The following is a 72,089-nucleotide window of genomic DNA, read 5'->3' as shown; positions in this document are numbered from 1 at the left end:
GCAAACTAGTTCAAATGAAGCACCAAGCATACAAACAGAAGTATTGCATTCAAAGCCATGCCAAAACACATCAAAAAATTCTCAAATTAAATACACCTAAACAGGGGTCAATCAAGGTCTACCATGTTAAATTTGAGCTTAATTGGGCAAATGGAACCATGTCAATGAAAATCAACAAAAACAGACACAATTTCATGCTTCAATTCACAACATCAATGTATACATCCACTTCAAAAAATCATATCTCATTGGAAACTAAAAAGAAATGGATGAGACCAAAACAGGGAGGTCCTAACATGTGTCTAGTTCATGCATATCAAATTTCATGGCCATACAATACAATATGAGGATTTCCAAATCAATCTACCAACATGTATCACATGAGCTTGCAATTTCAACAACCAGAGATGAAAAATCAAGATTAAATTGAAAATGCAGTGAAAAATCCTACAAAAATTCATCAAGCATCCTAACATGTCAACAAGTCATCACGCAAAATTTCAGCCAATTCCAACATGCATAGGTCATCCAATTAAATTCAACAAGTTGACATCAAGAGGTGTGACACAAATTGTCACACCTAAGTTCCAGAATTTGCTGCTCTCTAACCAGGTATCAAAAATTCATGAAATTTACATATAAATAATCCTCAATGAGTCAAGAACCACCACAAAAATTTTCAGCCATTTATTTTATGATATGAGTATTTCATGATCAAATTGCCAAAATGTATCAAAATGTGACATACATTAGAAAAGCCTATGCCAAATAAAATATTTGCCAAGCACAACTTTGACCAATAGGTCAAAAAAATCCTACACAAGTCAACAAAGCCATAGAAAAAATCCTCACATTTTTATGAATTTTCTACAATTTTTTATGATTTTTTTATGTGATATGGAATTTTTTAGAATTAAACAAATTAAATTAAATTGAACAATGGCAGTTTTGTAATTAAATATGGCGCGGGAGGGAAACAGAGTTTTCAAAAATTTGAACGCAATTGAAGATCAAACAGCCTAGCTTCATCACTTTCAGTCCAGAAATTTCCAGAAATCCTATGAATGCTCAAGAACACGTGTTCCTCAATTCCTAACCAAAACGGACAAATGAATAGCCGTTGGACTCGTCTAAGCACGAGGATCTCAAATCTTAACTTAATTTCATCTAAAAGTTTCTAAATCATGCGAATCGTGCGAGTTAGGGTTTGGACATGAAAATTCAATTCCAGATTTCTTCCTATATAGTTCACTATAATCAAAACTAAACGTATCACCATGCTCTACGATCAACAAGCTACAGAACGTATACATCAATTTAAAAAACCGTGACGTTCGAAAAACTCGAATACCTGGAATGGCAGTGTAATATCGAGCGTTCTTCGCGTGATTCAGCTCCAAACAGATGAACTAGGATGATTAGGAAGATGTTTGATGCGCTTGCTTCGAGTCCAGGTAGCTTCTAGCGTCCGAATTCGAGTTTCACCATTGATGATGCACTTTTGGACAGCCGCGATTACAAACCTTTTCCTTCCAAACTTCCAAAACAGATTGAGATATTGATGAGAGGAGATGAATGCCAAAAGAATCTCGAAAATTGGTTGAGATTTGAGGAAGATTGATGGATTTTTGTTTTTTGGAGTGTTCTTGAGATTTTGATGAATTTGAGAGAATGTGAGAGGTTTTCAGATCCAACCTTGGGATGAATGATTTTCTGTTATGATTAACATGTGATTAAGCTTATATATGTGTTCTTAAACCAAGATTAATCCACTTAATTAGCCAAATGCATTGTTAAGTGAAATTGGAATTTTGTAAGAAAGGGCAAAAATGGTAAATACATCATGACAGCTAGTGCCAGCTGTTTTGACAGCTCAAGCAATCCCCAAATGACATATGTGATGTGTAGAAACTTGTTTCATGTCCATTGGTTGAGTATTTCTCAAAATCACATGTGTGTGGTAATTGATCCATTTTTAGCATTTCATTTTTCAACCCAAAACTCAAACCATGTGCATTAACCACAAAATGAATATTCAAACACACTTAAAATGCCATTCCTGAGGTGTTGGAAAAAGTCCCATTCAAAAATTCCAATTATTTTGACATTTGGACAATTTTGCCCCTGGTCCAATTCAGCTGTCCAGTTGAAAAGTGACTTTTTGCCTTGGCCATTTTTGAACAAATCCAATGATGCACCCTCAAAGTACATGTCAAATGGAGTTTGTGCATAGAAAGAACTTGCAATTTGGACAAAGTATGTGGTAGTTATGGCCTCCTGATTACGGGTCATTTCTGAAATTCACTGAGCCATATCTTGCAAACCACACATTGGATTTTCAAGTTCTTGGACTTTTTGGAAAGGTGAGAACAAGATCTACATCTGTCATGTTGAACAATTTTTCATTTGAAGCTTCCTTGGACTTCTGTTTTTGAGGTTTTAAACTTTCCATTTTTGGAAACTTCAGTTACAAGTCACTTTCTATTTTTGGCAGTTTTTTGTCCTGACTTGATTTTCTTCATTTTTAAGCTTTGAGATGTCATATAACACTTGTTCCAACATGAATGAAGTGTCTTCAACTCATTTCCACCTCCAAATCCATCAGATCATGTACAGTTGACCACAGTTGACTTTTCATCTGACAGATGAATCTGGCAATGCATAGATCAATTTAAACCCCAATTTCCAACTGAAATGGCTCAAGGGTGACACCCTAGCCTCAATAATCACAATATAATCAAAGAATGAACCCCATATCCATCATAGACCCCATCTCCTGATTATGCCCTGATTGGCCCAATACAACTGATTAGGGTTGACCAGTGGTCAAAACCCTAATCTCAAGGAATCTTCTTCAATCTTCTGATGACATCCAACCATGATGATGATGATGTATCAATTCAATCAATATGAAGACCAATACCCTTGAGAATCATGAAACCCTAATCCACAGCCCCAATCCTCAGATGGCCCATGATCAATCAATAAAACCCTGGCTTGCACCTTCTGACTTCCTATCTCCTGATTAAGACTTGGGAAGATGGCTTGCACACTGTAACCACATGATATGCAATATGAAATGCCTAATGTCCTAAAATGATATGCAAATATGTTAATGCTAGTCCCAAGAGAGGAGGGCAAATTTTGAGGTGTTACAGCTGCCCCTATTCAATCCACTGTGAACCTGTCGATACGAAATAGCCTCGGATTTCGGATGATCAGGATGAAGAGTGATTGAATACCAAGAAACAGACGAACAATTTGCACCCTGATGGGATAATAATTAACAGCGCCTATCAGCATCGGCGAAGAAACAAACTCTGAAACGTCGACCTGGATACCAAAATAAATGGTAACGCAGGGATAACCATGGTCTGAACACCACATCCACTCGGGATTCTCATTCTTTTTTTGCTTTTCTTGAACCCCGAAAATTTTCTCTTCTTCTACCTGGTCCGAAAACCACTTCGGTCTGAACTCCGAAAAACTGGCCTGAATACCATAAGTGCTTCAACCTGATAGTCGGAAACTTCACGAATCACCACTCTAAGGGCAACACGTCAGAGGGTACACCTTCAACCAGACACTGACTGATGACTGGGAAGAAACTCGACGTTTACTGAACATCGGACGATGATGTTTACTGACACCAAAAAAAGCTCGACCAGACATTAACCAATGACCGGGAGGAAACTCGATGTTTACAGGCACCGAACAATGATGTTGACATGACATCAAACAATGATGCGGACAGACATCAAACAATGATGCGGACAGACATCAAACAATGATGCGGACAGGCATCAAGCAATGATGCAGACAGACATCAAACAATGATGCGGACAGACATCAAACAATGATGCGGACAGACATCAAACAATGATGCGGACAGACATCAAACAATGATGCGGACAGACATCAATCAATGATGCGGACAGACATCAAACAATGATGCGGACAGACATCAAACAATGATGCGGACAGACATCAAACAATGATGCGGACAGACATCAAACAATGATGCGGACAGACATCAAACAATGATGCGGACAGACATCAAACAATGATGCGGACAGACATCAAACAATGATGCGGACAGACATCAAACAATGATGCGGACAGACATCAAACAATGATGCGGACAGACATCAAACAATGATCGACCAAACACTTACTGATGTCTGGGAAGAAACGGTGGTTCCAAACTCACAATGCTGAACTCCTCGGAGCATCGTCTTCGCTGTCAGACAAAACCAAACCTCAAGCGGTAATCACGGCTTGAATCGCGCTGATCGCGTAACGTCTTCTGACTGTATCCCCATCTCTGTCCGACGGGAACATTTCCTCCAATATCGCACTACTGGGGAACATTGCTGATCTGACGTTGTGATGCTAATCTCCTCAGAGTAACATCTTCACCTTTGGTGAACCCCAAATCTTCAAGCGGTAACCACAGTTTGGGTTGCGTTGAATACATCCCTTTTCCATCTCCGTCCGACGGAAGGAGTCTTCTCCAGTGTCGTACCACTGGGACAATACCTGTGATCCAATCATGAGGCTATACTACTCGGAGTAACACTTTCATTTTCTGGCAAAATACCTCTCAAACAGTAGCCACGGCTTGAGACTAGCTGACGTTTGCGATGATGCATGCTTGATTTCTTCTGCGTAATGCTCCATAATTATGGAAATGCTACGCGATTATTTATTTTTCTATGCAATATGCAATGCTTATTCTACATGATGAATGCATAAAAATATCCCCCTCAAGGGAATTTTCTGGGGAAAACGAGACTCTCTGCTGAGGAACTCGCCACTGCTCCGATTTCCACCCTGCCGGGGATAGCACTGCTGCTAGGAAATAGACAACCCTTGCTGGGGATACAGATCCTTTGCACCCAACCCTCTCGAGGACATGCTGGGGATACAGATCCTTCACTGCACTCTGTGGGAATACCACAGTCTTTGACTTGCTGGGGATATAGATCCCAACTCTGCTTTGGGAACCCTCACAGATACTCCCGCTGGGGAAATGAGCAATCTTCAACCTGCTGGGGGAATACCATCCAGACCCTGCCAGGGGAACGACAACTACTCCGCTGGGGAGGACCCAATCAATCCACATGTAGGATACCCTCGGCTGGGGATGCAGATATTCGTCTGCTACGGAAACTCGTTCAATCCACTGGTAGAATGAACACTGTTGGAGAGATATGTCATTGAAAAAACCCGCTCCACTCGGGGAACTGCTGGAGATATATTTCTTTGAAAAAGACCCGCTCCACTCGGGGAATAGCAACCTTCTGGCCTGGCTGCTGAGGAAACACCATTGTAAACCCGCCTGGATAACCATCCTGACTCGGCTGGAGAAGTCCACAGACCTTGAATCTGCTGGGGAGCTAGTCCCATGATTCTGCTTGGGGACTTAGCTGGGAAATGAGAAAAGTTGGTACAGAACACCCATCGACTCGTCGAACCACGGTGTCTACCTCCCAATCTCGTATCAGCCTTCCACTTCTGAGAACTCCCAGACTCGTCTGGACCTTTTCTGCTCCATCATCTTGTATTCCAAATCGCTCCGCGCTCGACGGAAAGCGTACTCCTGGGAGTTATACAGAAATTTCAATCTTTCGACTTTGAAGAGTCTTCTTGATTAATTTCAAGGGTCGTCGGACGCCTCAACGTCTTCGCCATTTTCGTTCCTGAGCGAACTCTCTGGGGATTTGTTACAAAGCTTCCACATCACAACCTGCAAGTGAGCGAAGAATATCCAACAGTTCCTGCAAAACAGATCGTTAGATAACACCGTGCCCCAGGCGTGTCAAGATTTCAACACTTGGGTCACTCAACCTTCCAAATAAGATTTCAAGCCTTCAATCTTATAAACATGCATTGGAAGGTGCCTGTATGTCTTAAAATGCAAGATTCTTTATCAAAAATATCCGGATGTTTTTGCAATCAAAGCGGTAATGAAAAACAAAAACAAAATTATTTGACTGAATATGCATTTTATCGACTGGAAAAGTGTGTGGCTCAAATGAGTAATACAAAAGGAAGCAATTCCTGAAAAGAGGTAATTGCACACAAAAGGAAAAATCTATCTGAATGGCAATATGAAACCCGTGATCTCATCGAGTTCCAACTCGGTTACACCCCATATGTTCTCAGACTCTCCATGCTTTCTGCCTTCTGAACAAGACGTTTCCGACTGATCCCTACCGGGTATTATCCAAGATGTTTTAACCAAAGCGCAAACGATCATGCTAGACGCAGTCGTTCGTTTCAATCCCTCTTTTGCCTGGACCGCCCCTTCGGGTTTTCAGTCCACCGGGATACCCTTTTTTGCCCAAGTCGCCTTTTCAGGTTTTTGACTTGCCGGGTGTACAATTTTTCATCTATATCCCTAATTTTTGCCCGAACCTTTCATTCTGTTTTTGGTTCGCCGGGATGCCCATTTTTGCCTGGACTATTTTATTCTTTTCGTCCAGCGGGTCAATTTATACGAAGTATTTTTTAACTGCGTCCGCATTCACAGGGGATGGAAAATCCTCGCCATCCATGGTCGTTAACAACAAGGCTCCACCAGAGAAAACCTTCTTGACCACGAATGGACCTTCATAATTCGGTGTCCATTTGCCCCTTCGATCGTTTTGAGGAGGAAGGATCCTTTTCAGCACCATATCACCCACGTGATACACCCGAGGTCGCACCTTCTTGTCAAAAGCACGCTTCATCCTCTGCTGGTACAACTGCCCATGACAGATGGCTGCTAGCCTCTTTTCCTCTATCAGGCTCAACTCTTCGTACCGGGTCCTTACCCATTCAGCCTCTTGCAATTTCACGTCCATCAGGACTCTCAAAGAGGGAATCTGAACCTCGACAGGTAGTACAGCCTCCATCCCATATACCAACGAGAACGGAGTTGCCCCAGTAGATGTGCGTACCGACGTTCGATACCCATGCAATGCGAACGGCAACATCTCATGCCAATCCTTGTAGGTTACCACCATTTTCTGCACAATCTTCTTTATATTCTTGTTGGCTGCCTCAACCGCCCCATTCATCTTCGGACGATAGGGAGAAGAATTGTGATGCTCAATCTTGAATTCCCGACACAGCTCTGCCATCATCTTATTATTCAAGTTAGAACCATTATCAGTAATGATTCTCTCGGGAACCCCATATCTGCAAATGATGTCTCTCTTGAGAAATCTGGCCACAACCTGCTTCGTCACATTCGTATAAGAGGCCGCTTCAACCCACTTGGTGAAGTAATCAATAGCCACTAATATGAATCTGTGCCCATTCGAAGCTGTAGGCTCAATCTTTCCGATCATATCAATGCCCCACATAGCAAACGGCCATGGAGACGACATCAAACTCAATGGATTCGGAGGCACGTGCACCTTATCAGCATAAATCTGGCATTTACGACACTTCCGCACGAAATTAAAACATTGGGCCTCCATTGTCATCCAATAATAACCTGCTCTCAGCAGCTTCTTTACCATGGCATTCCCACTGGCATGGGTACCGAACGATCCCTCATGAACCTCTTTCATCAATTGGCTTGCTTCTGCATCATCAACACATCTGAGCAAGACCCAATCAAAATTTCTCTTATACAAAACCCCATCCTTATTCAGGTAGAATACCATGGCTAACCTCCGCAGAGTCTTTCTATCTCTCTTTGACGCTCCCTCAGGATATTCTTGCGTCTCAAGATAGCGCTTGATATCGTAATACCACGGCTTTTCATCATCAGGCGCTGTATCAACAGCAAACACATAAGCCGGTCTATCCAGACGACCTACTTCCACACTGGGGAATTGATTCCACCTCTGCACCTTAATCAAGGCAGCTAGAGTAGCCAAAGCATCTGCCAAAGGGTTCTCCTCTCTGGGCACGTGATGCATCTTCACCTTGGTGAAAAACGTCAACAATCTTCTCGTATAATCTCGGTACGGAACCAAATGAGATTGATGCGTATACCATTTTCCGTTAACCTGATTTATCACCAGAGCTGAATCACCATATATCACAAGGTTCTTGATTCTCAAATCAATCGCCTCTTCGATACCCAATATGCAAGCTTCGTATTCAGCTACGTTGTTGGTGCACTCAAATGTTAGCCGGGCAGCAAAAGGAATATGAGATCCCTTCGGCGTAACCAAAACAGCACCAACACCGCTTCCATTCACGTTAACGGCCCCATCAAACATCAGAATCCATTCGGATTCAGGGTCAGGCCCCTCCTCCGGGATCGGTTCCTCACAATCCTTCGATTTGAGAAACATGATGTCCTCATCAGGGAATTCAAACTTCATCGGTTGATAATCATCAATAGGTTGCTGGGCGAGGTAATCAGACAATACACTCCCCTTAATTGCTTTCTGAGAGGTGTACTGAATATCATATTCAGTCAAAATCATTTGCCACCTCGCAACTCGTCCGGTCAATGCTGGCTTCTCAAAAATGTACTTGATTGGATCCATCTTGGAAATCAACAAAGTGGTATGAACCAGCATGTACTGCCTTAGTCGGCGAGCAGCCCAGACCAAAGCACAACAAGTTTTCTCGAGCAGTGAATATCTTGTTTCACAGTCGGTAAACTTTTTGCTAAGGTAGTATATGGCATGCTCTTTTCGACCAGACTCGTCATGCTGCCCCAATACACACCCCATAGACCCCTCGAGGACTGTCAGGTACAGAATTAACGGTCTTCCCTCCACAGGAGGCATCAGAATCGGAGGCTCTTGCAAATACTCTTTTATTTTTTCAAACGCCGCTTGGCAATCATCATTCCACCTGACCGTTTGATCTTTTCTCAACAATTTGAATATCGGTTCACATGTGGCTGTTAAGTGAGATATGAACCGTGAAATGTAGTTCAATCTACCTAAGAAACCACGAACCTCCTTCTCTGTTCTCGGTTCAGGCATTTCTTTTATTGCTTTTACTTTTGCAGGATCAACCTCAATTCCTTTCTCACTTACAATGAACCCCAGCAATTTACCGGACCGCACTCCGAACGTGCACTTGTTCGGATTCAACCTCAGTCTGAACTGTCTCAACCGGTCAAACAGCTTGGCCAGATCTACCAAATGCCCCTCTTCTGTTTGGGACTTTGCTATCATGTCATCAACATAGCATTCAATTTCATGATGAATCATATCATGAAACAAAGTCACCATGGCTCTCTGATAAGTAGCACCGGCGTTTTTGAGACCGAATGGCATCACCTTGTAACAAAAGGTGCCCCACGGTGTAATGAACGTTGTTTTCTCCATATCATCTGGCGACATTTTGATTTGATTATAGCCAGAAAAGCCATCCATGAAGGAAAACACCGAGAATTGAGCAGTATTATCTACCAACACGTCAATGTGTGGTAGTGGAAAATCATCCTTCGGACTAGCTCTGTTCAGATCTCGGTAATCCACACACATTCTCACCTTCCCATCTTTCTTCGGGACTGGCACAATGTTCGCAACCCATGGCGGATAATTAGTGACAGCAAGGAAACCAGCATCCCACTGCTTTTGCACTTCTTCCTTAATCTTCATTGCCATATTCGGTCGAGTTCTGCGCAACTTCTGCTTCACTGGAGGACAATCTGTTCTCAACGGTAGCTTATGCACAACAATATCGGTATCCAACCCTGGCATATCTTGATAAGACCAGGCAAAGATATCGACATACTCTTTCAATAGCACCACCATTCGGCTCTTGACACTCTCCTCCAAAGCAGCCCCGATTTTCACCTCTCTCTTCTCCTCGTCGGTACCCAGGTTCACAACCTCAATCTGTTCCTCATGTGGCTGAATCATCTTCTCCTCTTGTTTTAACAACCTGGCTAATTCCCCTGGCAGTTCACAATCTTCTTCGTCTTCTTCTTCAGCAAGATAGATCGGATTGTCGAAGTCATACAAGGGTGTAACAGGATTGTTATCAATGAGATCCGGAGAGGAATCGCATCTGCATGAATGTTGATTCATGCATTGCTTTAGAACCGGTGTGAAAAATTGAAAAGGAAAAATGAAAACATTGCCATTTTTATTTGTTTTTAATTTTTAAACTGCAAAAATAAATGAAAAACAGGGAACACCGCTTTTAACTGAAAAACATCCTTTTATTAATGATGCAAAATTCTGCAAATTTAAACATGAGGTGGCCCTTACAATGGACCATTACGTGTCGGGCAACACGCATGGTTTGCATGCAAATAAGAAAGAAAACAAGAAAAATATTACTCTTCGAGGAGAGTGACCCGGATGATTTCTTCGGCCTTCCAGTTGTGGATTTCCATCCCTGGTTCGCACGGCGTTATCCACCGGTCCATGTCACAGTCGCTGTCAGTATCTTCACCCATCATGCAGATGTGGTCCGGATCCAGCATTCCGGCACTCGTGAAAGTTACAGACGTACGACCCCCTCTTCCTCGTCCCAAGCCTCGGCCCGGTTGATATCCAACCCCAAAACGGTCTTTTTTCTCAGGGACCTCCATTATTCTGCCCCAGCCTGGAGCCTCTCCGCTTTTGACTACCTCAGCAGCCTGCTTATAAGAAGCGATGGACGGTTTCTCTTCCTCTTGCTTGGCGAACAGGGCATTCTCCACCTTAACAGTTTCAAATGACTGGCTAGGCGTCTCCCATATTTCGCCGTCCATCTCAACATATTTGAAAGAAGACAGGTGGCTGACAAAGATGTCCTCCTCTCCGCAAACAGTAACGACCTGGCCTCCCCAAACATATTTCAGCTTTTGGTGCAAAGTCGACGTAACTGCTCCCGCAGCATGAATCCATGGGCGACCCAACAAGCAACTGTAAGCTGGTTGGATGTCCATAACATAGAAGGTTGACTTAAACACCTCCGGGCCAATCTTTACTGGTAACTCCACCTCCCCGAATACGGCTCGCTTTGACCCATCAAAAGCCCGCACAATTAAATCAGTCGGGGTCAAAATCAGCCCATCACAATTAAGCTTTGCCAGGGCCTTCTTAGGCAACACATTCAAAGAGGAACCGGTATCAACCAGCACATGCGAAAGCACGGCTCCTTTGCATTCCATGGCAATGTGTAGAGCCCGGTTATGATTCCTGCCGTCCACTGTCAGGTCCATATCCGTAAAGCCCAGCCCATGGCTAGCATGCACGTTGGATACGACCGTCTCCAATTGGTTGATTGTGATCTCCTGAGGAACATAAGCTTTCTTCAATATTTTCAACAAAGCCTCCCTATGACCCTCAGAACTCAACAGCAGTGACAGAATTGAGATTTTTGAAGGAGTCTGCTGCAAGTGATCAACCAACTTGTACTCTGACTTCTTGATGATCCTCAGAAATTCCTCAGCTTCATCATCAAATTTATTATCCGACCCCGCAGGCGCCGGTGTCATCACAGGAGTACTACCATTATCCACCACAGCCTTTCCCTTTGCCCTGGCTAAAGCCTCGGCCTTTTCTTTTTTCTCTTTTTCTTCCTCCCCCCTCCTCAAAGCATCGGGAGCAAATAACCTTCCACTGCGAGTGAAACCGCTGGGACCGGCATTATCCACCTTTAGCACGGTGGTTTCACTAGCAGATTGTTCTTCCAACCTCTCACCATTACAATATACCTCTCCCCCATAATGCCATGGCACGGCATCCTCTTTGTCGTATGGAATCGGACCAGGTACCGTGATGGTAACTGGAGCCTCCTCTACCAGGTTAGACAAATCAACCGGGTCATAGAAAATGGTTATGGTGGAGACCTCCTCCTTTTTCCCTTCAGACTTCTCGATCACAATCTCCCCATCGTCCATCAGCCCCTGGACATGCTTCCTCAGAAGCTCACAACCATTTGCAGAAATAGTGCACTCAGCACACTCAAACCCGCAGCCCGGGTAAACCCCATTTCTTAACAACTGCCTCTTGACCTCAGCCAAAGGCGTCTTCAGCTGATCAACATCAAATAGCCCAACTCGACTTTCCTCAGAAATTGCATTCACCCCCCTCTGACCATGCGCAGGCATGGGATTTGCATTGACATTGGGGGATGGAGCAAAATTAATAGCCTTGGAATCCACTAAATCCTGAACTGTGTGCTTAAAAGCTTTACAGTTCTCAATATTATGCCCAGGCGCACCTGAGTGGAATTCACATTTCGCAGTCTCATCATAACTGGCTGGCCTCTGATCAGGTCTCAAAGGTGCCAGAGTTCTGGTTTGCACAAGGCCCAAATCCATCAACTTTTTGAACAAAAAGGCATAGGTCACCGGAGGCCTATCGAATTGTCTGTCCTGCGCTCTGCCCCGGACTTGATAACCAGCCCTTTGTGGTCTCTGTTGAAAGGGTTGTTGTCTCTGTTGCTGTTGCTGTTGCGGTTGTGCTGAATGAGACTCAGCAGGAATTGTTACCGCAGCGGTATGCTGGAAGTAACGTTCCCTACCGGGTCCGCGATGCGTGTACACTGCGCTGGTGTCTCCTTCCTTCTTTCTCTGCCCACCATTATTGCCGAATGGTTTCTTCGTACCAGAAGAAGAAGAAGACGCACCCTGAATCTTGCCCAGCTTTAACCAACTCTCTATCCTTTCCCCCGCCACCACAATGTCGGAGAAGTTGGTGACAGAACAACCTACCATCCTCTCAGCAAATGGCCCCTGCAGGGTCCCCATAAACAAATCAGACATCTCCCGATCTACCAACGGAGGTTGAACTCTGGCAGCCAACTCTCTCCACCTTTGCGCATACTCTTTAAAGCCCTCATTATGTTTCTGAGACATACCCTGCAGCTGGGTACGACTTGGAGCCATATCTGCATTAAACTGGTACTGCTTAAAGAAAGCATCTCCCAAATCTTGCCAGCTTTTGATATCGGACGATCTCAACTTGGTGTACCATTCCAAGGAGCCTCCAGACAGGCTGTCCTGGAAAAAGTACATCCACAGTTTTTGATCCGCGGTGTATGCTGAGATTTTGCGGACAAATGCCTGGAGATGAGTTTCCGGGCAAGAACTGCCATTGTATTTGTCGAATGCGGGCGCCTTGAATTTCTGAGGGATTACAATCCCCTCCACCAGCCCCATGTTGGACATATTTACCACCCCAGGCGTGGCATAGCTCTCCAGCACTTTGATTTTCTCAGCCAGCAGCTGGATTTCCTTATTCTGAGGAGGAATGTCGTAAGGCACAAAAGGCTCATTTCGCATAGAGAACTGGTCAGCCTCTCTATCTTCCTCCTGATCTTCGTCAAACCCATAAAACGGAGGCACAAAGTTGTCTTTCATATTCTGACTAGGCCCAGGTTGACCAGCAGCACCAGCATTATTCACCAGACCAACTGTTGTCCTCTTTCCACCATCACGAGATCCCTGCCCCTGGTTGGAGACTCCATCCAGGTTGACCCCACTGTTCTGAGCAGAAACCCGCTCGAGTTTCTCAACTTTATCTGCGAGAGCCTTCTGACCAATGGCAAAACCTTGCATTATATTGATCAGTTCGGTCATTTTCTCCTTCAATTCCAGCATATCAGCACTGGGAAGCTCCATGAGTCTGGGAGTGTTTCTTCTTGTGTAATATCTGTGAGGACGGGTTGAGTGCAAAGGTACGGTTCTGCGAGCACGAGCAATGATTCCTGCAAAACAGCAAACAGGTTAATATGCATGAATGCAACGTCTATCCATATGAGGAAGATTCTGTCCTGGATTCTGGTTTCATCGAGACGGATAATATTTTGACAATAACATTCTGAGATTCAAGATGTCTCTCAACCAGAATCTCAATCCATAGTACTCCCCATATGACTAGACGTGGGTTTGGTGCAGATGAATGCAAAATGAGAATGATGCAGATGTATGCAATGCACTGTGCCATCCTCCAAGTCCCCTGATCATCAACTGAATCTGGGCTCTGAACTGATCATAACCATCTGAAGGACTACATGTAACCACAAATCCAACTCAAGGGTTCCGAAATAAACGGAAGACAGATACATCATCATCATCACCATCACCAATCTCTGAGCAGATACCCGTCATCATCTGAATCGGCCCGGGGAATCCTGAAATAAACGGATCCCCACTGATAAATAACTCGGCCCGGGGAATCCTGAAATAAACGGATCCCCACTGATAAATCACGGACAGCACTCCGGCGTCTCTGAAATAAACGGCCATAAATCCGACTTATAAATAAGACCCACGGAACAAAAAGTCACCATCTGAGTCACCATCTGAACATGCATCTGAAAGAATCACCCTCCCCTCACAGGTAAATTCTAAACAGGTCATCCTAAGGCGGACAATAGTCTCGACAATCGGGCAGAGATACTCAATGGGTTTGCCCTTTCGGGTGTGCCATTGTAGCTCTCCTGAGATCATCTAAACCAAAGATCCGGGAAATGATCGGTCATCAGAGTCAACAGCCCAAAAGAGATAACCCAACCAAAGTGGAGAACCCCACTGGAAGAGCACTTCTCAGATGAACCTCGTCCGACTTGTGGTATGTCATGTCGCAACAATATGCCCAACCGACACATGAGCGACGTGAGACCACGCTAATCCTAGGTGTATACTCGGGCCTGGGTTTTAGCCCCACTCAGAACACCCACCCCAAAGTAACAGAACCACCTGCAGAGGAAGATGGCAACATGACAGTAATGATGCATGCACGTATTAATGCAAGTATATACATGGGTTAGAATAATAAATGCAATAAATAAACAATACAAGCAACCAAAACCAATCCTAGAACGCTAGGAAGGACTCGCTTAGGGACGATGGACCAGCATAGGTCTACATCCAGATGTCCCCAGTGGAGTCGCCAGCTGTCGCATCCTGCGAAAAATCAACCGGCGAGCCTAAAAAATAAAAACACACAGAGCCGCCACTAAACGTTATTTATCCCAAGATAGGGAAAGGAAACGCTCAGAGAAACCTGGAAAGACATGGTCTCGCGACCAGAGAGAAAAGGTTCGGGAGTCGGTTACGCGAGGGGAAGGTATTAGCACCCCTCACGTCCGTCGTACTCGACGGGATCCACGTCCTAGAATAAAGAAAAGGTTGCTAAACATCACACACACACACGGGGAACGCAGGTGGGGTTAGGAGGAACGAGCTCGATAAGGTATCGCACCTTATGCCTACATATCTTGTCTGGAACAAGAATCAGAGCCTCTGTAGTTCGGCTTACGCACGCCAAACAACACAAAACATACAAACAAGCAAGAGTGGCAAACATGGAGCCCGACAACCACTGGATGGAATTACGTCGGCATCCGAACCAAAACACACTCAAAAGGCAAACTTGGAGCCCGACAGCCAACCCTGGGCTTACGTCGGCATCCGAGCCAAAACAAACAATCAGATAACAAGTTAACACACACAAAAAAGAAAAAGGTTGCCCGGAGTGGTCTCGCACGACCACCTGCCTACATACCTTGTCTGGAACAAGGATCAGGGCGATGTAGTTCCCCTGAAAGGGACTAAATTGCTAACCAGAAACCGGGGAAAGACACACAACTAGGGAGCTGAGACTCGAGCCTAATGTTGTCATGCATCGTTAACCCTAAGTTCGGTTTTCTATCCTACTTGCATAAGCAAACTAACCTAACCAGGAAAGAAGCTAGCACACAAGCATACAATCATATATCATCAAACGAGAACAGGTATCTCAAACAAGCATGTCAATCAGATATCCACATAACACGCACTATAGCCAAACAAGGGGGCTCAATCAATCAGGTTTGACTGCCTAAGCAATCGTCTGTACAGGCTGGTTTTGCTCTTAACCTTGCCATTACGAGGCTAAGGTGAAGCAGATGAAAGGATGAAGTGAGGATCAGACCTCACAGCTCCTATCCCTAACCAGGGAGAGCTTCTGACAAATGAGCATGGGTCCAGAATAGGGGAACCCTTCTATACTCGATGACTCAGACACAATGTGCACTGCACAGGATCTTGGGCTTTTGATCTCAATGCTACAACCATGTAATGGGAGCAAGGAGAAGACTCAACTGAATAGTGGGGGGTAGACTGCATACCCCTACCTTCCACCAATTGCCTTATTTAAAGGACTTTCACCTGCTTGGGCTTAAAATTAAACAAACACAATCATCGCCTCTTAAGGAGGACTTCAGACATTTATTTGCCCGGCCCGGTAACAGACGGGTCTCCAGACTACATGAAGTCAAGAGGACCTACCTCAATGCAAGTTGCTTAAGCAAAGCAAAGCAATAGTTCACAAGGAACTGAGCAACTAAAGTACCTGGAAACAGTCAAACACAGTTAGTACCCAGACAGACAAACTAAACAGCAAAAGTTCAATCAATCAAACTATACAAAGCAATGCACAATAAAGCAAGCTCAAAGCTCAAGCCTAAGCTTCACCACCTACAAAACAATGTTATGTTAGTGTACAAACATCAACAACATCAATTAAATTTAACTTGATTCATTCTCCATGTGCATTATGCTTTTGATCCTGAAAAATCAAGCAAACATTAGCAACTAGACCACTAGGCCAAGCCTAGGGTCCAAAACAAGAAAAAATCCTTAAACAGCAAGGCATTCACAAACCAATCTCAAATTAAAGTCAAACAAGAGCAAACACCATTGGTCTCATGTTTATATCATTCATCATGCTCATGTTGTGCACAAAACAAGGCAAACTAGTTCAAATGAAGCACCAAGCATACAAACAGAAGTATTGCATTCAAAGCCATGCCAAAACACATCAAAAAATTCTCAAATTAAATACACCTAAACAGGGGTCAATCAAGGTCTACCATGTTAAATTTGAGCTTAATTGGGCAAATGGAACCATGTCAATGAAAATCAACAAAAACAGACACAATTTCATGCTTCAATTCACAACATCAATGTATACATCCACTTCAAAAAATCATATCTCATTGGAAACTAAAAAGAAATGGATGAGACCAAAACAGGGAGGTCCTAACATGTGTCTAGTTCATGCATATCAAATTTCATGGCCATACAATACAATATGAGGATTTCCAAATCAATCTACCAACATGTATCACATGAGCTTGCAATTTCAACAACCAGAGATGAAAAATCAAGATTAAATTGAAAATGCAGTGAAAAATCCTACAAAAATTCATCAAGCATCCTAACATGTCAACAAGTCATCACGCAAAATTTCAGCCAATTCCAACATGCATAGGTCATCCAATTAAATTCAACAAGTTGACATCAAGAGGTGTGACACAAATTGTCACACCTAAGTTCCAGAATTTGCTGCTCTCTAACCAGGTATCAAAAATTCATGAAATTTACATATAAATAATCCTCAATGAGTCAAGAACCACCACAAAAATTTTCAGCCATTTATTTTATGATATGAGTATTTCATGATCAAATTGCCAAAATGTATCAAAATGTGACATACATTAGAAAAGCCTATGCCAAATAAAATATTTGCCAAGCACAACTTTGACCAATAGGTCAAAAAAATCCTACACAAGTCAACAAAGCCATAGAAAAAATCCTCACATTTTTATGAATTTTCTACAATTTTTTATGAATTTTTTTATGTGATATGGAATTTTTTAGAATTAAACAAATTAAATTAAATTGAACAATGGCAGTTTTGTAATTAAATATGGCGCGGGAGGGAAACAGAGTTTTCAAAAATTTGAACGCAATTGAAGATCAAACAGCCTAGCTTCATCACTTTCAGTCCAGAAATTTCCAGAAATCCTATGAATGCTCAAGAACACGTGTTCCTCAATTCCTAACCAAAACGGACAAATGAATAGCCGTTGGACTCGTCTAAGCACGAGGATCTCAAATCTTAACTTAATTTCATCTAAAAGTTTCTAAATCATGCGAATCGTGCGAGTTAGGGTTTGGACATGAAAATTCAATTCCAGATTTCTTCCTATATAGTTCACTATAATCAAAACTAAACGTATCACCATGCTCTACGATCAACAAGCTACAGAACGTATACATCAATTTAAAAAACCGTGACGTTCGAAAAACTCGAATACCTGGAATGGCAGTGTAATATCGAGCGTTCTTCGCGTGATTCAGCTCCAAACAGATGAACTAGGATGATTAGGAAGATGTTTGATGCGCTTGCTTCGAGTCCAGGTAGCTTCTAGCGTCCGAATTCGAGTTTCACCATTGATGATGCACTTTTGGACAGCCGCGATTACAAACCTTTTCCTTCCAAACTTCCAAAACAGATTGAGATATTGATGAGAGGAGATGAATGCCAAAAGAATCTCGAAAATTGGTTGAGATTTGAGGAAGATTGATGGATTTTTGTTTTTTGGAGTGTTCTTGAGATTTTGATGAATTTGAGAGAATGTGAGAGGTTTTCAGATCCAACCTTGGGATGAATGATTTTCTGTTATGATTAACATGTGATTAAGCTTATATATGTGTTCTTAAACCAAGATTAATCCACTTAATTAGCCAAATGCATTGTTAAGTGAAATTGGAATTTTGTAAGAAAGGGCAAAAATGGTAAATACATCATGACAGCTAGTGCCAGCTGTTTTGACAGCTCAAGCAATCCCCAAATGACATATGTGATGTGTAGAAACTTGTTTCATGTCCATTGGTTGAGTATTTCTCAAAATCACATGTGTGTGGTAATTGATCCATTTTTAGCATTTCATTTTTCAACCCAAAACTCAAACCATGTGCATTAACCACAAAATGAATATTCAAACACACTTAAAATGCCATTCCTGAGGTGTTGGAAAAAGTCCCATTCAAAAATTCCAATTATTTTGACATTTGGACAATTTTGCCCCTGGTCCAATTCAGCTGTCCAGTTGAAAAGTGACTTTTTGCCTTGGCCATTTTTGAACAAATCCAATGATGCACCCTCAAAGTACATGTCAAATGGAGTTTGTGCATAGAAAGAACTTGCAATTTGGACAAAGTATGTGGTAGTTATGGCCTCCTGATTACGGGTCATTTCTGAAATTCACTGAGCCATATCTTGCAAACCACACATTGGATTTTCAAGTTCTTGGACTTTTTGGAAAGGTGAGAACAAGATCTACATCTGTCATGTTGAACAATTTTTCATTTGAAGCTTCCTTGGACTTCTGTTTTTGAGGTTTTAAACTTTCCATTTTTGGAAACTTCAGTTACAAGTCACTTTCTATTTTTGGCAGTTTTTTGTCCTGACTTGATTTTCTTCATTTTTAAGCTTTGAGATGTCATATAACACTTGTTCCAACATGAATGAAGTGTCTTCAACTCATTTCCACCTCCAAATCCATCAGATCATGTACAGTTGACCACAGTTGACTTTTCATCTGACAGATGAATTTGGCAATGCATAGATCAATTTAAACCCCAATTTCCAACTGAAATGGCTCAAGGGTGACACCCTAGCCTCAATAATCACAATATAATCAAAGAATGAACCCCATATCCATCATAGACCCCATCTCCTGATTATGCCCTGATTGGCCTAATACAACTGATTAGGGTTGACCAGTGGTCAAAACCCTAATCTCAAGGAATCTTCTTCAATCTTCTGATGACATCCAACCATGATGATGATGATGATGTATCAATTCAATCAATATGAAGACCAATACCCTTGAGAATCATGAAACCCTAATCCACAGCCCCAATCCTCAGATGGCCCATGATCAATCAATAAAACCCTGGCTTGCACCTTCTGACTTCCTATCTCCTGATTAAGACTTGGGAAGATGGCTTGCACACTGTAACCACATGATATGCAATATGAAATGCCTAATGTCCTAAAATGATATGCAAATATGTTAATGCTAGTCCCAAGAGAGGAGGGCAAATTTTGAGGTGTTACAAAGCAGCATCATATATAATAGAATTAAGATATTCCAGCAAGGGAAAGATACCTTAATTGAATCTAAGACTCTCCGAGGATATTAGAGCAGTATCTCTAAAGAAATCTGAAATGAGACTCTTCATATTGATGAAGCAGCATCTCGAATAGTAAAGAAAATGAGATTCTCTGTATCGAATTGAAGCAGCATCTTATATGATAGAATTAAGATGTTCCAGCAAGGGAAAGATACCTTAATTGAATCTAAGACTCTCCGAGGATATTAGAGCAGTATCTCTAAAAAATCTGGAATGAGACTCTTCAAATTCTAGTTAACAGACTATCGATGTCACTCAGGATGTTATGACATCCGATTCTGCGCAGACAGGAATGTAACCAGCAGATAAATGGAAGTGCAGTAAATAACACAGGTAATTGTTTACCCAGTTCGGTGTCACACACACCTACGTCTGGGGGCTACCAAGCCAGGGAGGAAATCCACTATTAGCAGTATTAATTCAGGCCTTAAACCACCTGTTTAATCCTATCACTTAATACCTACCCAATGCAATTTCAATCTTAAACTAAGACCAGAGTTCCTACTCACTCCCCCTCAATCACCTCAGTGATTACAACCTTTAATTAAGTTTAAAGATAATGGTGAAGTCACACTTCAAACAACTCTTGATTGTGCTTAACAGCTTTAATCAAGATACACAACACTCACGCTTAAAAGCTTAGAGTGACACAACACTTACAACTCAATGAACACCCTAGTCAAATGCAATCATCTAGGTGATAATTGCATGGCTCACAAGATACACCTAATACAAGACACACACAAAAATTTAGCAGTGAAGTATGATGATACAATGAAAGCTTCACGCCTAAAACCCCTGAGTTCTGAAAGAAGGATTGCCATCCTTTTATATTGTAACACTTGGGCCTTGTACTTGTATTTCCTAAGATTAAGGTTAAGCAAGTTAACCTAATTTCCACATATTAGGGTGCTAACAAATAGGCTATTTGTTAGGTTCATTAATTATAGCTCAGTTGTTAGTTTCCTGGATTTTAGCTCAGCTGTTGGATTCCTGAAAAATAGCCTGAGAAAAATACTGAAACAGAAAAACTAACCATCCTACATTTTAGCATATGCTGTCAGGAATGAATGTCATAACATTCAGTTTGACGTCCAGAACATAGGCCATATGCTAAGTCTGTTATTTTCCTGAAAACAGACTGTACTAAATGATGTACTGTAAAAGACCAACCAGTCTATACTTCAGTATCAGCTGACATATATAAATGTCATACCATCCAGTTTGACATTTATACAATGAGCCTTATGCCAGGTCTGTTATCCTCCTGAAGAACAGACTGAAATAAATACTGAACTGAAGCAGAAAAACCAATCGGCCTATTATTCAGTATATGCTGTCACTTATGAATGTCATAACATCCAGTTTGACATTCAGACAGTAGGCCTTATGTCAGGTCTGTTATTCCCTTGATAAACAGACTGAATTAAATACTGAGTTATAACAGACAACCAACTATTCTATACCTCAGTATCTGCTGTCAGGGATGAATGTCATAACTTCTAGTTTGACATTCAGTAAATCCTGTATTAGCTAAACCTGCAGCATACTACTCAAGTATGTCATGACATCAGTCAAGACATCAGAGTACAGTTAGATGTTTTAACACAAAATGCAGCCAATCAAACATCTACAAACTCCCCCTTTGGCAAATTTTTGGCTAAATCAACTTGGCATCACAACAGAGTTCACAGCAGCGGAAAACACACATCCTAGCAGAGAATTACCATAGCTAATACACTTAGAACTGCAACACACTCAGGACACACAGAAGTTAAATAAAAACTTCTAACAGCAACACACACACAGAAGTTAAATAAAAACTTCTAACAGCAGCACACACCAACACACTCACACTCATCACACATAGAAGTGGAACATCAAGCTGCAACATAACCTCTGAATTAGAGGATCTTCAATATCTGTTTAAGCACATAGCAAATAATCTATTGTCCTGGGGTACAGGTGTTACTCCCCCTTTTTGTCAAAAATGTTGCCAAAGCAACACTTAAAAATTACAGACCAAAACAAAATAAAATTAAACAGAATTGGCAGAAACATAGGAAATGATTTAATCATCTAACTCAAACTCAGCCTCATCATCAGTGCCATCTTCAGGACTGGCATCCTCTTCACCCTCTGGACTTTGCCTTGCAGCTCCTTCTGCAACATCAGCAACTTCACCAAGCACACCACCTTCAGACATCTCCAATTTGATAATCAAATTTTCCAAAGAGAGCTTCCTTGCCTCTAGCTCCTTGAACGTTTCTCTGAGTATTGCAATGACAACAGCTTTACCTGTTGATTGCAGACACTTGATGTCTCTCCTGTTGTCATGGCAATGTCAGGGACATGCTTACCTAGGAATAGTTTATGATTGAAGGCCAAAGGACTCTCTCTTCTTTTCACAAAATCATTCTATGTCAATATGTTTGGAAATTGATTCAACACAATACCACATATGAGGGAAGGAAAGGCTATAGGCCCCTCACACTGAAGCTTCCTGCATGTTTCTTGGTTTGATCAAAAATGTAGGTTCCATAGTCAAACTTTGCTTTGGTTCCAACAGCAAATATGAACTTTCCAAGCATCACAGCCAAAGTAGATTTGTGATTTGTGGGTACCCAATTGGCAGCTCCAATTTTGTGTAGCATAGCATACTTGACACTGAGTTTGCTGGCCACCAACTTACCTTTCAGAGGCCACTTCCTGACTTGATTAGCAGTGATGACTTGACAGATTCTGTTGTCAGTCACCTCAAGCTCAGGTTGAGCTACATCAGGTCTTCCCAAATACATGTTGATTACTGAGGGAGAGAAGTTCACACATTTGCCTCGCACATATACTTTTATGGATTCCCTAGACTTTCCATCAGCACATTCCTCAGACACATTGACAATAAACTCCTTTACTAAAGTCTCATAGCACTTTGAGAGCTGAGTCACAGTTTTCATTAACCCTGCCTCTTGAATAATGTCTACAATATCCTTACACTCCAGGACATTCTGAGCCAGTTCCCTCTCCAAAGAAAGCCTCTTGTGATAAACATATTTCCACCTGTTCACACTAGAAGCAAAATGGAATGATACTTTGTCAATAGGTACCTCAGGGACACTAGCTGCCAACTTGCTAGTGGTTGGCTTTTTCTTTGACAGAGATGTTGTGACATCACATGGGACATCTGAATCAGACTCCACAACAACAGACTTGGTCTTCATTTTCTTGGGCACCTCTTTGCTCCAAGATTTTGTTGGACCATGCCCTTTCCTCTTGAGGGAACTCTCTGTCACCTTTGGATTGGGAGAAGTTGATACATCAATCTTCCTCTTTGGGGACCTTTGCACCACTGTTTTCTTTTCTCTCCTAGTCCTAACCCTTTTGGCTATGCTAGGGACAACTGAGGTCAACAACTCATTATCAGAAAACTCCTCTAGGTCTACGGTTTCAGCTGCACAATTAGGGTTGTCACTGACATCATGAGTGACACAGACTTCCTCACCACCCACATTGTCTAAGGGTTTGTCAATATTTGACCCCTCATGAGCATCAGTTTGCTCAGCATCGTCAGATACATTCTTTCCTAAGACGACTGTATTTTCTTGACATGCAACATTATCAGGTATAATAGTGTTTAAGGGAACGGAGACCCCAAGAACCTTATGATTACCAGATAGTATCCCAGTCACCATAGTTGCAATGGAATTGTGCACATACCTGGAGCCTTCCCTGGTTTGTTCATCAAGTGCGATTGCTGAGGAGAAGCCGGGGACCGTTTCTTTAGGTCTTATTGCATGAGAAGTATTTGCAGTGTCAGCCACAGGTTCTTCCCTGTTAGGGTTGCAAGATTCAGAGCTGGAGGAATCAGACATGGTCGTGTAGGAAGATGAGTCGGATTGGTGCGACATGATGAATATCTCAGAGGAGAAATGAAAAGTTTCTTTGAGAGAAAGCTTGCAAGACTGAAAGTTGAAACGATGGAAGAGGAAACGCTTGTTGCACGAGCAATGTCTATTATTTGTTGACCAATCAGAGTGCACTATCAAGTGTTTAATAAGTTGACTTATTAAACAGTAAATAACTAACATCATTAGTTGCTATAATTTCTAAGAAGGACGCATTCCCACTTTGCCCCTTAATTTGTCAATCTGAGTAACATCCAATGTCATGACATTCTGAGTGACATTGTACTCAGTCTGCATCTGGTTCATCCATACCAGTGGGGAACACCCGATATTAGATGCTAGGTACTTAGCTTCTACAGTGGATAATGAAACACAATTTTGCTTCTCCCTTGCAACTACACCAGTTTGATGAGGACTAATAGTTGAAGACAACTCCTGACTCTCAATCTGCATTGGTACCATTAAGTGCATGGGCACCAATTCCAGAAGTTTGGAAGATTTTGGATGTCCCATCTTGGGATATGACATCTTGGTTAGCTTGCCCACCTGACATTTTCCACAACCTTTTCTCTCATCCATAAGCAGATTTGGGATTCCTCTAGCTGCTTCCTTGGATATGATCTTCTTCATTCCTCTTAAATGAAGTTTTCCAAGTCTTCCATGCCACAGCTTCACTTCCTGCTCTTCCTTGGATAGGGGGCACGTTGGAGAGTTGTTTGAGACTTTAGATACCCATAGATAACAGTTATCTTTGGATCTGGCTCCTCTCATAACTTCCTGATTGCATCCATTCATCACAACACATAATTCCTTAGTGAACTGAACATAAAAACCTTGATCACATAGCTGGCTTATGCTAATAAGATTAGTAGTTAGTCCTTTTACTAACAGCACATTACTCAGTTTTGGAGCTCCAGGACAATCCAGCTTACCAAAACCTTTGATTTCTCCTTTAGCTCCATCACCAAATGTCACATGCCTGGTAGTATGAGGTTGTATATCCACCAATAAGTTACTCATCCCAAGCATATGTCTTCAGCAGCCACTGTCAAAATACTAGTCTTGTCTGGTAGAAGCTCTTAGAGATGTGTGGGCTAGTCTAGCAATCCATTGTTGTTTCTTAATGGGGGCATTATGCTTAGATGCCTGCTGCTTAGGTCTGACTTGAGGTGTCTGATTAGCAACCCATTGTTGTTTCTTAATGGGGGCATTATGCTTAGATGCCTTCTGCTTAGGTCTGACTTGAGGAGTCTGGTTAGGATAACCGTGCAACTTGTAACAAAAGGGTTTTATGTGACCAAATCTACCACAATAGTGACATCTCCATCTCTGAAATTTTTTCTTCTGATGGTTACTCATCCTGGTTCCCTGATGTTGAGACATCGGTTGTGACTTCTGCTTGAGTTTCTGAACTTCAGCCTTTGAGCGTTTGAGTTCAGCTGAGGATTTCTTATCAAAGCCTAAACCAACCATGGTTCCTGACTTCTGTCCCACCTTTAGAATCTCTTCCGACGTGTCTGTTCCTTTATTCCTCATTCTGATGGACTTTGTCATTTGATCTAGCTTAGATGTCAGCAATGATATTTCACCATTTAGACCATCTATGACTGTCAGATGCTTCTGTTTCTCAGCTTCCAGCTCCTTGATGAGTTTCTTCTGCTTTTCTCCTTGGATACACACTTCTGCACTTTTGACACATAGCTCTTTATATGAAGCAGCAAGTTCATCAAGGGTAAGTTCATCTCCGCTTGAGTCATCATCAGAGGCACAAACACTAGTTAGTGCAGTGACATGTTTAGCAGATTCTCCTTCAGATTCACTCTCAGAATCTCCTTCAGACCAGGTGACAGAAAGCCCTTTCTTTTGCATCTTGAGGAAGGTAGGGCATTCAACTCTAATGTGACCAAAACCTTCATATCCATGGCACTGGATTCCCTTGCCTTGGGTGACCTTTTCTTCATATTTTGATCTTCTACTGATGTCAGATGAAGAGTTCTTGACATTAGGTCTGCCCTTTTGATCAACCTTCTTTATGAACTTGTTGAACTGTCTTCCAAGCATGGCTATAGCTTCTGAAATGCTTTCATTACCTCCAATATTTCCTTCTTCTGAATACTCTTCAGTATTTGATACAAAAGTTATGCTTTTGTTCTTCTTTTCAACATCCTCACATAAGACCATTTCAAAGGTTTGGAGAGAACCGATAAGCTCATCAACTTCATATTGCAGATATCTTGAGCCTCTTCTATAACAGTTGTAATACCCCAATTTTGTCCAGGAATTTTTTTTATCTTAGCATTAACCATATTTGCATTTCGTCTCCATTTAGAATAACTCATCACATTTCAAATTAATGTAGAATTGTTTTTTTCATATTTTTAGAATCATTCCATTTATCATTGTATTTTACACCATATTTTTATCATGTGCAAAATGAAAGAAGGCCATAAAAAGTACTTTTTTTTTTACATTCACCACATTTTTCTCATTATCATAAAGATCATTTACATTTTATTTATTTATTTATTCTTTTTTACAAGTTATGAACATATTTCTTCAAATTCAAGATTGGCCACTTATAACATGCTTGGATGTTCTCATAAGTTTGCAAACAATATCAAAGCCAGTCAGATAACTTCCCAAAGGTTTCGGGCGTCCCATTCTTCAAGCAATATGAGGTTTAGAAGTACCATGCCAAAAGCTACCATTATGCCTAGCAAAACCGTGAATCACAATCCACTTTGTTCAAAATGATTAAAAGATAATACAATCCAAATGGCAGTTCAGTTTACAAAACAGAGACAATAATTTTACATAACCCAAGACCAAAGGTTTGTTTCACATGTAAGACAAAGGGGAATTACAACCAGGTTTTATTTGCAACATAGTAAACCAACAAGGACTCCATGCCATTCAAATCCAAACTTAAAGCTGCGGCATATCAATAAGGTAAACCAAAGCCGCTACCGGCAACATTCCCGACACTTCCAGCAGCAAGTAATGATATCATAACAATGGAAAATAGTAGCTGAGTTCAACCTGCAATCAACCAAATCGATGCTAATGAATTGAGGCCAACCTTGCTGCAACTGTTTTTGATTTCAGCAAAACAAAGAAATGGATAAACTCATGGAAACTATGGCTTGATCTTTCTGAAAATACCATCGTCAAAAGCATAATTTACAGTTATAGTAACCTCATGATTTTACAAAGTTGTGTGGCCTATGATCTAAGGATTGGTTGACATTACAAAAAGTTCATGTTGGAAGGATTCCCTACTATTCAAGAATTTGCAAGAATCGTTTTTGAGACTGAAGTAGTGGCAAAAACAAGCATTGGCTCTCGATGGATCTGACAAGGGAGGATTCTTTCATAAAATCCAACTGTATAAAGCAGCTCAAACCCAAATAAGGTGTGAAGTTCCTCTGAATAAAAACCAGGTACAGGTAAAAAAAATCAGTTGCAGGTTCTAAACCAGGTTCACGGTGAACACGACCACGACCCGCTGCAAGTCACCGACATGAATTAAATACACTGGTACCATTATCATACAACACAATGAGATATATAGGTTATTGCCAAGCTATAATACTTACAATATTTCCACTCCTCTTGTAAGTCCGCAAGACATTTTCCCAAAAGTATGTGTAACCTGCACAATCCAAAAGCCTCTCACATATCATACAAATTATTGTGAGAAAAGTTAGACAAAGCAGAAAAGGCCAATATTATCGTGAGATTCAATGTTGTTGCAAGAGGGGAAGCAATACCAGGCAGTGTTCTGAACTTAAGTCCATAACCGGGTTGCACAAAAACCATGGAACATAACTTAACATGCCATCATTTCCAGTCACTCATCACAAGAAAATTACATTAACCATGAGGACAGTATATTCGGCAAGACAGTGAATTCTACATTACAGTCGGGAACTAAGTTTGAATTTGAAAACATGCTTGTTGGCCAAAGCTGTTCCACCAAATTTTATCCCTGCAATGGAGAAAAGGTTTTAAAGAAGCTGCCAACTCTGGTGCCTTAATTGGACATCCAGTTGAAAATCTCCAAGTTATCTTGACAGATGGTGCTGCTCATGTTGTTAATTCCAGCAACATTGCCAGTCATCTTGGAAGCTTGCCGCCAAACCGAGCCTTCATATACCTGCACAGTTGTTCGCAAGATTTCAAAGTGCATCAGTGGAAAGCAATTATGATCAAGTCCATTATACTAAGCAAAATCAGTAAGGATTGAATCAAACTTATCATTCACAGCAGCTCAAATGGCCATGGAGTCAAACATCATCATCACATCAGCTAAGTAAGACCAGCGGAAACACTAAATATGCAAGGTTTGAATCTGCAGCTAAAAGAGTTCAGGCTTAAAACAGGAACACACATGTTACAACATCATGATACATAAACAGACCCTGTCCACAACCATATTTCAGGTTACTCGATAACCATGAACCTGCACCAACTACAACACAACAGGCTATTGCATTCACACCTGCATAAAACCAATACCAACCACACCAAAAAGGATAACAATAGAAAGAACAAGTTGCAGTGCAAAGGTCCATTTTAGATACCACCATGGAAGTTCTCCTGTGCAACAACTGCGATGTAATTCATGATTTCACCAGCCGAGTGTCCCAAGCTAGAAGGCTTAAGCTGCTTTTGATAAACATCCACACACATTAGAACCATATCACACGCATACAAAAATAAATTTTCAGTGTGATGTCATACCAGATTAAAGGGACCACTTGAGTTTTAAATGGATGAAAATGCGTCGCTACAGACAAAAAAACACTCACTCACAACAGACAGAAAGAATTTCTTGCTTAACAAAATCTGGAGCAAATAATTGGTCCCCACCAAATCTGAAGGAAAATTCCCTCTAACGGATTGATCCTATCCAAGATTTGCCAGCTCATGAAGGATAAGGACGCATGAACCTCGTACCACCTCTCTATAAAAAGGGAATGAAATCCACTAAAAAGGGACCCTGAAAAATGAGCACTGTTACTCTGCAGAAATAAAACCAAAGAACCTTACTAAAAGCTCGATTCTTCCTTTTTGAAGTTTGTTGAGATTTCACGTTGAAATTCAACAAACTTGAGCTAAAGCCACAGTTTATTGAAAACGGTTACCACGGTGATAACAGCGACGGGAAGAAGATTCGAAGCAAGAGAAGCAAAGAGAAACCAGAGTAGAATCGCTTACCCAAGGTATATTCGCAACTACCAGACTTTCATCGAATTTGTGAAACCTCAACGAAACTTCTTCCCATTTGATTTAATTGTTTCAACAGCACAACTTTTACATAGTTTTGGCTCTGTGTTTGTGATTTATTAATCTTGATTGTTGATTGTTGGTATGAGAGGCGGATTAGAAGCTAGGGTTTTTGTTATTCAAACTTCAGATCCACTGTGAAAAGATGATGGCTTAAAGAAATTCAGCTTAAGGTCTAGAAATGGGTGGTATGGTGTTCGTTTTCATTTAGGAGGTTTGAGTGTCGTGGCTTCTATTAGCAGAATCTGGGGTTGGATGAGGATGAGCATTGAAGGGTGGTGTTCATCGCCATTTCACCTTTTGTTTTCTTTCTTTTCAGTGAAAAACTAGTGAACATATTTAAAACGAATGAAGAGGAGAAGTATACCGCTTTGTTTTCGATTTCAGTTTCCAAAGGAAACTTCCTTTTAAAAAAAAATTCCCAGTAATTAATGGTATTATTAAAATAGGATTGTATGGTTTTAATAAGGACTATTTATCATTAATGACTGTGTTTTCGAGACAACAGTCTGTACGCTTTTTGCTGGCTACATGCAGGCCACTTCATAAGCACGTTGTCCGCCATTGGGGAGGCCAAAAGGCCATTCGCCGCCACGTGTCTCTGGCAGCTGTACAGCTGTCGGCTGCCTTTCCTTGATGGGAGAGAAGACTCAGGCTTAAGGCCCACTCCCTTTCTCCTTGCTGTTGTGCGCCCTAATGGGCTTCAGAGGCCTTCAAGGCCCATCTGTCTTTTTTAGATAGTTTCTTTATTTCTTTTTGTTAGCTTAGGATTGGTTTGAACTTATTTGATTTAAACATGAATTTTATTAATTAAAACTTTAATATCATAATTATCTAATATTAATTATATAATTTACTATTTAATTAATTAATATGTATTATCATTATTTTTTACTTAGCATAACTTAGATAATTATTCACTTTTGAAATTTATATGAATTATTATTCTATGTTTGTCTCTTCATGTGTACAAATTATGGATTTCATTTGTGTGGTGCATTACAATCATTTCAAATTCCATCAACTTAAAACCATTTCAACCAATTTCAAAAAGCACAAACCACAATTCTCGGTTCAAAGTCGAGCCCACTTTCAAACACCCTTGTAAGTCGATCGCTCTTCGCATCGCCATCAACCTCACATAGCTTACTCTTGGGCTTCCTTACAATGAAACCTACTTGGTTATTGATTAATCGAGTAGATGAAATAATACACTAAATAAAATTCATTTCATTTATAAACACGAATTCATACCACTTTTCAAACCATTCAATCTCAAAAGAATTTTCTCTTCCAAACATAAACTTGGGATGAAAAGGAGATAGGAAGCGTACGCTTCACTATTTCTCAAGCACTCGAATAATTGGCGTACGCCATATTGCGCGAGTTCTTGCCACCCGATTAAATCTTAAGTCACGCAAATTCAAATCACTTTTCAAAATCAGATCTAATTTCCAAATTCAAATCATTTTTCAAATCAAATATAACTTCTAAAGAATTTTCTCTTTTAAAATAAACTTGGGTTGAAAAGGAGATAGGAAGCGTACGCTTCACTATTTCTCAAGCATTTGAATAATTGGCGTACGCCATATTGCGCAAGTTCTTGTCACCCGATTAAACTTCAAATCATAATATTTCAAATCATTTCTACAAATTCTACAGCCATTTAATTCTAAACTTTTAGATGAAAAAAGGATGGGAGGCGTTCTCCTCATTATCTTTCGATTATTCGAATAATTGGCGTACGCCACATTGCTCGAATCTTCGTCATCAAACTTAAAACACAATCGAGTAAATTCAAATCAAATACAATATCCAAACATATCTTTCTTAAAATAAACTTCGGATGATAAAAGATGGGAGGCGTACGCCTCACAGTCTCTAGATTATTTGAATAATTGGCGTACGCCATATTGCACAAATTATCGACTTCCGATTAAAATACGCTAAATAAACTTGGATAAGGGAATAGGTGGCGTACGCCTCATTATTCCTTAAATAAGCAAGTAGGAGGCGTACGCCTCACTACCGTGCGTATTCAACATCCACAAACAAACTTTCAAAATAATTCAAACGAAAAGGGAATAAAAGGTGTTCGCCTTATTACTCCTCGAGAGAATTGGACGATTGGTGTACACCACATTGCTCAATCTTTCGTCGTTCTTCCAAAAACATCTCCAACAAATTAAACCTAACTTCTCGCCCCCGAGCGATCGAAACCAACCAAATCAAACACCCAAACACATCAATTCAACTCGTCACCCCCGCGTGACCAAAAACCTCTTCAAAAGAACACTGTCAATCCTTTCTAATGCGCATAACAAACCAGTGCTAGAGCCTCCCCCGAGAGTAGACATGCCAGCGTTTAGCCGTTAGAACACCCACCTACATATTCGTTCATCAAAACAAAACACACCAAATATTCGTAGTAGCCCGAACTACGAATGCTCTGATTTCCTTATTGTCGCATCCGCGAAAAACAACCGGCGGGCTAAAACAAAAACAACACAGAGCCGCCACCGTGCGTTATTTATCCCAAAAGAGGGAAAGGAAACGCTCGAAGTAAACCTGGAAAAGACATGGTCTCGCGACCAAAAAGAGATGGGATCGGGAGTCGGTTACGCAAGGGGAAGGTATTAGCACCCCTCACATCCGTCGTACTCGACGGGATCCACGCTCAAAAAGATAGGATAAGGTTGCTAAAAGAAACTGCTCAAAGAATGCACACACACACACCAAAACAAAGCACAGGAAGGAAGACGGAGAAAGGCAACTCGGCAGGATATCACATCCTGGTCCTACGTAGTTTGTCAGAAACAAACATCAAAGTCAACGTAGTTCGGGACAAGGGGAGACGTGCTCGATAGGATATCACATCCTATGCCTACGTATCTCATCTCGAATGAGAATCAGAGACAACAAGCAAACAAGCACACGGAAACAAACACGCCGAAACAAACACACGCACAGACGCTGAGACGTCAAAGTAAACAAGCAAGCGGAAACAGACTGCCAATGGCTGGGCTTACGTCCGACTCCAAACAACAAACCCACACTGGAAACCAAACGCCAATTGCTGGACTTACATCGGACTCCAAGCACACAACAATAGGATACGGAATGCCAATCGCTGGTCTTACATCCATCTCCTAACACACACAAGCAGGTTAACACACAAACAAGTTACTAAGGAGTCTGGCACTCGAGCCTAGCAACTGTCAAGCAAACGCACACAAAAAGAAAAAGGGTGCCTGGAGAGATCTCATACGACCTCCTGCCTACATACCTCATCTGGTATGAGGATCAGGGCAACGTAGTTCCCCTGAACAGGGGAGAAACTTTCTCCTAACCAGAGACTGGGAAATGACCAACTAGAAGGGAGACTGACTCGAGCCTAATAGTTATCATGTATTCCAGAATGGTCCTAGGTTGAGTTTTCTATCTAACTTGCACAGGCAGCAAGCTATCTTAAACAGCACAAGCAAAGCAATCAATCACACAAATAGCACACACTATATACAAATAAAGTGGGCTCACACAAGGTTAGGTTGTGAAACACAAGCCAACTGTATCGGGGTGATGTTAGCTCTTAACCCTAACATTGAGGGTTAGGGTGAAGCAGATGAAATGGGAAGTGAAGATAAGACTCCACAGCTCTTATCCCTGGCCTGGGAGAGCTTCAGATGATAGAAAGTGTGGGAGTCCAGAAAGTTGGAACTCTCTCCACAAATGAATGACTCTATAGATCTTGGGTTAATATCCACAATGCATCAACACAAGGTGTGTGAGCAAAGGGATGACTCAAATGAATAGCAGGAGATGGATTGCACATCTCTTTTGTCTGCCAATTGCCTCTTAGAGGTCTTTTCCTGCTTGGCACAAACATAAACATACACAAGCATTGCCTCTTAAGGAGGACTTCAGACAGGTGCCTGACCACATAACAGGCCAGGTCTTCCAAACTACATGGAGAAGAGATGTTATACCTAGGTTAAGCAAACCACAAGCAAATGCAAGTTCACAATGAACTATAGCAAATAATGTACCTGAAAACAATCCAACTTAATCAGTATACAAGTCAAAAAGTCAAACAGACAGTTAATGGTCCACAGTCAACAGTACAGTCAAACAATAGTCAAACAAACAACAAGTGCAAGCTCAACTCAAAGGAGCTAAAAGCCACCTACAAAACAAGTCAAGATTAGTCAAGATAAACCAAATAGTCAACTCAAGCAATGTGAATCAATTCCCTCATGGCCATATGCTTCTTGTCCTGAAAACACAACTCAAACATAAGCACAAACCACTAGGACAAGGCCTAGGGTCAAAGTGGGAGAAATAATCCAAAACAGAACATGAAATTTGAAAAGATTCAAGCTTAATCAATTAATAACAATATCCAAGTGGTCTCATACCAATAGCATCAACCAATTTCATTTCACAAATCATATAAGGCAAGGCATGCAAGTTGGAAGCTCATTGAAGCAAACAGAATGAACCAATCCACATCAACTCAAAAATGATTCAATAAATCTCAATAAAAATCATGGTTAAACAGCACACATCACATGATCAACACACCAAAAATCAAGGCATTTGGACAAGTTTAAGAATGGCAATTAAATTCCATAAGGCAAGGTAAGCACAAACAAGCTCAAATGAGGCACAATTTCATACATCAACTTAACACAAGCCTAAAACAGAATTGACAAATGATAAATGTCTCAAACCAAAGCCACAATAAACTTCAAAGTGTCTAGAAACAATGTGCAAAATTTCACATTCATAGGATAAACAACCATCATTTCACAAATCATTGAAGTTCATGACTATTCAAAAGTCCACAAATGACAAGCCAGCAAGGAAAATCTCAAACAAATCAGAAATGAATCGAAAAATTCCACAAACAATCATGATCAATCCTAACATCCATAAGAAGCATCATGTGAAACATCACATCAATTGGCATTTATTTGGCATGGCAAAGAAATTCCTCAAATCAAGCAAGCAAATGTGTGACACACATTGTCACACCTACATTAAACAGATCATAACTCAACAACCAGAAATGCTAAAAATGCAAACTCTATACCAAAATGTCAATTAGGATGTCTAGTTTAAGCATGCAAAGTTTCAAGAGCATTGGATCAAAATCCATCATTTTACAAAAGATATGGCAAGGAAGGTACAAGGAAGCACACATATGAACAATCCCTAGGCCAAATTAAATTCCAACCGTGCACAATTTCTGGAAAAAATCTCATAAAATACTAGACATGATGAGGAAAACAATGAAAAAAACCACACATTATTTGGACAATTATTCATTGAGTTATGGTTTTTAGAAGTGGAGAAAAAATTAAAAAATCATGTGAAAGCATATAGATGAACATGGATGAGAAAAGGAAAAAATGCAAAAGGCCAATCATGGAAAAGCCTGAGCGGGGAATCGAAGCGTGTGAGAATTTGCACTGAGCGCGCCATCCATGAAACTCACCGTTTCACTAAAGTCTACATGGCAGTGTGAAGCGCTCTGGACCAATCGCTAAGACACATAGGACACACGCGGTCCAATACATGGCAATTAACACCAAAACTCATGCACAAACGCGCTGAACAGATCAAACATGGCCTGGAAACAGAAACCCTAGCCTTCATACAATGTTCATACGTGTTCTTGAACCTCAAGAACAAAAGTGCCAGAATTCAAAAACAATTACATCAATGGACTCGTCTTTCATCATAAACATCATGCCATGCTCAATTTAACCTAACTCCACATGTATCATGCAATTCGAGCAAAAGAAGTTCCACCTACCAAACTTAGGTCTAGCATATCTTATTCAGTTCTTAATGAAATTCAATGAGACAAAGCTCAGCATACTCAGGGATGAACGATCTACCACATGCATATAACTATTTCAAGAATTGTGACATTTGAAATCTGACCTTAATTGAAGTGCAGAACTGGAACAGAGTGATTCAGGCCTTGTAATGTCCAAACAGTTGCTCCAACACTCTTGTACAATGGAATGGATGAAGATTTAGAGGTTAAGCTTGCACGATTTTGCTCGAATCTTCAACTGCCATTAATGGATGCTAGCTTCAATAGTTCCAAAATCTGCATGCAATCCTTCGATTCTTGCTTCCAAAACACTCAATTGTGCTTATGGATGATGATTTGATCCAGAACAAAGCAATGTTTGTGAAGAATTTTGATGAAAAAGTGAGAGAAAAAATTGTGAAGATTGGTGAATTAGATCTAGATCTGAGCAAAATGAAGTGTTAATCACAAAAACAGTTATGCTTTAGCTTTTATATGATGCACTAAACATGTTTGCTAATCATGATTAAGCAATGCAAATGAAATTAGTGAAAACCAAGTGTTGATGCAAATTTGCAATTCACCTTATGCATGTAATGACCAATGCTACAGTGCACGAAATGCATGGGAAATTCACTTGAAATGCTATGTGGAAGCCAAATGCAATGCTAGGAAGTGAAAACAATGCCTAATTTTTGAATTTGGAATTTCCCTCCAAAATTCAAATGAAAATGCAAATATTTTTGTGAACAAAATGCATGGCTTATGATGCATGAATTGGATAGTGCATGTCAAGAGAGAAATGTTCCAAAAAGAACCACTTCATTTGGCCTTATGGTTCAAAAGTTATGCACTTGTGAAGTTCAAATTCATTTGACCAAGATTTGACCATATCTCTTCAACCATACATGAGAAATTCATGTTCTTGGACTCTTTGGAAAGGTGAGAACAATATATTCAACTTTCATGTTGGACAAAATTTCATTTGAAGCATTTTTGATGATGTAATCTTGAGGAGAAAACCTTTCCATTTTTGGCAATTTCAAATCATAAGTCACTTTCTATTTTTGGAAAGTTTTCATCTGACTTTATTTTCTTCAATGTTGGTGTTTGAAATGTCAAATGAAACTTGTATGGACATGAATGAAGTATTTATAACCATCTCCCACCTCCAAATCCAACAGTTGACTTATGGTTGACTTTTGTTGACTGATAGATGACTTGGTCATGCACAGATGAATTTGAGCCTCAATCTCCAGATGAAATGGATCCAAAAGGAAACCCTAGCTTATACAAGCTCAATAAAACCATAGGATGATCCCCATCTCATGAAGACCTCATCTCCTTGCAAAACCCTAATTGGCACAATGCAGATGATTAGGGTTGACCAGAGGTCAAAACCCTAATCCCAAGGAATCTGATCAGGCACAATGAACCTCTTGGTGATGATGAGACTATAATGATGATGATGATGTACCATTTCTACCAAGATAATAACCAATCTTCTTGAGGAACCAAAAAACCCTAATTTGAAGCACAAACCCTCAGATGGCTAGTGATCAATCCATGAAACCCTCAAGCTTGAATCTTTTGACCTCTTTATCTTCTGAACAAGACTTAGGAGGATGACTTGCTTATTGTTGCCACATGATATGCAAACATGTAATTCCTAATGTCCTAAAAATGAAATGCAACATGCTAAGCTAGTCCCAAGAGAGGAGGGCAAATTTTGAGGTGTTACACTTATTGCACCATAAGGATACGTAGGCAGGAGATTGTTGTATCTTCGCGAGCACACTAATAAAAAACCTCCCATTTCCCCCTCCTGAGGTCTTCATCCATATCTATCATCAACTCTAATCACTCGAAGCAAGCAAATAACAGTCAATTAACAGTCAAATAGCAAAATCAGACTAAAAGGTTCCCGTTGAGTACAACGGACGTAAGGGGTGCTAATACCTTCCCCTTGCGTAATCGACTCCCGAACCCGAATATGGTTGCGACGACCATTATTCTTATTTCTAAAGGTTTTCTCGATATTTTCCTATTCCTTCATTGGAATGAATAAAGTTCGGTGGCGACTCTGTTTCGAACAACATTTTTTCCGCGTCCCATCGCGAGGGATCGCATTTATCATCATTTTTTTGAGGTGCGACAACAGTGACCTTCATGGCAAATCTCCTTGGCAATGATCTAAGAATCTTTCTTACAAGTTTTTCTTCAACCATTTTCTCTCCTAAGCCACCAGAAGTGTTGGCAATTTCAAGAATGTTCATGTGGAAGTCATGAATAGTCTCATCCTCTTTCATCCTCAGATTTTCAAACTTGGTGGTCAGCATCTGAAGTTTCGACATCCTCACCTTAGAGGTACCTTCATGAGTTATCTTGAGGGTATCCCAAACTTCTTTAGCCAGTTCACAGTGATGCACCAGTCTGAAGATGTTCTTATTTATTCCATTGAACAGTGCATTCAAGGCCTTAGAGTTTCCAAGGGCTAATGCCTCTTGCTCTTTCTCCCACTCTTCTTCAGGAATTTGCATAATGATTCCATATTTACCTGTCTTCGTTGGATGTTCCCATCCTTTCTTGACAGCTCTCCAGACCTTGCTATCTAGAGACCTCAAGAAGGCTATCATACGAGGTTTCCAGTCATCATAGTTAGAACCATCCAGCATGGGTGGTCTATTTGAGTGTCCGACATCCTTGTCCATGGTACTAGAAAGTAACGTCCCTAGATCTCACCCAGAAAATAACAGACAGGGTGCCTGCTCTGATGCTAATTGAAATTCTAGTTAACAGACTATCGATGTCACTTAGGATGTTATGACATCCGATTCTGCGTAGACAGGAATGTAACCAGCAGATAAATGGAAGTGCAGTAAATAACACAAGTAATTATTTACCTAGTTCGGTGTCACACACACCTACGTCTGGGGGCTACCAAGCCAGGGAGGAAATCCACTATTAGCAGTATTAATTCAGGCCTTAAACCACCTGTTTAATCCTATCACTTAATACCTACCCAATGCAATTTAAATCTTAAACTAAGACCAGAGTTCCTACTCACTCCCCCTCAATCACCTAAGTGATTACAACCTTTAATTAAGTTTAAAGATAATGGTGAAGTCACACTTCAAACAACTCTTGATTGTGCTTAACAGCTTTAATCAAGATACACAACACTCACGCTTAAAAGCTTAGAGTGACACAACACTTACAACTCAATGAACACCCTAGTCCAATGCAATCATCTAGGTGATAATTGCATGGCTCACAAGATACACCTAATACAAGACACACACAAAAATTTAGCAGTGAAGTATGATGATACAATGAAAGCTTCACGCCTAAAACCCCTGAGTTCTGAAAGAAGGATTGCCATCCTTTTATATTGCAGCACTTGGGCCTTGTACTTGTATTTCCTAAAATTAAGGTTAAGCAAGTTAACCTAATTTCCACATATTAGGGTGCTAACAAATAGGCTATTTGTTAGGTTCATTAATTGTAGCTCAGTTGTTAGTTTCCTGGATTTTAGCTCAACTGTTGGATTCCTGAAAAATAGCCTGAGAAAAATACTGAAACAGAAAAACTAACCATCCTACATATTAGCATATGCTGTCAGGAATGAATGTCATAACATTCAGTTTGACGTCCAGAACATAGGCCATATGCTAAGTCTGTTATTTTTCTGAAAACAGATTGTACTAAATGTTGTACTGTAAAAGACCAACCAGTATATACTTCAATATCAGCTGACAGATATAAATGCCATACCATCCAGTTTGACATTTATACAATGAGCCTTATGTGTTGCAACGCGAAAAACAACCGGCGAGAAAATACAGAGCCGCCACCGACGCTATTCATCCTATGACGGAAAGGGAGCGCAGGACTAACCTAAGAAAGGGAAAGGAACGGTCTTACGACCAGAGATTGCAAGGTACGGGAGTCGGTTACGCAAGGGGAAGGTATTAGCACCCCTCACGTCCGCCATACTCTACGGGATCCACGCTCAAAAGAATAGGATAAGGTTGTTGATAAACTGCTCAAAGAAATGCACCAAACTGGAATAATAAACAGGTGGAGAAAGATGGAGGAAGTGGACTCGGCAGGACGTCGCATCCTAGGCCTACGTAGTTTGTCAGAAACAAACATCAGAGTCAACGTAGTTCGGGGAAATGGGGAACATGCTCGCTAGGACATCGCATCCTATGCCTACGTATCTTCTCTATCCAGAGAAAGAATCAGAGCACTCGTAGCTCGGCTAACGCACGCCGAAACAAAACACTGAAAAGAGACGCTGAGACGTCAAAGGAAACACTCAACAGGAAACAGATTGCCAATACATGGACTTATATTCGACTCCAAACAACAAAAAAAGCAGGAAACAGAATGCCAATACATGGACTTATATCCGACTCCAAACAAACACACACAAAAAAAGAAAAAAGGTTGCCCGGAGAGATCTCGCTCAATCTCCTGCCTACGTATCTCATCTGGTATGAGAATCAGGGCGACGTAGTTTCCCTTAACAGTGGTACAACTCTTTTCTAACCAGAGACCAGGGAGACTAAGACTCGAGCCTCAAAGTTGTCATGCAATCAGTAATCCCTAAGTTGAGGTCTCTAAACAGAACCTAACTCACACAGGAAGCAAATCAGCTCAAACAGCAAATAACATCAACATAAGTGAACATGCATCACACACTATATACAAACAAGAGGCTCATACAAATGGTTGGGCTTTAGTCAAGAGGGGTCATATCAACCTCGACAAACAAGTCAAAACTGTAGGGGTATGCTGAAGCTCTTAACCACTAACATTGAGAGTTAGGGTGAAGCTGATGAAGATGGTAATGAGGATGAGACCACATGCTCTTAACCCTGACCTGGGTGAGCTCAAATCAATGAAAGTGTGGGGATCCAGAAAGAGGGACCCTATTCCACTTGACTGACTCTATACAAAGGATCTTGGGTACATGTTCAAGAGCATCAGCACGTAGTGCGAGCATAATGAACGACTCACAGAATAACAGGGAATTGTATGCTAATCCCTTCTATCTGTCAATTGCCTCTTTACTTAGGAGGACTTAACAAGTAGCATGCCTCATTTGGAGGTCTTTGGCATAAATGTAAACATACACAATCATGGCCTCTTAGGGAGGACTTCAGCCAAGTGCCTGCCAAGAAGGTGACAGGACTTCCAGACTACATGGAGTAAGAAGGCTAAACTACCTCAGTGGTGTATCAACCACACTCCAAAGCTTAAGCAAAAGCAAAGCTAGCAACTAATGTACCTGTACAAAAGTTAACCAGTTAGTATCTCAGACAACCAATCAGAAAACAGACAGTGAAACCAATGAAACTGTACACAATTCAAGTTACAAATGCAAACACTCAAGTGAGTTCATCACATCAATGGACCTACAACAAAACAAGAGTTAGTGATCAAAGAAATTGGCATCTCAAATAATGAGATCACACCAATCATCAAAGCCAAATGCTCAAACCTGAAACACAAAGCTCAATTAGTATTTGTACAAACCACTAGTACCAAGACTAGGTTCAAAAGCAAGTCAAATGACCAAAACAGAAGTCAATATTTTGCATAAAGCACATTCAAACAATCCACAAGAAGTCCTCAAAAGGACCAAGACTAATTCATAAGGCAAAGCCATCAAATGATCAAGGTAAAGCAAAGGCAAGCAATGTGATCAAAGTTGGACATCAAAAAATAGAAAATCCAAATCAAAACAGAAATGTATCCAATGATCATGAAATTTTTTATACAAGCTCCTCATGTTGTGAACAAACATCATGCAAAAAATTAAATCCAGAAGAGCTCAAATGATATATGAATGAAAATGCACAAATGCAACATCAAATATGTAACACAAATTGTCACACTATATGTCCATGTGTCCAAAACAGTGATAACAAATGCTAAAAAATTCAAACTAGGGATGAAACATTCATATAAAGAGTGAAGATCAAGCATGCCAAAATTCAAATCAATTGGATCAAAGATAAGCATTTCACAAGGCATTGAATGTAGCATGTCAATATAACACAATGTCCAATCAAAAATCAACAAATAAAAATCCAAAACTCAATAAATCATGAAAATCATATGAAAAAATACTAGACATTTAAACAAACATGTGAAATTTTTTTTGGATCAATTTGGATTAATCTACTATTTTTAGTGAATTTTTAAACATAAGCAAAATATTTGAAATATTGAAATGAAATAAGGAAGGAAAATGAAATTTGAACAAAAACTAGCAAGGTATGAACCAAGGATCGAACACGCGCCTGGCTGGTGAAATCAAAATGAAGTTCAGAAACTACATAGGCCAAGTATCAAACACACGCAATGGAGGTTCCAAGCGCTCCAATGAAACACAACGTTTCATTAAAGGAGCTGGCAGCCATGTCACCAGTCAATGCGCGCGTGGAACGGTCAAGCAAATCCAAGCCAAGGAAAAGGCCACGCATGCGCACACGTAGCGGACACCTAAGACAAACCCTAATTAGAATAACCAAACGCCGAAACAGTAGTTCCGATCGTCTTCTCCTGCCGTGTCCACGGCGGAGCTGCAAATAATTTTTCCAGAATCCATCAAATTTTATATCATTCGAAAGGTCTCGCCAAGCACATTCCAAATATCATGCTAGATTAACCTAATTCTTCCTATATTCTCTGGATCGAAGGCAAACATTTCCATGAACCAAACTTTAACTCGACATATCTTCCTCATTTCTTATCCATTTTTAATTCTAAGCATATCAGCATCATCTACGAAGCAAGATCTACACAACTGTAACAAGAAATTGGCAAAATGAGATGATGAAATTTCAACCTACTTGAGATGGCAGTGACTGTACACGCGCGTTCAAGCTTCCAAACTCTCCAGATCTTCTCTCTTGCACCTCTTTTGAAGCTTTGAATAAGAAGCAATACTTGAATCCTCTTAGATCTTGCTCAATTGCAAACTTCCATGGACATGTTCATGCATTCAACCTTCTTGAAAACCAGCTCAATTGCCACGAATAATGGATGAATCTTGCTTAATAGTGCATGATAATCCAGAATATGCAAAGAAATTGAAGAGTTATGTGAAGAACAATGAAAATTGAAGAGAGAGAAAATTGGAGGGAAAGATGAAAATTCTAGATCTCAAATTGTTGTTATGAGCAAATTCAGTTAGGTTTTGGTATTTATATGGTTCACTAATGATGCTGTAGTCACAATTAAGCAATGGTTAATTAAGATTAAGAAGATTTGAAGTGAATTGCAAAATTGCAAAAGTGAGCTAGCATGTGGTCATGTGCACGTGAACAATGCCATGCAAGGGTCCAATTTCACTTAAAAACATCCAATAATCAACATGGAATGGTTAAATTGCTTGTGTGATCAACCAATTTCAAATTATCAATTTCCCTCCAAAATGCACATGTATGGACACTTGATTATGTGAGCTTCTTTCATGCAAGGCAAGGCTTGATTTGGAATCTCTTGGTCATGGCAAGCATTTTGCAAAAAGAGTGGACCAATTTGGAGTTTTGAATCAAAAGTTATGCCACTTTGAAGTTCCATGTATGCTTTGTGATCATTTGGTCATAACTTCTAAACCAATCATCATATGATCATGAAATAGGACTTTTTGAAAAGGGGAGAGAAAGATCTTCAACTTTCATGTTAACCAAAAATCCATTTGAAACTTCTTTGATGTTGAAAAGTCAAGTTGAATGTGGACCAAAAACTTGCCATTTTTGGAAACTTTCAATTACAGGTCACTTTCCATTTTTGGAAACTTTTGCCATGACTTCAAAATCTTCAAGATAGATGTTTAGAATGACAAATAGACCTCTTTTGAACATGAATGAGGTGTCTCAACTCATTTCCCCACCTCATAGCCCTCAGTTGACTGCACAATTGACTTTTTGGTCCTCAGATGACCTTGACATGCTCTGATCAGCTTGAGCCTCTACCACTTGAGGAAATTGCTCAAAAATGAAACCCTAGCTCGTGTAAGATTCTCATAATGATCATGTGATCTCCATCTCAATAGAATACCTTATCTCCTTGAGACACCCTGGCTGGAATAAAGTCATTGATTAGGGTTGACCAGAGGTCAGAACCCTAATCCAAAGGAACTTGAGAAAGAATAATGAAACCCTTGATAATGATAGAACCATGATGATGGTAATATATCCTTGTAAACAAGATAATGCTCAAGACCTTTGAAGGATCAGGAAGCCTTAACTGCAGTGCAAACCCTCAAATGGTTGATCATCCATTCAAAGAGACCCTCAGGCTTGAACCATACAACTTCTCCATCTCTGAAAAGACTTTAGAGGATGACCTTCTTATTTCACATGAGATGCAAAATGCAATGCCTAATGTCCTAAGATATGAAATGCAATGTGTCAAACTAGTCTCAAGAAGAGGAGGGCAAATTTTGAGGTGTTACATTATGCCAGGTCTGTTATCATCCTGAAGAACAGACTAAAATAAATACTGAACTGAAGCAGAAAAACCAACCTGCCTATTATTCAGTATATGATGTCACTGATGAATGTCATAACATCCAGTTTGACATTCAGACAATAGGCCTTATGTCAGGTCTGTTATTCCCTTGATAAACAAACTGAATTAAATACTGAGTTATAACAGACAACCAACTATTCTATACCTCAGTACCTATTGTCAGGGATGAATGTCATAACTTCTAGTTTGACATTCAGTAAATCTTGTATTAGCTAAACCTGCAGCATACTACTCAAGTATGTCATGACATCAGAGTACAGTTAGATGTTTTAACACAAAATGCAGCCAATCAAATATCTACAACTCTTCATATTGATGAAGCAGCATCTCAAATAGTAAAAATGAGATTCTTTGTATCAAGTCGAAGCAGCAGCTTATCTGATAGAATTAAGATATTCCAGCAAGGGAAAGATACCTTAATTGAATCTAAGACTCTCAGAGGATATTAGAGCAGTATCTCTAAAAAAACTGGAATGAGACTTTTCAGATTGATGAAGCAGCATCTCAAACAATAAAAATGAGATTCTCTATATCGAGTCGAAGCAGCATCCTATATGATAGAATTAAGATATTCCAGTAAGGGAAAGATACCTTAATTGAATCTAAGACTCTCCGAGGATATTAGAGCAGTATCTCTAAAGAAATCTGAAATAAGACTCTTCATATTGATGAAGCAACATCTCGAACAGTAAAGAAAATGAGATTTTCTGTATCGAATCGAAGCAGCATCTTATATGATCAAATTAAGATGTTCCAGCAAGGGAAAGATACCTTAACTGAATCTAAGACTCTTCGAGGATACTTAGAGCAGTATGTAGAATGTGTATATAGGAATGTGAATCGTATAAGGATATGCATATGTATGCGAATGATTGGTATGACTATTTCTTGGTGAATTTTCCTATTTGGTAGGTTGATTATGAATGTAATTGATGTACATGGCGCATGTCGTGTATGCGGGTATGCAAATGGGTAATTGGGATATGCCTTGGTTAAGGCGTTTTTTCTTTGAGGAATGATGCCACTAGTGTGGACTTTTGTTATTGAGGTGACCAATGAAGATCAAGCTTTGATGCCCCACTAGGTGATTTTTGGGAATATATTTGGGTTGCTCCAAGCCACTGAAGGGTTCAAACTTCTCAACACGCGATATTCCAACCATGATTTATTGTCGTTTCTGCTAGAAATGTAGTGGAGCCTTGCCCCGGTTTAGCTATACCATGAGTACATTTATGAGAGGCGTGAGTCAGTTGGTTGAAAGGAACATAGGTGTCTAGAAACAGTCCTACACCTCTATGAAAAACAAGAATGATCTTGGAGACTAAGGGATTTGTTCGTTTACTGTTTCAAAAGCAATTTTATCACTTTGTTCAAACATGGGTTTTATTTTATCCAAAATTTTAAGAGTGATATTTATCAAAAATAAAGGTGCTTTGCAAACAAACAGATAAAATACAAAAAGGATTTGGGCATAAATTGTGTTGAGAAAATTTCTCTTTTATTGATTTGACCCTTAAATGGGCGACTGTACATAAAGATACAATTCCTTAATGAGGTAATTGTTGTGCATAGAAACAAAATGGCAATAAAAAATTGAGTTCATATTGAGTTTGCACACTGCTATGATCCTTATGTCTTTGATAGTCCGAACACCTCACTTTTGAAAAGCTAGGTAGATTGATTCTTTGTCTTTGAGGGACACGTCAATTGCCTGAAAGTACAGCTCTTTGCCTTGGAATTAATCCCTAACTTTTGCCTGGACCTCCCTTTCGGGTTTTTGATCCACCGGGATACCCATTTTTGCCTGAGCCGCCCTTTCGGGTTTTCAACTCAGCGGGTTAATTCTTTTATTTTTATCCCTAATTTTTGCCTAGATCGCCCTTTCAGGTTTTTGATCCACCGGGATAGCAATTTTTGCCTAAATCGTCTTTTCAGGTTTTCGATTTAGCGGCTTTTATTATTCCACTTTTTTTGGCGAAGTACTTTTTAACAACATCAGTATTGGTGGGAAGTGGCAACTCATCATCGTCCATAGTTTCTAGGATTAGAGCACCTCTAGAAAAGGCTCTAACCACCACAAATGGACCTTCATAATTTGGTGTCCATTTTCCTCTGGAGTCCTTGTGAATGAGCAAGATTTTCTTCAGCACCAAGTCCCCTTCTTGAAACACCCTAGGACGAACTTTCTTGTCGAATGCCTTCTTAAGACACCTTTGATAAAGTTGACCGTGACCTAACGCTTTCAAGCGTTTCTCCTCAATAAGGTTGAGCTCGTCGTACCTTGATTGAACCCATTCTGCCTCGTCTAGCTTAGCCTCCATCAAGACTCTCATCGAGGGGATCTCCACTTCTATATGGAGAACTGCTTCCATGCCGTATACCAAGGAATAATGGGTTGCCCCTGTTGAAGTTCGTACTGACGTGCGATAGCCATGTAACACAAAAGGTAACATCTCATGTCAATCTTTGTACGTGACAACCATCTTTTGGATGATTTTCTTGATATTTTTATTCGCAGCTTCAACAACCCCATTCATCTTAGGTCGATAGAGTGATGAGTTATGATGCTCGATATTGAACGTTGTGCATAACTCCTCCATGGTTTTGTTGTTGAGATTGGGCCCATTATCAATGATGATTTTGTTAGGAATCCCATATCGACATATGATGTTGTTTTTTAAGAAACGGGCGACTACGTGCTTCGTGACATTCGCATAAGATGCGGCTTCCACCCATTTGGTAAAGTAATCTATGGCCACCAAGATAAATCTATGTCCATTTGATGCTTTGGGTTCTATCATTCCAATCATGTTGATGCCCCACATAAAGAAAGGCCAAGGTGATGCTATAACATTCAGCGGGGTAGGCGGTACATGTATCTTGTCAGCATAGATTTGGCATTTATAGCGTGCTCTGGTGTAATGATAACAGTCGACTTCCATCGTTAACCAATAGTAACCTGCCCTTAGGATTTTCTTTGCCATGGCATGCCCATTTGCGTGCGTGCCGAAGGATCCCTCATGTATGTCCTTCATAAGTTGATCAGCTTCATGTTTTTCCACACACCTCAACAAAACCATGTCATAGTTTTGCTTGTATAATACCTCCCCGTTCAAGAGGAACTTTGATGCCAACCTTCTGAGGGTCCTTTTGTCAAGGCTGGAAGCCTCTGCCGGATATTCCCGCTTCTCCAGATACTGTTTGATATCAAAGAACTAGGGTTTACCATCTGGCTCTTCTACTGTCGTCAGACAATGTGCAGGTTCGTCAAAACGCCTAATTTCAATGTGAGGCTGATGGTTGGGTCATATTAATTTGTACATGGAAGCAAAAGTTGCTAAGGCATCTGCCATCTGATTCTCTTCTCGAGGAATATGAGAGAAAGTGATTTTGTTGAATTTTGGGAGTAGCTTCAGCATGTAATCCCGATATGGAATTAGGTTAGCATGTCTTGTTTCCCAATCACCTCTGATCTAATGTATCACTAGAGCGGAATCCCTGAAGACTTCTAGTATCTTGATCTTCAACTCAATAACTTCTTCCAATCCTAGTATGCAAGCTTCATACTCGGTCATGTTATTTGTGCAGGTAAAATAGAGCTTTGCAGTGAACGGTAGATGGAAATTCTTGGGAGACATCAGCACTGCCCCAATTCCATGGCCTATTGCATTTGAAGCACCTTCAAACATGAGTGTCCAACGTGCTTTTGGCTCAAGACTTTTCTCTAGTCCGGAGTCTTCAGCATCTTTAACAGCCATGATGTTCTCATCTAGGAAGTCAAACTTCAACTTAAAGGTTGGTAATCCTCCAGCGGTTGGTGAGCAAGATGGTCTGCCAATACGCTTCCTTTGACTGCCTTTTGCGCAACATATTGAATATCATATTATGATAACAACATCTGCCATCGGGCAATTCTACTAGTGAGAGCTGGTTTCTCGAATATGTACTTGATGGGATCCATTTTAGATACCAACCAAGTCGTGTGAGTTAGCATGTACTGCCTGAGACACTTAGCGGCCCACGCGAGTGCACAACATGTCTTCTCGAGTAGTGAATATCTGGTCTCGCAATCATTAAATTTCTTGCTCAGATAATAGATGGCATGCTCTTTTCTACCAGTCTCATGTTGCTGTCCCAATACACAACCCATGGACTCGTCGAGCACGGTTAAATACATGATGAGAGGTCTCCCTTCTGCAGGGGGCATCAGAATCGGTGGCTCTTGCAAGTATTCTTTGATTTTATCGAAGGCTATTTGGCAGTCATCATTCCACTCCACACCTTGATTCTTCCTTAGAAGCTTGAATATTGGTTTACATGTGGCAGTAAGATGAGAGATAAACCTGGGGATGTAATTTAGTCTCCCCAAGAAACCACGAACCTCCTTCTCAATCCTTGGTGCGAGCATGTCTTGAATGGCTCGAACCTTGTCGGGATCTACTTCAATTCCTTTTTGCCTTACAATAAAGCCTAAAAGCTTCCCAGATCGCACCCCAAATGTGCATTTGTTAGGATTAAGTCTCAATCTAAACCTCATCAAACAAGCAAACAGTTTCCCCAGGTTAATGATATGTTCTTCTTCTGTCTGGGATTTGACAATCATCTCGTCAACATACACCTCGATCTCTTCATGAATCATGTCGTGAAAGAGAGTCACCATGGCACGTTGATATGTTGCCCCAACATTCTTTAATCCAAACGACATTACTTTGTAACAAAAGGTGCCCCAAGGGGTAATGAACGTGGTTTTGTCCATGTCCTCGGGGTCCATTTTAATTTGGTAGTACCCAGAGAAGCCATCCATAAAGGAAAATCCGGAGAACTGAGTTCTTTTATCCACCAATACATCAATAGAAGGTAATGGGAAATCGTCTTTGGGACTGGCTCTATTTATTTTATTTATTTGGAGTGTTAATTAATTAATTGGTTGTTAGGTAGTATAATAATCAATTATATTAATTAATTTGGTGTGTTAATTAATTATTTAGTTGATATGAGATATAAGAAATAATGGAATTAATTAACTTGGTGTGTATATTGTTTTGTTTTAAATTATTTTGAATTAAATAGAGATATTTAAATATTAGGTCTTATTGGGCCTATTAATTAACTTAGAGGTATCATGCTTTAAGCCCAAATAGAATACTAGTATATAAGAGGGGAGGAGAGTGAGAATTAGGATCCATTGATCATTTGAAGGCAATAGAGAAAGAGGAGAGGGAAAGTAAAGAGAAGAGCTAGGGTTTCCAGAAAATTGAAGAGGTAAGGGGGAGAATCCTTATTATTATGGGTTAGTATGATTGGGTCAATGGATAGGAGTATGATAGGTTAAAATCCCTAATTTTGTATGGTTGTTTAAAATTGTTAGGTTGATGAGTAGTCTCGATTTGTGGTGATTTGATTGTGTTAAAACTGTAAATTAATGTATATACTTAGAGTATTGTATGAGTTATAATTTTATGAACGTTTGGCTTTTTACGGAATCGAAATCGGAGGTCCGAAGGTCCTCCAACGAGGAAAAACGCAAAAAAAATTTGATTCTGTTTTTCGTTAACCGGTTATCCACCGAGCGTTAACCGGTTACTTGCTTAAAAATCTGCGCAGGAAGTTGATTCTATTTTATGTTAACCGGTTACTCACCGAGCGTCAACCGGTTACTTGCTTTGTTTTGTGTTAACCGGTTACCCACCGAGCGTTAACCGGTTACCACTGTTGAAAAATGAAAATTTGAGATTTTAAAAAGTTGTATTCATTTGCAATGAGATCTAGTGTGCGTAGTTGATAATTAGCCTATATTTGTGAATCATATATTGTTATGAATGTGTATATGTACCATTGGTGGATAATTCATAGAGTTGAATTATGGTGATATGTGGAATGTTAAGATGGTAGAGATGATCTTAATTGCATATGTATTGGTATTTGTACATTCATTCATAGCATGGTCGGCTTCATAGTGGAAGCGGTGAAACTGTGGGTTCACATGGTATTAGACGTTGATCCTTGAATGGAAATAGGCGTAGCAGACGTTCATCCTTAATTGGAAATAGGCGTGGTGGCTTTGATCTTGTCCGGATCGGAAGTGTGGCTTGGATTCTAGATATTGAATCGGAAAGCGGTGAAACGTTGGATTCACATTGAGGTACCGCATGCATAGAGTCACATGTCTTGCATTGAGTCACATTAGAGTTATGTGATAATTGAGTGTATGCATTATTGTGATTGTGATGTGGGTATGAGATATGGTAATTGAATTTGATGATGTTTGGATACATAACTTTGGCAAAGTATGTGATTATGTGATAATTGTAGTTATGGGTATATTTGGGAATATGATATGGGATTTGAATATTATACTCCTTGAGTTTTATGTGTGCTTGACACATGTGAAATAAATGTTGGTTAATATTATTTACATGGTTATATGAAGTGTGATGAATTCCTTTAATTGTTGATTTAATCATTGTGCTTTATTATACTTCTTCATAATGATTTGAATTCTCACCCTTCTGTTGGAATGATGCTTTACACGGCATCATGCAGATACTCCAGAGTAGTATTGCTGAAGTAAGTGGACGGTAGCTCACTCGAGATTAGCCGGAGAGTTTTGTATTTTAGTTGAAGATTAGGTAATGAGTCAATGCTCTGGTCATGTAACACGGGGTAGATTGTTAGTATTGAACTCATATCTTATTTGGATATGCATTACGTTATTACTTGTGAACGTGTTTATTTGAAATTTGTTGTTTGAGAGGCCATAGTGCCAAATATTCTGGATATGGTTTTAGTTTATCTTGAAGAGATTATTGAGAGATGATCATGGTATGGGACATGGATCATTTTATGAAATGCATGAGTATTCATTATCTTCCGCTGTGAACGCATATTCTTGAATATTCATGATAAGTGAAATGTGTTATTTAAATGACCAGGTGTATTGCATATTGATGATGAATGATGTTTGGTTTTTGAAAGCTTTTAGTTTTTGAAAACGTCGATGTAACGCCCTTCGGTTTATATGCGCGCTTATTTACTCTGATTAGATGTTAAGTATTTTGGGGTAGAAAAAGGGGTGTTACATTAGTGGTATCAGAGCAGGTTGGTCCGTCTGGCCAAGTTGTTTAATTATGTTTGTTCCCTAGTATGCAACATGTGTGTGAGAACACTGTCGATGCTTGTCTTATTTTCCATGGTCAGGTTGGGAATGAAATAAGTGGGGGAGGAGCGTCAGCTTATCGTGGATGTTCCAATTGTATCGAGCTTGGACAATATGTTGTTGCATGCAAGAGTGCAGTGTTGGCTAGTTAACCTGTTGTGAGAAGAAGGTTATTTTTCCTGAGGTTGGTGCTAAGGAAGATTGGTTTGTGTCTGCTAAGCAAGTTGATGAATCGGTGCAAGATGGTGCCGAGTTGTTTATGTTGTTGGCAACTTTGGATATTCGTGAGAAGAGGACGATTGAAGAAGTGCCAATAGTTTCTGAGTTTACGGAGGTATTTCCGGAAGATATAAGTGATTTACCGCCGGAACGTGAGGTTGAGTTTTCGATTGATTTAGTTCCTGGAACTAGTCCTGTATCGATGGCTCCCTATAGAATGTCTGCTTCTGAGTTGAAAGAGTTGAAGAGTCAACTTGAAGACTTGCTCGAGAAGGAGTTTATTCATCCTAGTGTGTCGTCGTGGGGTGCACCTGCTCTGTTGGTCAAGAAGAAAGAAGGTTTTATGAGATTATGTGTTGACTATAGACAACTGAATAAAGTGACGATTAAGAACAAGTATCCACTTCCGAGGATTGGCGATCTGATGGATCAGCTGGTTGGAGCTTGTGTGTTTAGCAAAATTGATTTGAGGTCTGGGTATCATCATATTCGTGTAAAGGCTGAGGATATTCAAAAGACTTCTTTTCGGACAAGGTATGGTCACTACGAGTACTCCGTGATGCCTTTGGTGTGACTAATGCACCTGGTGTATTTATGGAGTATATGAATATATTTTTTCATGATTATCTGGATAAGTTTGTTGTTGTGTTCATCGACGATATATTGATTTATTCCAAGAGTAAAGAGGATCATGCAAAGTATTTGAAGGTTGTGTTATCGGTGTTGAAAGAGAGGAAGTTGTTTGCTAAACTCTCTAAATGTGAGTTTTGGTTGAGTGAAGTAAGTTTTCTTGGACATGTGATTTCGAGTGGTGGTATTTCTGTGGATCCTACGAAGATTGAAGTTGTATCTCAGTGGGAAGCTCCTAAGTCTGTTGCTGAGATTAGAAGTTTCCTTGGTTTGGCTGGTTATTATAGGAAGTTCATTGAAGGATTTTCTAAGTTGTCGTTACCGTTGACGCAGTTGACTAGGAAAGGTCAAGCTTTCATTTGGACTTCGCAGTGTGAAGCGAATTTTCAAGAGCTTAAGAGAAGATTGACTACGGCTCCTATTTTGATTTTACCGGATCCGTTAGAAAATTTTGTTGTGTATTGTGATGCTTCTTTGTTGGGTTTGGGAGGTGTTTTGATGCAAAAAGGGCAAGTGGTAGCTTATGCTTCAAGGCAACTTAAAGTTCATGAGAGGAATTATCCGACGCATGATTTAGAGTTGGCCGCCGTTGTGTTTGTGTTGAAGCTGTGGAGACATTATTTGTTTGGATCGAGATTTGACGTGTTTAGTGATCACAAGAGTTTGAAGTACTTGTTCGATAAAAAAGAATTGAATATGAGGCAAAGGAGATGGTTGGAATTCGTGAAAGATTATGATTTTGGTTTGAATTATCATCCTAGAAAGGCGAATGTTGTAACCGATACATTGAGTAGCAAGTCATTGCATATGTCTATGTTGATGATTCGAGAGTTTGAATTGTTGGAGTAATTTAGAGATTTGAGTTTGGTTTGTGAAGCAACGTCTTCGTGTGTTAAGCTTGGTATGTTGAAGCTTACGTGTGGCATTCTTGACGAGATTAGAGAAGGTCAGAAGTCAGATTTGAAATTAGTCGATGTTATGACATTGGTTAATCAAGGAAAGGTGGTGACTTTCAGATTGATGAGAATGGTATCATGAGATGTCGTGATCGAGTTTGTGTTTCGGACGTTGCGGATTTGAGAAAGAGATTTCTATGAGGAAGGGCATAGAAGTGGTCTGAGTATTCATCCTAGTGCTACTAAAATGTACCAAGACTTTAGGAATATGTTTTGGTGGCAAGGTATGAAGAAGGATGTAGCGGAATTTGTGTATGCATGTTTGACTTTTCAAAAGTCAAAGATTGAACATCAAAAGCCATCTGGTTTGATGCAACCGTTATCTATTCTCGAGTGGAAGTGGGATAGTATCTCTATGGATTTTGTTTCGGGTTTGCCGAGAACATCGAGTAATTGCAAGGCGATTTGGGTCGTTGTGGACAGGTTGACGAAATGTGCTCATTTTATTCTAATGAGGATGAATTATTCGATGGAGAGACTTGCTAAGTTGAACATCGAAAGGATTTTGTGTTTGCATGGTATTCCGTTGAGCATTGTTTCGGATAGAGATCTGAGGTTCACTTCGAGATTTTGGGAAGGTTTAAAAAGTGCTTTGGGTACGAAGTTGCGTTTGAGTTCGACATATCATCCGCAAACTGATGGTCAAACGGAGAGGACTATTCAGTCACTTGAAGATCTTTTGAGGTCTTGTGTTTTGGAACAAGGAGGAAATTGGGATAGTTTCTTGCCTTTGATCGAGTTTACGTGTAACAACAGTTTCCATTCGAGTATTGGAATGGCACCTTTTGAGGCTCTTTATGGCAGAAGGTGTAGAACTCCTTTGTGTTGGTACGAATCGGGAGAGAGTGATGTGGTTGGACCCGAGTTGATTCAAGAGACTACTGATAAGATTAAGATGATCCAAGAGAAGATGAAGGCTTCTCAGAGTCGTCAAAAGAGTTATCATGATAAGAGGAGGAAAGCTCTTGAGTTTGAGAAAGATGAGTATGTGTTTCTTCGAGTTACGCCAATAACGGGTGTTGGTAGAGCTTTGAAGTCGCGTAAGTTGACGTCGCGTTTCATTGGTCCTTATCAAATTTCCGAGAGGATAGGTGAAGTGGCATATCGGATTGCATTACCACCATCCCTTTCTAATCTTCATGATGTGTTCCATGTGTCTCAATTGAGGAGGTACATTGCGGATCCATCGCACGTTGTTCCATTAGATGATGTTCAAGTGAGGGATAACTTGACGGTTGATACATCACCGATGCGAATTGAAGATCGAGAAGTGAAGAAGCTTCGTGGTAAGGAGATTGTTTTGGTGAAAGTAATATGGGACGGATTCGCCAATGGCAATATTACTTGGGAACTCGAGGATAAGATGAAGGAATCGTATCCGGAGTTGTTCGTTTGAGGTGAATTTTCGAGGCCGAAAATCTTTTAAGTGGGGGAGAGTTGTGACAACCCAATTTTAGTAATTATTTCTTATATTATTATTACTATATTTTATTTTATTTATTTGGAGTGTTAATTAATTAATTGGTTGTTAGGTAGTATAATAATCGATTATATTAATTAATTTGGCGTGTTAATTAATTATTTAGTTGATATGAGATATAAGGAATAATGGAATTAATTAACTTGGTGTGTATATTGTCTTGGTTTAAATTATTTTGAATTAAATAGAGATATTTAAATATTAGGTCTTATTGGGCCTATTAATTAACTTAGAGGTATCATGCTTAAAGCCCAAATAGAATACTAGTATATAAGAGGGGAGAAGAGTGAGACAAAGAGAAACAGGAGAGGAAAAGTAAAGAGAAGAGCTAGGGTTTCCAGAAAATTGAAGAGGTAAGGGGGAGAATCCTTATTATTATGGGTTAGTATGATTGGGTCAATGGGTAGGAGTATGATAGGTTAAAATCCCTAATTTTGTATGGTTGTTTGAAATTGTTAGGTTGATGAGTAGTCTCGATTTGTGGTGATTTGATTGTGTTAAAACTGTAAATTAATGTATATACTTAGAGTATTGTATGAGTTATAATTTTCTGAACGTTTGGCTTTTTACGGAATCGAAATCGGAGGTCCGAAGGTCCTCCAATGATGAAAAACGCAAAAAAAAAATTGATTCTGTTTTTCATTAACCGGTTACCCGCCGAGCGTTAACCGGTTACTTGCTTGAAAATCTGCGCAGGAAGTTGATTCTGTTTTATGTTAACCGGTTACTCACCAAGCGTTAATCGGTTACTTGCTCTGTTTTGTGTTAACTGGTTACCCACCGAGCGTTAACCGGTTACCGCTGTTAAAAAATGAAAAATTGAGATTTTAAAAAGTTGTATTCATTTGCAATGAGATCTAGTGTGCGTAGTTGATAATTAGCCTATATTTGTGAATGATATATTGTTATGAATGTGTATATGTACCATTGGTGGATAATTCATAGAGTTGAATTATGGTGATATGTGGAATGTTAAGATGGTAGAGATGATCTTAATTGCATATGTATTGGTATTTGTACATTCATTCATAGCATGGTCGGCTTCATAGTGGAAGCGGTGAAACTGTGGGTTCACATGGTATTAGACGTTGATCCTTGAACGGAAATAGGCGTAGCAGACGTTGATCCTTAATTTGAAATAGGCGTGGTGGCTTTGATCTTGTCCGGATCGGAAGTGTGGCTTGGATTCTAGATATTGAATCGGAAAGCGGTGAAACGTTGGGTTCACATTGAGGTACCGCATGCATAGAGTCACATTCTTGCATTGAGTCACATTAGAGTTATGTGATAATTGAGCGTATGCATTATTGTGATTGTGATGTGGGTATGAGATATGGTAATTGAATTTGATGATGTTTGGATACATAACTTGGCAAAGTATGTGATTATGTGATAATTGTAGTTATGGGTATTTTTGGGAATATAATATGGGATTTGAATATTATACTCCTTGAGTTTTATGTGTGCTTAAAACATGTGAAATAAATGTTGGTTATTATTATTTACATGGTTATATGAAGTGTGATGAATTCCTTTAATTGTTGATTTAATCATTGTGCTTTATTATACTTCTTCATAATGATTTGAATTCTCACCCTTCTGTTGGAATGATGCTTTACATGGCATCGTGCAGATACTCCAGAGTAGTATTGCTGAAGTAAGTGGACGGTAGCTCACTCGAGATTAGCCGGAGAGTTTTGTATTTTAGTTGAAGACTAGGTAATGAGTCAATGCTCTGGTCATGTAACACGAGGTAGATTGTTAGTATTGAACTCATATCTTATTTGGATATGCATTACGTTATTACTTGTGAACGTGTTTATTTGAAATTTGTTGTTTGAGAGGCCATAGTGCCAAATATTCTGGATATGGTTTTAGTTTATCTTGAAGAGATTATTGAGAGATGATCATGGTATGGGACATGGATCATTTTATGAAATGCATGAGTATTCATTATCTTCCGCTGTGAACGCATATTCTTGAATATTCATGATAAGTGAAATGTGTTATTTAAATGACCAGGTGTATTGCATATTGATGATGAATGATGTTTGGTTTTTGAAAGCTTTTAGTTTTTGAAAACGTCGATGTAACGCCCTTCGGTTTATATGCGCGCTTATTTACTCTGATTAGATGTTAAGTATTTTGGGGTAGAAAAAGGGGTGTTACATTAGTGGTATCAGAGCAGGTTGGTCCGTCTGGCCAAGTTGTTTAATTATGTTTGTTCCCTAGTATGCAACATGTGTGTGAGAACACTGTCGATGCTTGTCTTATTTTCCATGGTCAGGTTGGGAATGAAATAAGTGGGGGAGGAGCGTCAGCTTATCGTGGATGTTCCAATTGTATCGAGCTTGGACAATATGTTGTTGCATGCAAGAGTGCAGTGTTGGCTAGTTAACCTGTTGTGAGAAGAAGGTTATTTTTCCTGAGGTTGGTGCTAAGGAAGATTGGTTTGTGTCTGCTAAGCAAGTTGATGAATCGGTGCAAGATGGTGCCGAGTTGTTTATGTTGTTGGCAACTTTGGATATTCGTGAGAAGAGGACGATTGAAGAAGTGCCAATAGTTTCTGAGTTTACGGAGGTATTTCCGGAAGATATAAGTGATTTACCGCCGGAACGTGAGGTTGAGTTTTCGATTGATTTAGTTCCTGGAACTAGTCCTGTATCGATGGCTCCCTATAGAATGTCTGCTTCTGAGTTGAAAGAGTTGAAGAGTCAACTTGAAGACTTGCTCGAGAAGGAGTTTATTCATCCTAGTGTGTCGTCGTGGGGTGCACCTGCTCTGTTGGTCAAGAAGAAAGAAGGTTTTATGAGATTATGTGTTGACTATAGACAACTGAATAAAGTGACGATTAAGAACAAGTATCCACTTCCGAGGATTGGCGATCTGATGGATCAGCTGGTTGGAGCTTGTGTGTTTAGCAAAATTGATTTGAGGTCTGGGTATCATCATATTCGTGTAAAGGCTGAGGATATTCAAAAGACTTCTTTTCGAACAAGGTATGGTCACTACGAGTACTCCGTGATGCCTTTTGGTGTGACTAATGCACCTGGTGTATTTATGGAGTATATGAATATATTTTTTCATGATTATCTGGATAAGTTTGTTGTTGTGTTCATCGACGATATATTGATTTATTCCAAGAGTAAAGAGGATCATGCAAAGTATTTGAAGGTTGTGTTATCGGTGTTGAAAGAGAGGAAGTTGTTTGCTAAACTCTCTAAATGTGAGTTTTGGTTGAGTGAAGTAAGTTTTCTTGGACATGTGATTTCGAGTGGTGGTATTTCTGTGGATCCTACGAAGATTGAAGTTGTATCTCAGTGGGAAGCTCCTAAGTCTGTTGCTGAGATTAGAAGTTTCCTTGGTTTGGCTGGTTATTATAGGAAGTTCATTGAAGGATTTTCTAAGTTGTCGTTACCGTTGACGCAGTTGACTAGGAAAGGTCAAGCTTTCATTTGGACTTCGCAGTGTGAAGCGAATTTTCAAGAGCTTAAGAGAAGATTGACTACGGCTCCTATTTTGATTTTACCGGATCCGTTAGAAAATTTTGTTGTGTATTGTGATGCTTCTTTGTTGGGTTTGGGAGGTGTTTTGATGCAAAAAGGGCAAGTGGTAGCTTATGCTTCAAGGCAACTTAAAGTTCATGAGAGGAATTATCCGACGCATGATTTAGAGTTGGCCGCCGTTGTGTTTGTGTTGAAGCTGTGGAGACATTATTTGTTTGGATCGAGATTTGACGTGTTTAGTGATCACAAGAGTTTGAAGTACTTGTTCGATAAAAAAGAATTGAATATGAGGCAAAGGAGATGGTTGGAATTCGTGAAAGATTATGATTTTGGTTTGAATTATCATCCTAGAAAGGCGAATGTTGTAGCCGATACATTGAGTAGCAAGTCATTGCATATGTCTATGTTGATGATTCGAGAGTTTGAATTGTTGGAGTAATTTAGAGATTTGAGTTTGGTTTGTGAAGCAACGTCTTCGTGTGTTAAGCTTGGTATGTTGAAGCTTACGTGTGGCATTCTTGACGAGATTAGAGAAGGTCAGAAGTCAGATTTGAAATTAGTCGATGTTATGACATTGGTTAATCAAGGAAAAGGTGGTGACTTTCAGATTGATGAGAATGGTATCATGAGATGTCGTGATCGAGTTTGTGTTTCGGACGTTGCGGATTTGAGAAAGAGATTTCTATGAGGAAGGGCATAGAAGTGGTCTGAGTATTCATCCTAGTGCTACTAAAATGTACCAAGACTTTAGGAATATGTTTTGGTGGCAAGGTATGAAGAAGGATGTAGCGGAATTTGTGTATGCATGTTTGACTTTTCAAAAGTCAAAGATTGAACATCAAAAGCCATCTGGTTTGATGCAACCGTTATCTATTCTCGAGTGGAAGTGGGATAGTATCTCTATGGATTTTGTTTCGGGTTTGCCGAGAACATCGAGTAATTGCAAGGCGATTTGGGTCGTTGTGGACAGGTTGACGAAATGTGCTCATTTTATTCTAATGAGGATGGATTATTCGATGGAGAGACTTGCTAAGTTGAACATCGAAAGGATTTTGTGTTTGCATGGTATTCCGTTGAGCATTGTTTCGGATAGAGATCTGAGGTTCACTTCGAGATTTTGGGAAGGTTTAAAAAGTGCTTTGGGTACGAAGTTGCGTTTGAGTTCGACATATCATCCGCAAACTGATGGTCAAACGGAGAGGACTATTCAGTCACTTGAAGATCTTTTGAGGTCTTGTGTTTTGGAACAAGGAGGAAATTGGGATAGTTTTTTGCCTTTGATCGAGTTTACGTGTAACAACAGTTTCCATTCGAGTATTGGAATGGCACCTTTTGAGGCTCTTTATGGCAGAAGGTGTAGAACTCCTTTGTGTTGGTACGAATCGGGAGAGAGTGATGTGGTTGGACCCGAGTTGATTCAAGAGACTACTGATAAGATTAAGATGATCCAAGAGAAGATGAAGGCTTCTCAGAGTCGTCAAAAGAGTTATCATGATAAGAGGAGGAAAGCTCTTGAGTTTGAGAAAGATGAGTATGTGTTTCTTCGAGTTACGCCAATAACGGGTGTTGGTAGAGCTTTGAAGTCGCGTAAGTTGACGTCGCGTTTCATTGGTCCTTATCAAATTTCCGAGAGGATAGGTGAAGTGGCATATCGGATTGCATTACCACCATCCCTTTCTAATCTTCATGATGTGTTCCATGTGTCTCAATTGAGGAGGTACATTGCGGATCCATCGCACGTTGTTCCATTAGATGATGTTCAAGTGAGGGATAACTTGACGGTTGATACATCACCGATGCGAATTGAAGATCGAGAAGTGAAGAAGCTTCGTGGTAAGGAGATTGTTTTGGTGAAAGTAATATGGGACGGATTCGCCAATGGCAATATTACTTGGGAACTCGAGGATAAGATGAAGGAATCGTATCCGGAGTTGTTCGTTTGAGGTGAATTTTCGAGGCCGAAAATCTTTTAAGTGGGGGAGAGTTGTGACAACCCAATTTTAGTAATTATTTCTTATATTATTATTACTATATTTTATTTTATTTATTTGGAGTGTTAATTAATTAATTGGTTGTTAGGTAGTATAATAATCGATTATATTAATTAATTTGGCGTGTTAATTAATTATTTAGTTGATATGAGATATAAGGAATAATGGAATTAATTAACTTGGTGTGTATATTGTCTTGGTTTAAATTATTTTGAATTAAATAGAGATATTTAAATATTAGGTCTTATTGGGCCTATTAATTAACTTAGAGGTATCATGCTTAAAGCCCAAATAGAATACTAGTATATAAGAGGGGAGAAGAGTGAGACAAAGAGAAACAGGAGAGGAAAAGTAAAGAGAAGAGCTAGGGTTTCCAGAAAATTGAAGAGGTAAGGGGGAGAATCCTTATTATTATGGGTTAGTATGATTGGGTCAATGGGTAGGAGTATGATAGGTTAAAATCCCTAATTTTGTATGGTTGTTTGAAATTGTTAGGTTGATGAGTAGTCTCGATTTGTGGTGATTTGATTGTGTTAAAACTGTAAATTAATGTATATACTTAGAGTATTGTATGAGTTATAATTTTCTGAACGTTTGGCTTTTTACGGAATCGAAATCGGAGGTCCGAAGGTCCTCCAATGATGAAAAACGCAAAAAAAAAATTGATTCTGTTTTTCATTAACCGGTTACCCGCCGAGCGTTAACCGGTTACTTGCTTGAAAATCTGCGCAGGAAGTTGATTCTGTTTTATGTTAACCGGTTACTCACCAAGCGTTAATCGGTTACTTGCTCTGTTTTGTGTTAACTGGTTACCCACCGAGCGTTAACCGGTTACCGCTGTTAAAAAATGAAAAATTGAGATTTTAAAAAGTTGTATTCATTTGCAATGAGATCTAGTGTGCGTAGTTGATAATTAGCCTATATTTGTGAATGATATATTGTTATGAATGTGTATATGTACCATTGGTGGATAATTCATAGAGTTGAATTATGGTGATATGTGGAATGTTAAGATGGTAGAGATGATCTTAATTGCATATGTATTGGTATTTGTACATTCATTCATAGCATGGTCGGCTTCATAGTGGAAGCGGTGAAACTGTGGGTTCACATGGTATTAGACGTTGATCCTTGAACGGAAATAGGCGTAGCAGACGTTGATCCTTAATTTGAAATAGGCGTGGTGGCTTTGATCTTGTCCGGATCGGAAGTGTGGCTTGGATTCTAGATATTGAATCGGAAAGCGGTGAAACGTTGGGTTCACATTGAGGTACCGCATGCATAGAGTCACATTCTTGCATTGAGTCACATTAGAGTTATGTGATAATTGAGCGTATGCATTATTGTGATTGTGATGTGGGTATGAGATATGGTAATTGAATTTGATGATGTTTGGATACATAACTTGGCAAAGTATGTGATTATGTGATAATTGTAGTTATGGGTATTTTTGGGAATATAATATGGGATTTGAATATTATACTCCTTGAGTTTTATGTGTGCTTAAAACATGTGAAATAAATGTTGGTTATTATTATTTACATGGTTATATGAAGTGTGATGAATTCCTTTAATTGTTGATTTAATCATTGTGCTTTATTATACTTCTTCATAATGATTTGAATTCTCACCCTTCTGTTGGAATGATGCTTTACATGGCATCGTGCAGATACTCCAGAGTAGTATTGCTGAAGTAAGTGGACGGTAGCTCACTCGAGATTAGCCGGAGAGTTTTGTATTTTAGTTGAAGACTAGGTAATGAGTCAATGCTCTGGTCATGTAACACGGGGTAGATTGTTAGTATTGAACTCATATCTTATTTGGATATGCATTACGTTATTACTTGTGAACGTGTTTATTTGAAATTTGTTGTTTGAGAGGCCATAGTGCCAAATATTCTGGATATGGTTTTAGTTTATCTTGAAGAGATTATTGAGAGATGATCATGGTATGGGACATGGATCATTTTATGAAATGCATGAGTATTCATTATCTTCCGCTGTGAACGCATATTCTTGAATATTCATGATAAGTGAAATGTGTTATTTAAATGACCAGGTGTATTGCATATTGATGATGAATGATGTTTGGTTTTTGAAAGCTTTTAGTTTTTGAAAACGTCGATGTAACGCCCTTCGGTTTATATGCGCGCTTATTTACTCTGATTAGATGTTAAGTATTTTGGGGTAGAAAAAGGGGTGTTACACTACGCACATGTGGACTTTCCCGGTACAATGTTGGCAACCCATTGTGGGTATTTTGCGACTTCCAGGAAAGCGGTGTCAAACTGCTTTCTCACCTCTTTTCTGATCTTGAGAGCCATATCTGGTCGAGTTCTTCTCAGCTTTTGTTTGACAGCAGAGCATTCTTCTTTAAGGGGAAGCTTATGGGTCACGATATCAGTAACTAATCTAGGCATGTCTTGGTATGACTATGCAAACACGTCGTCATATTCGTGGAGGAGCTCTATCAATCTTGTCTTTACTTCATCTTGAAGCACGAAGCCTACCCTTACTTCTCTCTTGTCTTCTTCTGTTCCCAGATTGATAACTTCAACGTCCTCCTGGTGTGGTTGAATGACCTTCTCTTCTTATCTGAGTAATCTGGCCAACTCCTCAGGGAGTTCGCAATCTTCCCCCACTTCGTCTTCATCTTGGTAGATTGGACAATCAAAATCATATTGGACCCTAGCAGTATCGTTATCAATGGTCTCGGTGGTGTTTCTGCATGTTATGATTTATGCAGTTTATTTAGAAAGTGCGTGCATAAAAATTGATGCAATTTTTTTGTAATAAAAAACGAAAGGAAAGGAACAAAAATTTGGATGCAAATTGCCATTTCATTAATGATATAAAAACTCTTGAAAAAGATAAAGGAGGCCCTACAACATGCTATTGTGCCTTGGGAAGAGCACAAGGTTTTGTCTAAAATAATAAAATTACTTTTAAAAAATTTGGGGAACTTCCACAGCCTTCCAATTTGTCATCTCTTCATTAGGTGTGGCTTGTCGCATCCAGCTAGACACCCCCTCTTCGTGATCTTCATCACTGATCATCGCCACCTGTTTGCCAAAAATGTGGCCAGCGCTGGTGAACGTTTCTTCTACAGAGGGAATCTGCTCTTTGTCATGTTGGTTACCGGCTTTATTTGATAACGGGTCATACCCCAGGCCAAACTTGTCTCGTTTCTCTTTCACTTCCAACACTTTTCCCCAGTCTCGAGCATTTTCACTTTCCATAACAGCCTTAGCTCCTTCCCACGAGGCCATGGACGGTCCTGATTTCGAGGTCTCCAATGTCTGTTGGATGGCCATCATATTTACCACTTCCAAGGATTGGAATGGTGTCTCAGTTATCTCACCATCCACCTTGATGTACCGGAAATATGTCAAGTGGCTAACCAAGATATCCTCCTCTCCTCCAATCACAATCATATTGTCATTTGTAATGGAATTTAGGTTTTGATGTAGAGCGGAGGTGACAGCGCCTGCAGAGTGAATCCAGGGTCTCCCAAGTAGGCAACTATAACCGGGATGTATATCCATGACCTGGAACGTGATATTGAAAATAGTTGTCCTATCTTGGTTGGTAAGTCAACCTCTCCTATCACTGCTCGCCTTGATCCATCAAATGCCTTTACGATTAGGGTGATGGGCTTCATACTTATCCCTTCCATTGGCAGCTTTATCAAAGTTGTCTTCGGCATGACGTTCAGCGAGGAACCTGTGTCCACTAATACCCTTGATAGTATAGTGTCTATGCATTTCAAGGAGATATGTAGGGCCTTATTATGGTTCTTTCCCTCGATCGACAGTTCATCATCGTTAAAACCCAAGAAATTCCCAGTGGTCACACAAGCTATCACATTGTCAAACTGTTCTATCGTTATGTCCTTCGTGATATGTGGAACGCTTAATACTTTCAACAGCGAGTTCCTGTGTGCTTATGAGTTGAGCAATAAAGATAACATGGAGATCTTTGAAGGTGTTTGATTCAGCTGGTCCACCACTTTATAATCACTCTTCTTGATTATCCTCAGAAATTCCTTGGCCTCTTCATGAGTGACTGCAGCTTTAGGAGACAGGTGCATGTCTTGCATTTCTTGATTAGGGACGGGGATCTGGACAACAACTTCCTTCCCTTTAGCCTTTGCAGAAGTATCAGCAGTTCTTGGTGCGAAACTCGACCACTACGTGTCATTCCTGCCGGCCCCATAATTGAGGTGACATTTGGTTCGTTGATCATCAAAGGTTGGTCTTCCTGCCCTTGCTTAAAAGCTCTAGGCTGATATATCCACGGGACCGCCTTCTCATCTTCATACGCAAATGCTGCTGGAAACTCTATCACCAATGGGTTTATAGGTATTTCCACATTAACCTCATCATAAGGGATGTCCACCACGTCTATCTCCTCCTGGAGCTTGCTCTTGACACAGCGATTTATCTGTAACTCGCCTTAATCCATCATTTGTTGTATAAAATTCCTCAACTTTTTATTGTTCTCTTCATCAACTAGCTCCTCCGGGATTAGACCACTCTTCAGCAATTGTGCTCCTATCCTGGCGATAGGGGTTTGAATCTTTTCAACCTTACGGATCAATTTACCTTGGTCACTCTCCTCAATGGCACTGACGAAAGCATCCTTATGTGTCGGCATGGGATTGGTGTTCACGTTCAGGCGTCTTGGAGTGAAAGAGACAACCTTTGCTTTGATCAAGTCTTGTACCCGATTTTGAAATGCAAAACAATTCTCCAAGGTATGACCAGGTGCTCCCATGTGAAACTCACAATTGGCGTTAGCATCATATCCGGGTGGATATGGAAAAACAACCGATTTTAGCTCCCTTAATGTCAAAAGACCCTCCTTTTGCAGATATGGGAATATTTGGCTATAAGGTACTGGTAGAGGATCAAGTTGCCTTCTCGGACGTCTTGGCTTGAATTGTCTTGGTGGCGCGGTGTTTTGCTATTGATGATGTTGTTGATGTTGTGGTTGATACACTTGTTGTTGCTGCATTGGTTGTTGATAAGGTATGGGTACCACGACGACGACTTGGCCATATGAAGCCTGTTGCTTCCCCTTATAGCCTCTGGATATAGCGTTCGTTTCACCTTCTCTTTTCTTCGGGAAGCCTCCAAAATACTTTTTTGGTGCGCTAGGGGCTGCCACAACTCCTGGAATCTTTCCATCCCTCAACCCTTTTTCTATGCGATCTCCGATTATGACTAGATGCGCGAAGTCGGACGCTGCACTACTCACTAGTCTATCAAAGAATGGGTCCTTCAGCGTGTCCACAAATATTCTGGTCATTTCCTTTTTAGACAATGGTGGCTCTACCTGAGCAGCCAACTCTCTCCATCGCAGGGCGTATTCTTTAAATGACTCATTTTCTTTCATGGTCATCCCTTGTAACTGCATTCGGTCGGGTGCCATATCTAAGTTATATTTGTACTGACGGAGAAATACGTCAGCCAAATCTTCCCAGCTTTGAATCCGCCCCTGCTCTAAGCTCATGTACCATCTTAGGGACGCTCCACTTAGATTGTCTTGGAAACAGTGTATAAGCAGTTTGTTGTTTTCGGTATGAGCAACCATTTTCCTGAAGTACATTACTAGGTGACTTCTTGGGCAAGTCTTTCCTCTGTATTTCTCGAAATCAGGAGTTTTAAATTTAGCCTGGATGACCAAATTTGATACCAGACGCATGTTCATGGCAGAGGCGTCGAAGATATTATTCCCCTCTATAGCTTTGATCTTCTTTTCCAAGGTGTGAAGCCTATCTGCAGCAGGATCTGGAAGTATCTTAGGCTTCGGTTGACCAGACACATAGAAAGCATCGTACAGGTCATCTCCAATTTCGGATCCATGATGAGTAGACGCATCAGAAGGCTCTGCATGATCCCCATCTCCTTTTCCTCCTACTGGTATATGAACCAGTCTCTTCTTGGTGGGGACGAAACTCTCATCTTGAGGGTCCAAACCTGGTGTGCTATCATTCCTTTTTGCCCTAGCTTCTTCATCCACGACCCTCTCTCTTTGGGCAATTGCGAGCATTGTCTCTAGCAGATGATCCATTTTTTCTTGAATCATATTGATGTCTATCCTCATGGTAAATTGGTTAGCCTCAACTTGCTCTACCGTCATCTTGTAGTTGCTTCTCGTCTCGTATCGGTGTTGATTAGTCAGTGTGGCTGGATAAAGGGTAAAAAGGTTGTGTAAGTTTTTTTGAATTTTTATGAAGCATGATGTATAATGAAGATGCGGATGTTATGCATATTTTATTTTCAGGGAATCGTTCGAGTTCCATTAGTTGTTAGTAATTCGAAGAAACAAGAAATACTTAGAATAGTAATAATGGAATAATTTTTAAACGTCATTCGTTCAAGTACATAACATAGGGGTCCAAAAAAGGCCCTGGTTCAAAATACATTGTCAAAGGAACAAAATATAAAACATAGGAAAGTTAAACTGCAGGCTTTCTGGCTTAGAGATCTTATAGTTCTTCCTTGAATCTCTTTAGCAACCCTCTACATAGCAGAATGAAACTGATTATGGCTGGAGGAGTGCTATCTTCCTTCAACTCTTCAACTGCGTCTCTTAACTTCCATGGTAATTCTTTAGCCGCCCAATTACAGAACCCTAATAGCCCGTCGAGCTTTGCACGGAACTTATCCCTATCTCCTTGTAAGAAGTCTATGGTTTTCTTAAAGGATTTATAATCTTCAATCACATACTCTCGCTCCTTCAACCATATGGAGTTGTCTTGGTGTAATGACTCTAGTTGGTTCTTCCAATAGCTAGCAGACTCTTTTGCATCTCTCACTTCTCGACACTTCTCCTCCCATATCATGGGCGAAAACTTAGAAGCTTCGGTGGCTATATTCTTGATTCGGCGTTCTTGATCTGCTTCAGCCTTTGCATGACGAACATAATTGGTGAGTTCTTTTATCTGAGCCCCAAGTGTATCTCTTATCATCTTGTTTTCCTTCGTGGATAGATGCCACCAATGCTCGTTGTCTTGACATTCTTTTTGGGCTCGTCGTAATTGACCCTTAAGAGTATCTAGACAATGGTCAGCTTGTTATAGTCCCCCTTTGATCTTTTTTCTCTTATGCTCCTCTTTGTTGAACTTTTCCACATGTGCTTGAAGTTGTGCATCCTTTCTCTCAAGCTCCCACTTCATGGTGTTTTTCTCATTGATGATTTGTTGGATTTTTATCTTCAACTCTTCATTCTCTTTTTCTAGCTTTGCCATGGTGGTCTTGAGTTCCTCCACTTCTTCAATAGGGACATGGGTGAGCTTAGGTTCCAGAATAGGTACAGGTGTCCGAATGACGAAGGGCATTTTGATCATCTCCACCCTTTCCTTTACCCAATGAAAATATGGTTATTTTGTAATCCCATTTGCTCTCCCCAAATCAACTTTCCCTTTTCGATTGACATTCTTCCAAGCCTCTTTGATTCGTTGGAACAAGCTAGGATTCTCAACCCCAAAGTCAAGCAACAAGAAAGCTTCCAAAGACCTTGCCTTTGGAGGGCCTTCCATTGGGTAGCCAAGCTGTCTTAGTGATAGAACCGGGTTAGAATTCACGCACCCTTGAGTTCCAATAAGTGGTAAATTGGGGAAATCTCCACAGCTGAATATGATGTCCATGTTGATGTATTCTTTGGAATACCAAGAAAGATCTTCAAATCGGAGTGATCTCAATCTCTGAGGCCAACTAACATCTGTCTGTTCCACCCAAACACCTGTCTTTGGAAGATGCTCAAGAAACCATTGATATAGTAAAGGAGCACAACAAGCAAGCATTCCTTTCTTCCGGGTGTACCTATGGCTCATGTAATAGTAAACATCAACTAACAAGGTGGGTACTGGGTTTTTGGTAAGGAAAACACAAATAGCAGTCATGTCTATGAAACCATCCATATTTGGGAACAGGACGATGCCATAGATGGCCAACACAATAGCAGAGTAACAAGAGTCCCAACTTTATGCTTTTAGTAGGGTATGAGCTCTTTCCAAGAGAAAACTTAGCGAAAATCCTTTGGTATTCCCTTTGGTCTCTAGGTTAGCCTCTACTTCTTTTTCATCCATGTGAAGCGTGCTAGAAATGATCTCAAGGGGCAAAGATTCATCTATCCCTTAAAATAGTGGCTTGTTCTTCATAGGGATCCTAACAAGACGCTCGAATTCTTCCAACGTTGGTGCTAGCTGGAAGTCTTGGAATGTGAAACGTCTTAAGGGTAGGTCATAGAATTGAGCCAGAGTAACTAAAGTTGTATGGTCCACTCGTTGGTTGAGGATGCTGAGCAGATTGCCATAGTTCTTCCCAAAGTTGATTCTGTACACCGGGTGCATCTGAGAGACCAAGTCACGTAAGCTCCTTAGATCGGGGTCTTTAAACTTGTAAAAGTAAATATTTCTTTCGCTTGATTCCATGCTTCTTGAATTCCAGCAACTCATGATACTCAGATTCCTTGGAAATAAAATGATATGAATGTCATGTTATGAATGATGCTATGCATGCCACAGGTAGGTCAACATACAGGCCGTGAGAGTGGGTATCCTTGGTTACTAAACAAAACCCTTTTGGGGAGGATGCTAAAGCTAAGAGGTTCCCAAAGTCATCAATCACTATTTAGGAAGGTTATTGTCATGACGAAAGCTCATCCGCCAATAACATCCCCAAAAAGAGTCTCGTCTAGGTGAGGCCTTCGTATGGTCCCAAAGAGGAAGACTCCTAGTGGGTCCATACTACACAACTCTCGAGTCCAAGGTTCTAATGAGGTTCTCAGAGTCATAGATCGAGGTTGGGAATACTACTATAAGGTAGTAATATGCCCAAGGGATCTCATCTGATTGGGGATTTCGTATTAACCCAATAAGTCTGGGTTAAAAGGTCCCTAAAGTCATTGATCCAACTTGAGAATACTATCGTCGTGACGAAAACTCGTCGGGCAATAATATCTCAAGAGACTCTCCTCTAGGCGGAGTCTTCGTATGTTCCCCACAAGGAAGACTCCTTGTGGGAGTCCACTACGCAACTACCAACTTAATCTTATGGTTTTTCTCAGACTCGGGTGGAGAGCCTATCTCACAAAGTATCATCAACCAGAGAACCCCAATAACACATAGCCAACAAAAACACCATACAATAATTATGACAGCACAACAATAGCAGAATAAATAACAAATAAAAAAAATTAACACACAATACATCAACTTAACTAAATTAGGCTTCACTCTCTTTTTCTTGGAGCTATTCCCCAACAGAGTCGCCATCTGTCGCATCTCGAAAAATACGATTCCTCGCGATGGTCATGGAAAAATTTATGTTAGAACAAAGTCGCCACCGAACTTTATTTATCCCAATGAAGGGATAGTAAAATATCCATAAAACCTTTAGGAAATGGAATAATGGTCGTCGCAACCATATTCGGATTCGGGAGTGGATTATGCAAGAGGAAGGTATTAGCACCCCTCACGTCCGTTGTACTCAACGGGAACCTTTTAGTTCAATTTTGCGATTTGAGTGTTAATTTATGTTGTTTGTTTTCTTAGGGTTATAAATATATTGCAAATAGAAATGGATGGTAACCTTAGAAAGGGAAAATGGGAGGTTTTTTATTAGTGTGCTCGCCAATATCTCGCAATCTCGTGCCTACGTATCCTTATGGTGCAATAAGGAAGTCAGAGCATTCGTAGTTCGGGGAACAACGGTTGGTTGGCGTCTTTTAGTGAACAACTGTTTAGATCGTGTTCTAAAGGCTAAACGTCGGCTTGTCTACTCTCGGCGGAGGCTTAAGCACTAGTTTGTTGTACGCGTTAGAAGAGATTAAACATTGTTCTTTCTGAAAAGAGTTTTGATCACACGAGGGTGACAAGTTGGATTAATATGTTTGACATTTTGTTTGATTGGTTTTGATCGCATGGGGGGCGAGAAAGATATATATTTGATGTGTTGAGACATTTTGTTGGATGACGATTACTCGGATATTCGAGTAAGACAACTCATATCCTAATATTCGAGGAGAGGAATTGAAGGCTCTAGACCATCTCCCTTTTCATCCTTAATTATAGAAAGGATTTGATAATAATTAAGGTGTTTTGAATGGACGAAGAATACTGGGATAATCGAGTAAGACAACTCGGATCCTAATAATCGGGAAAAGGAATAGAAGACTCTAGACCGCTTTCTGTTTCAGAGGATAATCTATGCTCGCATGTATGAACTGGGTTAAAGAGGATAACCTAACGCCCATAAGGTTATCGCAAAGACGGATTCAAAGGTAGAAATTCTCTTCCTGTCTTTTGTTTCTCTTGGTTATTGGGCTTCTTTCCTGATTCTTACTTCTGTGCTTCACTCGATTTATCGGGACTTGTCTTGGTTCATTCTGAATCGCCTTTTGTAATTTTTGCTTTTAGGTGCGGTTGGGGATAGGATTTCCACAGGGTAACGATCCACTATCCTCTTATTATATTTAACTATTTATAGTGGGGAATGATCGGTCTCCAATTCGTACGCCAACGTCTTGCAAGCAACAGTTGTAATTCGTTAGAGAGGATTTTTTTAGATCTTGTGGCGACCGATCGTGGATTTGCAATTTGTTGAAAACAAATTCCTCTTGCCTTTTGTCTGTAGTGACGTATCTTGATCTGCTTTATCACTTGGGTGGTCCCGCCCATTTAGCATGACATCATCATTTACTTTAAACTTTTCATGTATACTACTATGTTGATGGAATTGGTTTTCTATTTCAAATTTTCTTTTTTCTCTTAAATTTCCTCGACTTGTCATGGCTTATGCTTTGGCTAGGTTCTCAGTTTTGTAATGTCTTGCAGCTAATGCCATGCAGTTATGCTGTGTTTTAAATATTTTGCAGCTTATGGTGGCTTTGGCGAAGTCACGGATTACGTTTGGTTGCTGCGTCCTGCTTATGCAGCTTGCACTGCATTCGCTTTAACTCAGCTTTTTTGTATTGCCGTAGCAGCTTTGTATTTGGACTTCCATTTTGTAGCTTATGGTTTATGTATTCATATGAACATGTGATGGTTTTCGTTACTCATAATGCAATGGTTGGTTGGATCATATTGTTTTAATGTTTGATTATGAAGCTTGTTGTGCTGATTTTAGCTTATGGCTTGGGTGATAAGTAAATTGAACTTTCCGGTTTATGTTTCAGGATGTGTGGATCATTGAGTATTTTTGACCAAGGCTTTAAGTGAAGTTCAGCTCATGTCTTGATTGTTGCTCCACATTTGGTGCAAAAGGGTTTGCGCATTGGGATCTTCTTGACAAGTCTGCGGAAATTGCAGTAACAGGCTTATATTATATTGCCCTTTGTATAGCATGTATATTTGGACTGGATCTGCAGCAAGTCTGTTATAGGCAAAGGACGGGATTCTGAGCAATGTCTTTTGTGTTGCAGGCCTCAAGTGGCTAGTCCATAGCAAGTCTTTGATTAAATTCATCTTGCCCCTGGTTTAAATGGCATGTTCATGTCTCAAATTCATGTTATGCATTTCTGGACTGCTATGTAGTACCTACTGACTTGCCGAATATATTATCCATATGGTTAATGTAGTTTCCTCATGGTGAATGCCTCGAAATGGTGGTATGCTAGGTTACGTACATGTTTTGCACAACCCTTGCTGTTTCAAGCTTGAACATTTGCTCCTGACATGTACTCACGTCCTTGGATCATAGGCTAGGACTTTCCTTTTGAATCTTTGTAAATGGTTGTAACTGTCCTAGCCTTTTGAATCTTTGTAAATGGTTGTAAGTCATGTTTGTAATAAGTATGATTATGAGATGGAATTGTGACATATGGACATGCATGTATGAATTCTCTAATCATGTGTATTTCTATATGCTTGAATCTGTTTGGAATATTTGGAGTAAACATGAAAGGGTATGGTATGAGCATGAACATTGTGGGTAAACATGCCTTGGCCGACTTTGTAGTTATCGTATTAACAAGTATAAATGTTTTTTTTCTTTGAAGAAATTAGGCTTGGAGGAAGTAGACATGGAACAAGATGGATTAGATTTATGTTGACCAATGTAGGTTCATTGAGTTGGGTCGATGAGTTGGCCGGAAGTCAACTGTTTGTAACACTAGTCAAACTTGGAATTCTTTGTATATATCGGCCTTGGATAATCAAACTTGGAATTCTTTGTATATATCGGCCTTGGATAATCAATGTATGAATGAAATTTGGCATTTGATGATTGTTTATGAATGAATGACAATGTAAATGAAATTTGGCATTTGATGATTGTGTTTAGGAATGAATGACAATATATTGGAATGACTTGAATTAACTTTTCAAATGAAATATATTGCAAATGGACATGTGAACATGACTACAATCTAAACCAAATATCCATAAATAAAATATGAAAGAACCGCAATCAAACCATTGGCCATGTGTGGAGAATACAATACCTAAACAAAACCTTATGCTTTAAGAACCAATTAGGAATGAGCCGACGTAGGCCCCAAGATGAACGAACCAAGAACGAAATGTGCTTAGAGTAATTAGATGAACTGAGCATAAATGAAATTTTATGGGATCAAGAGTTTGGACTAGGGTCAATGGCCATGAACATGTGAATGCTCAATCAACCTGTGCAAAGGAGAACAAGCTATGAATGGTGAAGAATTTATGGTTGGGAAGCCACCCAAAGAAGGCTAGACATG

General features: G+C 40.1%; 2 long non-coding RNA genes across 8 annotated transcripts; one reads left to right on the top strand and one right to left on the bottom strand.

The window, feature by feature from the left end:
• Positions 1-26,506: 26,506 nt before the first annotated feature.
• On the bottom strand, positions 26,507-29,514 carry LOC127131926 (uncharacterized). 7 transcript variants are annotated; one of them, XR_007806535.1, is made up of 6 exons: positions 29,002-29,513; positions 28,525-28,783; positions 27,552-28,446; positions 27,378-27,433; positions 27,061-27,286; positions 26,507-26,820 (listed from the first exon to the last, which is right to left on the bottom strand). It is a non-coding gene; the product is annotated as an uncharacterized LOC127131926 (long non-coding RNA). The 7 variants fall into 7 exon arrangements; XR_007806536.1 differs by having other exon boundaries at positions 26,507-27,286; positions 27,552-27,937; positions 28,035-28,446; XR_007806540.1 differs by having other exon boundaries at positions 26,507-27,286; positions 27,552-28,449; positions 28,525-28,570; positions 28,654-28,783.
• LOC127131943 (uncharacterized) lies at positions 28,783-50,313 on the top strand. Its single transcript, XR_007806541.1, has 2 exons — positions 28,783-29,006; positions 49,991-50,313. It is a non-coding gene; the product is annotated as an uncharacterized LOC127131943 (long non-coding RNA).
• Positions 50,314-72,089: the final 21,776 nt, after the last annotated feature.

This window comes from Lathyrus oleraceus, chromosome 1 (genome assembly GCF_024323335.1).
Source record: "Lathyrus oleraceus cultivar Zhongwan6 chromosome 1, CAAS_Psat_ZW6_1.0, whole genome shotgun sequence".
Lineage (NCBI taxonomy): Eukaryota > Viridiplantae > Streptophyta > Magnoliopsida > Fabales > Fabaceae > Lathyrus > Lathyrus oleraceus.
This window is presented reverse-complemented; position numbering and strand designations above follow the sequence as displayed.